General features: G+C 34.2%; 4 protein-coding genes and 5 non-coding genes across 11 annotated transcripts; 8 read left to right on the top strand and 1 right to left on the bottom strand.

The window, feature by feature from the left end:
* The first annotated feature begins 11891 nt into the window (after positions 1-11891).
* LOC105789498 (uncharacterized) lies at positions 11892-17502 on the top strand. The gene is made up of 3 exons (XM_012616867.1): positions 11892-12161; positions 16917-17311; positions 17457-17502. Exons 1-3 carry the CDS (start codon positions 11892-11894, stop codon positions 17500-17502), a joined length of 711 nt encoding a protein of 236 aa, XP_012472321.1.
* Positions 17503-19230: 1728 nt separating this feature from the next.
* On the top strand, positions 19231-21239 carry LOC105787904 (hypothetical protein). Of its 2 annotated transcripts, none has more exons than XM_012614507.2 (2): positions 19231-20076; positions 20996-21239. In XM_012614507.2, exon 1 carries the CDS (start codon positions 19322-19324, stop codon positions 20060-20062), a length of 741 nt encoding a protein of 246 aa, XP_012469961.1. In that variant the 5' UTR covers positions 19231-19321; the 3' UTR covers positions 20063-20076; positions 20996-21239. The 2 variants fall into 2 exon arrangements, with proteins under 2 accessions (XP_012469961.1, XP_012469960.1); XM_012614506.2 differs by having other exon boundaries at positions 20993-21239.
* An 800-nt stretch (positions 21240-22039) lies between these two features.
* On the top strand, positions 22040-23789 carry LOC105787901 (uncharacterized). Of its 2 annotated transcripts, none has more exons than XM_012614502.2 (2): positions 22040-22345; positions 22679-23789. In XM_012614502.2, the coding sequence occupies exon 2, from the start codon at positions 22708-22710 to the stop codon at positions 23605-23607; it is 900 nt and encodes a 299-aa protein (XP_012469956.1). In that variant the 5' UTR covers positions 22040-22345; positions 22679-22707; the 3' UTR covers positions 23608-23789. The 2 variants fall into 2 exon arrangements, with proteins under 2 accessions (XP_012469956.1, XP_012469955.1); XM_012614501.2 differs by having other exon boundaries at positions 22675-23789.
* A 2670-nt stretch (positions 23790-26459) lies between these two features.
* LOC128039407 (U5 spliceosomal RNA) lies at positions 26460-26576 on the top strand. Its single transcript, XR_008193909.1, has one exon. It is a non-coding gene; the product is annotated as a U5 spliceosomal RNA (small nuclear RNA).
* An 11978-nt stretch (positions 26577-38554) lies between these two features.
* Positions 38555-38671, top strand: LOC128039395 (U5 spliceosomal RNA). Its single transcript, XR_008193899.1, has one exon. It is a non-coding gene; the product is annotated as a U5 spliceosomal RNA (small nuclear RNA).
* A 6986-nt stretch (positions 38672-45657) lies between these two features.
* LOC128039373 (U5 spliceosomal RNA) lies at positions 45658-45774 on the top strand. Its single transcript, XR_008193877.1, has one exon. It is a non-coding gene; the product is annotated as a U5 spliceosomal RNA (small nuclear RNA).
* Positions 45775-47146: 1372 nt separating this feature from the next.
* Positions 47147-47263, top strand: LOC128039384 (U5 spliceosomal RNA). Its single transcript, XR_008193889.1, has one exon. It is a non-coding gene; the product is annotated as a U5 spliceosomal RNA (small nuclear RNA).
* Positions 47264-49001: 1738 nt separating this feature from the next.
* Positions 49002-51529, bottom strand: LOC105787902 (protein BOLA2). The gene is made up of 3 exons (XM_012614503.2): positions 51365-51529; positions 49488-49510; positions 49002-49411 (listed from the first exon to the last, which is right to left on the bottom strand). Exons 1-3 carry the CDS (start codon positions 51425-51427, stop codon positions 49216-49218), a joined length of 282 nt encoding a protein of 93 aa, XP_012469957.1. The 5' UTR covers positions 51428-51529; the 3' UTR covers positions 49002-49215.
* A 13241-nt stretch (positions 51530-64770) lies between these two features.
* LOC128039434 (small nucleolar RNA R71) lies at positions 64771-64877 on the top strand. Its single transcript, XR_008193937.1, has one exon. It is a non-coding gene; the product is annotated as a small nucleolar RNA R71 (small nucleolar RNA).
* The last annotated feature ends 7212 nt before the right edge of the window (positions 64878-72089 follow it).

Raw genomic sequence — 72089 nt, 5'->3', positions numbered from 1 at the left:
GAGTATCAAGAATGTAGGCTAAAAATGCCTCATTACCTTTACGCAACAATCTCTGAGCAGAAAAAGTTAAAATAATTTTAACAATATCATTCAAATTCTCAGAATCAACTGAAATTACTTCTCCTGTCCACATTTCAAATTAATTTGTTTCTCTTAACAATTCACTACAGCATCATGCTTCGTTAACCAATCTAGTCCCAAAATAACTTCAAATTCTAGAAAGGGTAGCAACATTAAATCAACGAGAAATTCACAGTCTTTTACTTTTAGGGGAAAATTTTGACACACTAAATTAACTATCACACTTTGGCCTAATAGATTAGTGACATGAATACATAATCAGTAGACTCAACAGGCATTTTCTTTTCTATTACTAATGCAGTGCAAATATAAGAATGTTTGGACCCAGGGTCAATCAATGCATACACAATAGCATCAAAAAGATTGAATGTACCAGCTATTATGTCCGGAGCCGTAGCTTCCTCCTTCTTTCAGATAGCATAAGTACGAGTAGGTGCCCTAGTCTCTGACCGGGCCGCAGAATCTTTCATACTTGAACGAGCAGTCCTAGCGGCACTATTTTGGCCTAAACATTTACTTCTTTGGGAAGTGGCCATCTGTTTCTCTTTCAACTCTTCTTCCTCTCTTTGTAATTGAGGGCAATCTCGAATAAAATGATCGGTGACGCCACATTATAACAAGCTCCTGCCTTGCATTTACATTCACCAAAGTGATTTTTCCCATAATATTTACATTTGGGATTAGGAACATTTTGCACAGTAACCACACTAACTGTATGTCTAATAGTCATCCCTTAATCTTGTTGAGTCGCCTTATTCTTATTTGATCGTTCCAGGATTGGAGTGGCTCGACTAAATTCATCTCTAGAATTTTTAGCTGAAATGGTTGGAAATGACTTGGAGGAGCTTCTTTTATAAGATTCTTTATTCCTTTTGTCTCTCTGCATTTTTCGGTTATATACCTCTTCCATTTTCTGAGCACGATCTGACAGAACAAAAAATTCTCGTATTTCTGTACCCTCAATCATCATTCTGATTTCATCATTCAATCCTTCCTCAAATTGAATACACATCTTCTTCGGTTGGTATAATTTCTCGAGAATATCTACCAAGGTATACAAATTCCCTTTCATACTCGACTATCGATTGATTACCTTATCGTAAATCACGGGATTCCTTCTTCTTTTTGTCTAAATACCTCTTGCTGACATGTTTCTTTTTAAATTCACTCTAAAAGAATTCCCAAGTGATTTTCTCTTTCAGCACTATGGCCACTATAGCCATCCACCAATTATATGCTTCCTCTTTTAGTAAGGAAACAACACATTTCAAATAATCATCTGGGGAACAAGCCATTTCTTCAAAAACTCTCACTGTATTCTGAAACCAATATTCAGCTTTGACTAGATCATCATCTGACCTACCCTGAAATTCTAGGGCCCCAAACTTTTTGAGTTTTTTATCGGAGTACGTTTACTTGATTCAGTTACCAGGGGAGGTAGAGGTGCAACTGGAGGCTCTACAAGTGGTATAGTAGGGGGAGGAAGTTGTTTAGCCTGATTTCTTTCTTGCATAAATTCATTAAACCATTGATTCATAAATCCAAAGAACATGTTTTTAAGTTCTTGTTCTTGAGTCGGAGGAATTGGGACATTACTACTTGTCCCATGTTTAGATGACTGTACTCTACTGTTAGCCTCATCATGTTCAGCATTTTCAAATCTATCTGACATCTTTCCAATCTATAAGAAAAACAAGGGTTAGATTGGATCATACACATCACACTATCACATATTTATATGGCATGTATTTCTAGACACTTTACGCACTACATACATTTCGAGAATCGGCTAAATCAAAGCTCTGATACCAATAAATGTAACACCCCTAACCCATATTCGTAGTCGAAACAGGGTTACGAAGCATTTCCAGAGTTTACAGAATAATTACAACTAATTCATGACATTTACTATTTTTATCTGAAATCATACAAATTCTTTCATATAATCCCTTTAAATGGGCCCTTGAGACCCAAAATAGGCATTAGAAACAAATCAGGATTAAATCGAGAACTTAGAGAAATTTTTGTGAAATTCATAAATTTTTCCTCGATGTAGGGAACACACGCCCGTGTGGCTAGGCCATGTGGTTCACACAGCCAAATGACACGCCCGTGTTCTAGGCCGTGTGGGTATTCGATGCGAGACATACGGCCATGTCTCAGCCCGTGTCTTTACCCGTGTAACTCTCTGACTTGGGTCACATGGCCAGCCACACGGCCGTGTGCTAAGCCGTGTGTAAAAACCTGGGCATTCTGTTTTGAAATTTTAAGGTGCAGGGGACACACGGCCAAACCACACGCCCAAGTGCTAGGCTGTGTGTCACACATGGCTGAGACACACGTCCGTGTCTCTGCTCGTGTGGACGAAAATAGGCCATTTTAAGGCCATTTTTCTCACCAATTTTGACATTAACTTGCACTCAATATTCACATACACCTATATATCCCAACCAATCAATCAATACAAGCTAAAACATGTTCTCAACATGACATAGCATCACAACTATTTCAATTACTTATACTTAACTATTTAACTCATTTCATTAATTTATCAAATTCTACTACTAATTACATACATACATACATTTAAGATTCACAACCACAATTCAAACTATTTCATTGCAAAACCAACACTATACATGTAATGGCTCAAATTCAAGGTTATCGGAATAGTGGTTTCGTAACCACAAATCCGATTTAAAGAGAAATTTATTTTAATATTTTTCATGAATATTTATATGATAGGAAAATCGTATGAAAATATCGATAGAAAAATTTTACCGATTTAGTAGTTAGTTAGAAAAAGAAATTATTGAAGAAATTGGGTAAAAATAAGGTATCAAGACCTCAATCTCATAAAACTGAGTCAAAAATATTTTTATAAATATTTATGAAGTGTTAGTAATATGGTATTAAAATTTCGTTAGAAAATTTTAATGTTTGGGTAGTCAATTAAGTGAACAGGTGTAAATCGAAAAATGTGTAAAAGTTACTAGAAGGGTTAAATAGCTCAATTGTTAAATGAAGAGGGACATAAATTGAAAATAACCCCAAAAGGAGATATTTTGAGTGCCATACGCTGAGAAAAATCAGGAGAATTGAAGAATTAAGGGTAAAATTGGAATATTGCAAAATTTGCTTTAAAAGTTAGGACTAAAGTGGAATTATCTAGATTCCTCTTTATTTTTCTGCATTCCCATCAGCCAAAAGCATCCTAAGGGTTTCTTCAAGCTGGTTTTTCATTATTTTTGCACCAAGTGAGTTAATCCTTGCCTTTTTCTTGTAATTTTTATGTTTCTAAGACTTTTACAACTAGGTCCTATTACTAAATTCATTAGTTTTTGATTTTATGAATGAATTTGAAAGTTGCTATGAATATGTGCTGGAATTTTATGATGAAATAGGATGAAATTGAAGCTTTAATTTGTTTATGAGATGATTTTATTAGGTAATTTCAATAGAAATTGATTTGTAGGACTTAATTGTGAAAAAGTTTGGAATTAAAATCTAGTGCTAAAATTCTGATTTCCAAAGCTTATAAAGTAGTTTAAAGTGATGGGATAAAGTGTTAATTGAGAAAAATCAGCTCAATTGAGAGGTTAATTAAGCAGGGATGAAATTATCATTTATTGAAAGTTTAGGGAAAAATGGTAATTAACATCATACACTAAAACAGTTTTGGACAGCAGCAGTACTCTAACTTTGAAAAATCACCAAAAATTGTAGAGATAGAATTAGAGAATGAATAAAATATGAAATTAAATCTTATTGAGTCTAGTTTCTTATAAAAGAAACGGTGTAAGCAATGGAATTGTAAATCATGAGATATAATATATTTTATGAGACAAAGTCAGAATGAATTCGGGTTCCCCTCTTCTGACTTTGGAAAATCATTAAATATTGTAAAAAATGATTATGAGTTATAATTTATATGGTTAGAATCCTAAATGATCCTATTTTCAGTAGAAACAAATGGAAACATCATCCCAATTCTGTACAATGAGATAATTAATTTTTAGTGAAGAGAGGTCGGAACTGTCAAACAGTGAAACAAGGGAAACTTTAAAGAATAAACTGTACTTATTGGCTAAACCAAAAATTATGAAAATTTTATGGTAATAAGATATGTGAGTATAGTTTTTTGGAAAATTAGCGGATCTTAATTTGGAGTTCCGTAGCTCAAGATATAAATAATTTAGTGACTGTGACTCAGTGAGACAGCTTTGAATGCACTATAAATAATAATGGAATTATAGAGAATGTTACATATGAACATGAAAAATATTAGATTAATGATTAAATTTATTTATTTAGATCCAGAAAATTCAAATACGAAGCAAGATCAAGGCAAGAAAAAGTTCGGGATTAGTAGATTTTTGGTTACGAACAAGTGTCGAGGTAAGTTCGTGTAACTTGAATTATATTCTTAAATGCTTAAAATGTTTGTTATTGATGTGAATATGAGTTGGATGCTTATTGTGTGATAATTGATGAAGTATTGATATTCTTGATGAAAAGAGAAAATAAATCCTAGTTGAATAAAAGGAAAATTCGATGGATCTCTGAAAAGGAATTGACGGTAAAAAGGATCTAGCCCGGACGGGTGATCCTATTCGATATAGCCTCCCAAGAATATGTGGAAAATGGATTTAGCCGGACGAGTAATCCAATTAGGGTCTGAATTTAGCCGGACCGTAATTCGGATCCAAGCTCATTAGGGTAATTGTCGCTGAGGATTTAGCTTTGGGTGGTAATCCATTGTAAGGATGAGGTTCATGGAGTGTGCTCTCTGAAATGGAAATGTGCGCACATGAATATGAATTGGCGGACCTGGATTTGTACACTTAGATGTACCCCTGAAAATCCATCGAAATTTCGAGAAATTCAATGGGATAAATATGGAAAAAAAATACAAGGAAATGGAAATCATGGAATTGATGAGCTCATCAATCATGGTATAAATTATTGATACATGGAAATTATTGGACTAATTTGAATGTTGAGTTTGTGCATGATAGGGAAAAATGTATGGAATGGGTGTATAAATGTTTATTGCATTGTATTGAAAATATTAGGTAAGTATAATTCTTGTTACATGAGCTTACTAAGCACAAGGTGCTTACCCTGTTTCATTTTCCCCTATTTTGTAGTGTTAAGAGCTCGGAGGTTGGATTTGGTCGGAGACGCATCACACTATCAACCTCAAGATCTCAGTATATAAAGAAACTTTATTTTGGAAATTAATGGCATGTATAAGCTAGTAAAGTAGATGTTAATGTGAAATGAATGTATAGTTAGGCATTGGTATGGCTAACAAATTTTGGTTTTGGTATGTGATGAGATTATCTTATGAATACGATAAATCTATCTTGAAAATATATTGAAATGGATTGGTTATGTCGGATTGGTCTCTGTTTAAGATTTGCAGGGAAGATTAGATATTTATGAAGGGGTTATATTGAGTTTTAAAAAAATTATTCGGTAAAATCTGGTAATGCCTCATACTCTATTTCGGCGACGAATACGAGTAGGGGGTTTTACAATACATGCCATACAAACCAAAATTTACATTGCAAAAACTACCAGATTAAATTGGATAGTGTAGCTTGATGTGTTGACCCGATCTCCCGATTACACATTAATCTACAAAAACATTAAACAACACGAGTGAGCTTAATGAAGCTTAGTAAGTTCAATAGGTTAAACATTGATCTTACTGAACTTAATATAATAAATTAAATTGTAAATAAATCATACATTTTTCCCTGTCAAATACAATATAATCAATAAACACACTTCCTTCAGATCAATATCAATAATAATCTATAAATCTTTCAATTCAATCACATAAGTCTCTTACCATTTCTTACTGAATCAAAGAATGGCTTACAGATATAGGTTAGGAGTGTTACAAGAACTTAAACCTTACCTTACACTATGAAACCACCACTGAAGAAAAATAACATAATAAGAATTAAATTGTAAAGGTTATGAGCAGTCTTGGCATGGCACAAGATAAAATCCCAAAATGAAAATCAAAAAAGGAAATTTTGAGGGAAAAGAAGTCAACATAACTACAACAGTAAAGAAGGAAAAAAAAACATGAGAAACAAAAATGGAATAAAGGCGAGGGATATTAGGATCAAAATAACATCCCACTTCTAACCACCTCCCACTAAACAAAATCCCAACTTGACCCCACTTCTACTAAATGAACCACCCACGTATGAAGCAAAAATAAATAAACCCACAAGCTAGCACAAAGTCTTGAAAGGCTCAAAACCATTGAATCATATACTTATTTATTGACTAAATCCAACAAATCAAATACTTGAAATTTCAGGGCATTACATGAATGATATAGAAATAGAGGAACTGTCTGATAGTGATGATTTTGGGAGGTTAAATAGTGTACATGAATTTGACTTAGATGGCCAAAATTGGCCTGAGTACAACCCAGAAAATGACATGAGTAATCCTAAACTTGAGGTTGGAATGTTATTTAAGTTCAAAGATAGAAGTATGATAGGTTGAATAGTTATTTTATTAAGTTCTCAAAAAATGATCCAAAGAGGTTAAAGGCAGTCTGCAGTTCAAAATGTTCTTGGTACATATGGACCTCTAAACTAAACCCTAATGACCCTACTAACCAAACTTGGCAAATTAGGGGTTCAAACCCTAAGCATACTTGTTCTAAAGTCTATAAAAATAAGAATGTAACCTTATCTTAGATAGGTCAACATTATAAATTTGACATTATTGCAACAAGATATCAAAAGAGATTTCCTTTTCCTTGTCTCACTAACCAAATGTAGGAGGCCTAAACTTAGGGCATTGGAATTAATTGAATGTAACGACCCGAAAGTCGATAGTGTCAGAAACAGTTGTTTTAAAATTCTGTTTTTCGATGATAAAGTCAGTAAAAAAAAGAATTATTTATTAATATTTACAAGAGTATTACAGTACTAAACTGAAGCTTGGTCTAATAATTTTGGTTAATTGGAAAGTTAGAAAAGGTACAAGTGTATCAGTTCTAAAGTTAGTGGTTTTGAAATTTGAGGTATCGATACCTCGTTTTCGTAAACAGGACCTGTAAATATTTTTATTAAATATTTACGGTGTTATATCAGGAGCGAATTGAATTTCGGGTAAGTAATTCCATTAAATTAGTGTTTAATTTAGGTATAAATACTAAATTGCATAAGTGATAAAAGTAGTGATTTATATTAAATTATAATATAGGAATTGTTTTAGGGACTTGTATAATAAATAGACCAATATATATAAATGGGTAGTAAGTGACCGGTAATGATTTATGTTTAAGTTTAATATATATTAAAAATTTAAGTTAGTGTACGAGGTTAGAAAATAAAAATAAAATAAAATAAAGGAAACAAATAACTTAGTGGAAGGAAAGAAAAGAAAAATGGGGAAGCTTTATTTCTTTGCATGTCGTGAGGGTAAGGGGAGAAGGATATTCGGCCATGGTTGCTTAGTTTGAAGCTCAAATTAGTTTGTATGCTTTGATCCTTTTTACTTGTATTTTACATTTTTGGAACCTAAGGATCATGAATTTACTTACCAATGTTGGAATTTTAAGAATTAGTGAAGTTTGTGAAGAGTGCCATTGTAGGAAACTAATTTTTGGTGTTATTTGTTGGATACTAATATTGGTAATTAAACAAACATTTTTTTGGTTAAATGATTTTAGCTAGTATTAGTTCCAAAGATTAAAATGTTGAATTGTAAAAATAGCATGGTATTAAACTATGAAATACAAGATTGTAGGACTACATATGAATTATTATAGATTGATTAGCTAGGGAGTTTGATTTACAAATGCTAATTAAGTGGTTTGTAATAGGGACTAAGTTATGCTTATAACAAAAGTTGAGTGCAAATGTGTAAATTATGATTTATAAAGTAGTTGTTTAAGTAGGAATGTTCTAAGGATTTGAATAAATTAAATTATTCTATTAGTTGTTGTTGTTGATCAAGAAACAAACCGATCGGACTAGAATCGTGGAAAAAGTAAAGTGTAACACCCCTTACTCGTATTCGACATCGGAATATGGTACGAGGCATTACTAGAACACATACACTTGTAAACGTATTGAACCGAGTTATAAAATTTCATCTAAATTAAAATTTTCAAATTATTAACATACTTTTATAATTCTTCACTATATATCCTCAAAATATTATATTCATAATAAATAGGGCCTACTAGACCCGATACATACTCATGCAATTCAATGCTTCATTTCCTTTTCATTCATTTCACAATTTCTCATGCTTACAATTCAAATCATATCACTAGCAATTTCCTTTTAATTCACTTACAATTCAATATCATTAAGATCAATACTAAAACGTATTTACCATTTAACTCAATGTTTATCGATTATACCATTCATTAAGACATTTATGAAATTCTCAATTTTGCAATGAAAATATCATTTTAGCTTAAATAACAACATCAATTCAACTCATCATCCTCTTTTTTCGTCATTTTACACTTCAAGCATAAACTTATTATTTCATTACCTTTCCACACCCGTTTCCTATGCTTATCACACAAGACATAAACATATCATTCAACCATAGTTGCAAGCTAGTGTATTGAAACATAATTCTTTTTGGAACTAACCACATGATAAACCATTTCACTAGAGATTACATAATTTAAACCTTACCTCCCCTTTCATGATCACAAGCATATTTCCATTTAGGCACTTACTATTTCGATGCATAACTCATAGATTTAACGTGGCATAATCCCGCCACAACTTGGCCAAAGCCTAAGCATGTATACCAAATATGGCAGCCAAATAAACATATAACATAAGCATTATAAGCATGGATGAGCACAATATTTATTCATGTATCAACTTACTAACATGTGTTAACTCAATACCCATTCATGACATTACTTCATTCCAAATCATATACCAAATATACCATACACACACGCTATGAAACTTTATTTTCCCACATGAGCTTAAACCATGACCAATAATGCACAAATATATGCGTCATTTCTATTTCATTGTTTATCAATTATAATCGAGCTATTACCAATTATACACAAATCATTCATATATTTCCCAATTTTTTCCTCCATCTTCTCTCCATTCCTCATCCTTAATGTGTATAACACACTTAAACAACATTATACATACTTTCACTATTTTCCCATATGTAAATTCAAGCTGACTGTCAGAGTCAGAGTCAATGATTTATTTATATCTCGAGCTAAAGAGCTCCAAATTAAGATTTGTTAATTTTACCCAAAACTAGACTCACATATATTATTATCATAAAATTTTCAAAATTTTTGGCTTAACCAATAAGTACAATTTATTCTTTAAAGTTTCCCTTGTTTCACTATTCGACAGTTCTGACCCCTCTTCACTAAAAATTAAATATCTCATTGTACAAAATTCAGATAATGTTCTAGTTTGTTTCTTTTGAAAATGGACTCATTCAGGATTCTAAAAATATAAAGTTCAGGCCATAATTATTTTTTTACAATTTTTAAAAATTTTCCAAATTTAGAACAGGGGATTCCAAAATCATTCTGACCCTTTCTCACTCAAATTCAAATATCTCAACATATAAGAAAATAGACTCATTCATCTTTAATTCCACGTCTCATTCAGCTTCTAATTCAATTTCCACTATTTTTAGTGATTTTTCAAAGTCACACAACTGTTGCTGTCCTAAACTGTTTTGTTGTTAAATTTACTCTTTCATAATTTCATTACTTCATTTCATTGTACCAAAGGGTCGATTAAATATCGAACACATTGTTCATCACATGGTCTTATTCGATTACACTTAATCGTTACGTGATCACATGTATTTTCACTTAGCTAATTTCCTGATGATCACTTCGGAATAATAACCGTTACACGGTGGATCAGCACATAGAACCACTCTTATAATCAATTATATTCGGTGGAATCAGCACATAGCAACCACCTTTATTTTCAATGATTTCTGGTGGAGTCAGCACATAGCAACCACCTTTATAATCAATGGTACCCGGTGGAATCAGCACATAGCAACTTATCTGACTAGAGCTGGGCTCACTAATTATTTTGTCGATTTATCTGACTAGCGCTGGGTGCAACTTCATCAATTTATCTTACTAGTGTTAGGCAGACATTCGTCTATTTATCCGACTAGCACTGGGGGCAAACTCTTTCACAGTTATCCGCTAGGCACCGGGTGTTGTGTATCAACTGCACTATACAGTAAGGTTTTATGAATCATCTAAGAAGGGTGGTTATAGGTATTACTAAAGAATATTATATTTACTTATGTATATACATTTATTCATTAGAAGACATGATATATTCTTGAGTTAAATTATTAAAGTTGTGAAATAAATTCAAATGTTTTAAATATACTTGTGGTTATTCGAATAAGTGAAGTTTGCTTAAGTGGATTGGTTTGTGCCATAATATAAGTAAATTGTTGATTGATCTATGCAAAACAATTTATACAGCAAGTGGTGTGAATGCTTGTGAAAATTGGGTATAGCATGAAATAATGTGATAAAATTCATGAAATTGAAATGGTGATATCTTGTAATTGTATGTTTAGATGGTAGTATGGTGATATAATTCAATTTGAGCATTCATGTATCATATTATGTTTTAAAATGTACGAATTATAGAAATATCACTGAGGTTTACTCAGCGTGTGGTTTTGTTTTCCGTGTGCAGGTTAGGTACTCTCTTATGATCGCCAACTCAGCATTCAACAACAATCCCGATCTTAAGTGTGGTTATGTTTAATTTTGTAATGGCATGTACCTATGATGTCTTTGGTTTTTAGTTGTTTTGTGAGTATGATGTAAATTAAGTTATAAGTATATTTTTATATTCGAAACTAAATGTTAGTGTGTGTTTTGACCAAAGGCTTGATATGTGTATGAAACTTAAAGCTTGATGTCTTAAGTAGCTTTATGTTAGGCTAAATTGAGTGATTTTGGCATACTTTAAACTTTGATTTGGATGATGCATGATTGATGTATCTTGATGATATAAAATGTGGTATCAATTAGGGCACATTGGTTAGGCACTTAGGATGATTGTTTTTGGCAAGTTTTGAGTATGTTTAATCGTATTTTGAATAGGTTAAATGCTTGGTATTTGAATTGCTTAAGGCCCAAGTAAGCTTGAAATGGTAAACTTGTTGTTTAAGGTACAATTTAGGTCCACACGACCAGAGATACGGGGGTGTGACTCGGCCGTGTGAGACACACGGCTTGGTGACATGGTCGTGTGTCACATGTTGAATGATTAAGGTGCAAGTCAGTTAGTTACACGGGTGAGGACACGAATAGGGACACACGGCTGTGGCCCTATTTCAAAAGTTGTACTGACCGAGACAGTGTGTGTCTCAAATTGTGAGTCACATCTGACACGCCACACAGTAGTGTGACCCTCAGAGTTAAATTTTCTAACTTTTTCCTCAATTTTTCAAATGTTATCGATTTAGTCCCAAATCATTTCTAAAGTAATTTTAAGGCTTCAAAGGCTTGAATTAGGGGCAATATGCATGTATAAAATTATATTGTGCTATGTTTATTGAAATGTTTAGAAATGAATGAGTTAGGTTATGTTTATTCAGTAATGCTCTGTAACCCTATTTCGGCGACGGATATAGGTTAGGGGTGTTACATTGAAGGAGCTCATAAGGCTCAATATGAGATGATTTATGAGTATTTGTTGGAGGTTAGGACCCAAAATGTGGGAACAACAACAATTTGTTTTCTGGATAACAGGTTGTTTCAAAGGATGTATGTCTGTCTACAGGCATGCAAAGATGGCTATAGGGTTGGTTGTAGGAGGATAATAGGTTTAGATGAATGTTTCTTGAAGGGCTACTTTGGTGGATATCTACTGGAAGCTATTGGGATAGATGCAAATAATGTCATCTGTCCTATTGCATATGCTGCAGTCGAAAGTGAAAACCAAGCATCATGGCTCTGGTTCTTAGAGTTGCTCACATTAGACTTGGAAATTGTGAGCTCATACCAGATATCTTTCATGTCTGAGAAACAAAAGGTAAAACTCAATTTGTCTACTTTATTTTATGTTGTTTCTATTTAGGGTTTATGGTATGTAAAAGGAATTAAACTAATTTTGTTCTATTTGTAGGGACTTTTAGAATCAATATATATGTTGTTTCCTAATGCAGAAATAAGACACTGTGTTAAACACCTACATGCCAATTTCAAGAAAGCTAGTTTCTGAACAAAGGAATTGAAAGATTTTCTTTGGAAAGCTGTTAGAGCAAGCACTCTAAGGGATTTTGAGGATGTCATGGCTAAACTGAAGAATACCAATCAGCATGCTTATGATTAGTTGAAGGAAAAGAACCCTACTCACTGATCAAGGTCCCAGTTCTCAATTAGGAGGTAGTCTTACATGTTGGTGAATAATCTTTCTAAATGCTTTAACAAGGTAAACCCCTATTTTTTTATGTTACTTACTAATCATTAATGACATGCAGTTCACTAATCCTTTATGTTGTTTACTAGTAGGTGATATTGGAAGCAAGAGGAAACCTATTTTAACCATGATGGAAACAATTAGGACCAAGGTTATGTTGCTTATTGTCAAGAAGAAAGAAGAATCTGAGAAAAGTAAAGGAATCTTTGTAACACCCCTTACTCGGCCCGGTCATCGGATCAGAGTAAATAGATGCTACAGTAACATTCCACAACCAATATTCATTTACTAAACAATAATTACTTATTGTTAATTGATATTCTAAATAATCAAACATAATAAGCTTAAAACTCTAAAAGTACCTAATTGTAAAATCCAAGCATAAAATATGATAGGTTTACAAAATTTCTAAAGTTTTAATGAAAATATTGAAAATCCATAGTTGGCATCGATATTGAACGATACCTTTTTGAAAATAGATACCAAAATTGAATATTATTTTATTTACAAAACAATAGTATCGATATTTATGTTAGGGTATCGATAGTTTATGAAAACGTATCGATACTCAAATAAAAATCAATACCATTTTGGCATTCTATTTGTTCTAAAAATGTTCATATGGTCAATATATCGATACCAAATGCCAAAGTATCGATACTTGTTTCTAAAATGGTAAAATATCATCTTCAAAAGTTCAATTCATGCCAAAATTCACCTATTCAAACACCTACAAGACTAACCAATGTGTCCTCATTGACACCACAATTCAATATCCAAACTAAAATAACGTTTTTCAAAACAAAAATAATTACATATTTAAAGTACTCAAACCCCTTTATCATTTCATACCAAAACACCACTCTTTTCAATTCTTAATTTACCATGCAAATATTCACACATTCAATAAGTCTTATACTAAAATACCAAACAATTTCCAACTAACACATATACCAAATCAAAACATATTTACATGTGCTCAAAATCCATCACAGACAAGCATCATCCAACTATTAACTTCACACTTACTACCATAAATTCAATTCACCTATTACATGTCATATAACCTAAAACGAACATTAAAAAAAACTATTGGTAGACTTCTGGATAGTGTGATTCTTGAAGTCGATCTAATCGCCTGAAGCCTCAAAAACAAATCTACAAGAAAGCAATAAAAATAAAAGAAACACAAGTAAGCTTACTTAAGCTTAGTAAGTTCCACGGATTAAACAATTAACTTACCGAATAAACTTAATCAATACATAATATAGAAATCTCATAAATCATAATCTTACCATTCATAACCAAATCACAGGTGAATCATAAACTTGTATATGAGTGAATCAATTCAATCAAATATGTCATAGCATTAACTATACCCGATGAACGTTGTAATGGATTTGGATACTTGGTTAACCAGCCAAACATACCAAATCACTCAAATGAGCTAACCAACTGATAGTAAGATAAATTTGTGTTTTTAATGTATTTATTTTTGGCTAATTATCGAATAAGATGCTACAAAACTTGATTTTTTCTTATCAGGAATGAAATTGGTGTGTCGAAATTCAAAATCATAAAAAAGGGCTAAATTGGAACGAAAAGAAAAAAGGAGGGCCAACTTGAAGGATTGAAGATTTAGTGGTTGGCTGGATAAAGATCGGACATTTTTTCCATACTACTATTCATTTTTTCCATTTCAACATTTTGAGTAATTTTTTTCTTAAGCCCCTCTCCCTTTCCACCTTCCACCAATTCCATTAAAGATCATTTTCATACACCAACTAGCATGATTATCTTCATGCTTAGCTAAGTCCGTTTTAGCTTTAGTTTGGTTATTGCTCTGACAATATAATCGTGAGATATGAACCCACACTAAAAACTTTTCAATTCGGTACTCGCTATCTCTCCAGTATATGGGATAGTACAAATTCGTCCCTTAAAGTTGATTTGATTTCAACTCAAAAAGCATGCGTTGGGCTGGAGTTGTTTGGTGTACAGTTGGGAAGCCGAGTCGGCCGTGCTGTATTCGAATTCTCGCGAACAAATTGGTGTGTCCAATTAGAAAAAGCTAGTTGGATTCCGTCAAGGGAGATAGTGATCAGATTTAAACGACCTACGAGGTTGAGGTCGTTAATTCGAGTTAGGCTTTCTAGATCATAAGGCTGTAAAATCTTAAATTACGGGCACGAGCTACATGGTTAAAAATTCGACAAGGGTCGATTTGCAAGTCGTACCAGAACTGACTATAAGAGAAAAAGTTGGCAGTTAAGGCGTCCTCAACCGCTATAACCAACTTATCGGTTGGAAGGGAAAAACCATTTTTTAAGGATCGGTTCAAGTTTGGATACTGAGGCTGAGGCTAAGTTTTAATATATTTAGTTCCCCGATTTAATTTAATTCACTTAATTTTATTTGCAATCTCAAAAATGTTTTTTATTTTATTTTATTATATTTTTGTTTATTTTATTTTCTCTATCAACTAAATTCCCCCTTTCATTTATTTTACAGTTTTGCACACACAGGTTGAAGGCACGACAACTGCCTAGACTCAGAAATTTGGTCACGAAAATAGAAAAATTAGTAATCCAATCCCTGTGGGATCGACCCTATTACTCTATACTACTATTTAATTAAGTTAGAGTGTAAGAATTTATATTTGTTGGTTTCGATGCCCATCACCAACTAAGAACACACTTAGGCACTAAGTGCCAAGGCCATACGCTAACATCCCTCCGAAACACACCTCGGCACCAAGTGCCAAACCCGTAGGCTTTACATCCGTCCCTGAAATACTGTAATATAACACGATAGTTCACAACAAAAGCTAAACTCTAGTATATTCAGTAAACATGAATGAAATCATAATCATCATCTCAACATCAACCAATCCCATACAGCGCGCGATATAACCTATTGGCATGCCAGTTGTATCCTATCCTACGTTCATCGGCTCACATATTTATCATTTAACAACATTTAATACAATTTCTTTCCCAAATCAATTCACTTATCACAATTCAATAATTTCAAGTCAATTAATATTTTTTAATCCACAAGCACTTTAATAATTAAATTATACTAAACTTTAACCGTACAAACAACAAACATTCAATGACTAATCAACAACCTTTCCCTTTCCTCGATTATCAGTTTGATCTTGATCTATAATATAATGTATTTCAATTATTAGCCTCAATTTCACATTCTATTCAATTTAATACATTTAATTTCTTATTTACAATATTTACACATTAGCCCCAAGCTTTACATTTTACACAATTTGGTCCCCAAAGACCAAAACATGATTATTTCTAAAATTAACCCCTTTTTTTCCCATAGAACCGAATTTTAACCACTCCAAACGATCCCCTACTCATGCTAAAATTTCTCAAAAAAGCCTAATAATTTTAACATTCTATTTATTTTATCCCTAATCTTAAAAATCACTCTAATTTACTTTACAAAATAGCTAAAATTCATCATTTAACTTCAACCAAAAACATAGATATCAATAAACTTCAATAACATCAATGGACATTTTTCTAAACTTAATCAATTTCATAAATTAGTCCCTATACTAGATAAATACCATTTCAACTAACTCAAAAACATACAAATCATGAAAAAATAAACTAAAATACACTTACATATGCATCCAAGAATAGCACAAACCGAAGCTCCTAAGTCTTCCAAAAATGGTGTTTCGGCAAAATAAAGAAAGAAGAAGACAATGACCAATTCCACTTTTCTTTTGTTTTATCTAATATATTTCATTACTTTAACATTACTTTTTTAATAATAATTTCTTAAGAAAATCTTAGTTTATTAAACTATTACCGTCCACTAAAACTAAAATGGATTAATTGCCATTTAGAACCATTCAATCATTCCATAAAGACAATTTAAACCAAATCACTAATATCTCTTAATTTTTGCACTTTTTTACGGTTTAGTCCTTTTTAAATAATTAACTAACTAAACGATAAAATTTCCCAACAAAAATTTAATATGACATTAATGAATTTATAACTATTAAATTAATATTTATGGACTATCACGTAAGAACTGTGGTCTCGAAACCACATTTTTTGACACCACTAGAAAATAGGCTGTTACAATATTGTGTCCAAAGATCAAGAAAAAGCTGGATGTCAATATCAAAGATTCATTGAGGTGAATTTACCCTTTGTAATATATTGATGCCTTTATTCTGCCTTGTGTATAATTGATGGTGGGGTTGATCACATGCTATTGGACCAATACATGTATGCCTCTATTATGCCATTTTTTAATATATTTATGCCTTGTGTATGATTGTTGGTAAGGTTGATCAAATGTTGTTTTGTTTTAGTGACTGTGTTTTAGTTTGTTCCATCACATGCTAATGGGGATAGGTATCAGGTTGAATGTGGTCCAGGCAGTCAGCGTATGGTGGACTTAGTTAAGAATTCCTGCTCCTACAGGAATTGGGATCTTACTGGCATCTTTTGCATGTATGCAGTGGTTGTTATTCATCTAAAAGATGAGTTCCTAGAAACTTATGTACAAACCTGGTACACCAAGCAAACCCAACTTGCCATTTACTCCAACTTCATAAAGCCAGTAAGGGGTCCTAAACAATGGGCGTTTGTGCCAAACATGCTGCCAATACTACCTCCTACACTAAAAAAGCCACCTAGCAAACCTACTAAGGTGAGAAGGAAAGAACTTGATGAACCACAAACAATAGAAAGGCTGACCAAGAGAGGGGTGGAAATGAGGTGCAATAAATGCAACAAAATATGCCACAATAAGAGGAGTTGCAAATGGGATGTTGGCCAAAACATTCCAATAAGTCATTTGTCTTTGCTTTATTATTTTACTTATAAATTTAATTTGTTTGATGGATTTCACTTGTTCCTATAGGTTAAAAGACACAAAATTGGTGCCCACAACCAAGTGGTTGCCCTAACTTAGTAATAGGCTACCCCAAATCAGCAAGAGACTACCCTAACTCAGCAGGAGGTTGCCTCAACTCAATGACAAACTACCCCAACTCACCAACAAGATGTTACCCCAAGAGAAAAGCTTCCATTCAAAGGAAACCAACCACTGTTAGATGGATGCCTTCTACTCAAGAGTCACTTGTGACAGACCAATGATGACATTGTGAATAAATTTTTTTTTGTAAACTTTTTGAACTTATGTAAATTTGCCTATACCTACTACTGATTTCTTATCTTAGGCAAATTATTTTTTTTTGTAAATTTGCCTATGATTTCTACAGTTATCTAAACTTAGGCATATAGTCAGTGAAATTTTTTGTAAACTTCAAATTTGTTCAATTGTATTGAATTGTAGGCAAATTTGGCAATAGTTTGTCATTCCTTTTGTAAATAGTTTGGCCTTAATATATGAAAGAAGTTTAATGCTCACCAATGTGTTTTTGTTTTTTTTTTTCATCTGTTTTATCTCTTCTAACATATGAGCATTGATCCATGCAATATAAGAAGCTGCCAAACAATAACCAAATACACTTTCAAGTCTTAAAATAAGATTAAACATTTAGAAAATGAAATGAAATGAAATGAAATGAAATGAAATGAAATACAAATGTGTAAGAATACCGGACCATTACAATATCCAAATACTCTCCCATTACAATTAGTCTTGCAACTTTCAAGTCTGTAAGCAAATTTCTACCCTTTATAGACCATTACATTTAGGACCCTTAGTTTCCACTCACCATGAATGAATAACAAAAAAGTATACCAACAGCCACATAAGCTGGTTTGCAGTGCTAACAACAACAAGAACACCAACTATCACATAAATTGGTTTAAGGTTTAAAAAACAACAACAATATTACAAATACAAGCACCAAAACCCATGTTTTTCTCTCCCTCCTCCTTGCATCCTCTAATGTCCTCACCTTTTTCAAAAGACCCAACAACACAATCATGAATATGGTGTCAATGGTGGATCAAACTAGGTGAAAAAACGACATGGTTTTCGAAACCCACTCCCAAACTTCTTACACTAAAAAACCTCATACCTGGGTTGTCATTGGACCAAGACGTGTTTAATTTGGCTGGGTTTCCACAATAGCACACCGAAATCACAGTTGGCATCTCTATTTTTTTCTTTTCTCCTTTTTCTTCTTCTTCTTTTCTTCTTTGTCTCTTTTTCTTCTTTTGCTGCCTAAACCCTAAATTGGTGCTAAAGGCTACTTAAATTGCTGCTAACCAGCCAGCCGGATGGTTAAAGACAACAAGGAATCCGTCATCTACCATGTCACTTTTTCGTTATGTCTGTAACAGAAAATGGTTAAAAGGATTATTTTGTTATTTTTCGAAAGTTGAGTACTAAATTGAAACCCGAGTGACTGTTTTATCAGTTACCCCAAAGTTAAGTGATTGTTGGTGTAATTTACCATTATTTTGGATTCTAACATTTTTTACATGGAAATCACAACACAAACAAGTTTCACTACAATGCTAACTCATTAAAACAGAAAAAATAAAATTAGGTAAACTTAAAATGATAAATGAGAAAAAATGAAAAATTAAGGCCCTGGGGTTTATTTTTAATATAGTGCATTTAACATTTTTTTTATCTCACGCTTAATATCGTTCCAATATTCAATTTCATTGATAATTTATTTTTACACTAATTATAAATAAAGACAGTCCATCCAAAAGAACTAAGGGCCCGGGCGGTGTGTTCACCTTCTCTATTTCTATCCCTTCATTAGGTTCTTTGTTAGAACCCTTAAACCTACCGGAAACACAATGATCCGAATCGCCAAAAACCCCAAACCTCTAACAACTCTGACTCACCAATTCCTCCAACGCTGCACCGTCAGTGGAACCGCCAAAGGCAAATCCAAACTCAAAGCCGGCCAACCTTTGAAACGCTCCAAAATCTCCACTAAAAAAGGAAAAGGCGGCGCTTCTCTCGACGATTCCCTCCCCAAAGGCGGCAGAATCCCCGACGAGAAGCAAAAACTCTACGACCAATGCCTCAATGCACCCACGCCGGTCCGTCACCTCTCACCGAAAGAGCGAGCCCGCGAAGCCGAACGGGAAAAATTGGGATTAATAAGCAAGGAGCGGCAACGGGAAATGGAGATTTTGAAGAAGGGAGGAAGAAAGGCAATGGGAGTCCCTGACGAGCCTATGATTATGGGAACTCCGGGGCTGGATTTGATTACATTGGGCCTTGTCGATGCTGATAAGATACCCAAATATGAGCTGACGGTGGAGGATGGCCGGAGATTGGCCAAGGAGTATAGTAGGGTTTTGATGAGGAAGCATAGGGCAAGGCAGGCTGCTGAGACTAATTTGTTGAGAATGAAAAAGGAGGCAATTGAAGCGTTGCCGGAGAAACTTAAGGAGGCGGCTATGATACCAGATTTGACCCCGTTTCCGGCAAATCGATTGATGGCGTCTTTGACTCCACCTATTGAAGGGTATATTGAGAAGGTTAAGGAAGCGGCTAAGAAAAGTTCCACCAAGCAGAAGCTTAGGTGAAGGCGAGGTGGAAGGTATTTTAACCTTTTTCTTCATTAGGTTATTGATGAATCGTTAAGTGTTTTAAGTAATGCTGTTTTTTTTCTTATTAAAAATTCAACTTGAAGTGAATGTATATGGAACTCTTCTTTTGGGGGGGGGGGGGGCTGGGAGTTGAATTTAAACCAATTAGGACTTAAAATCCAAATATGAGTGAGTGAGTTTTGTTGGTTTGATTATATCAGTTATGCAACACTTTCAATCTTACTTAAACAAATAACGTGCTTTTTTTATTGCACTATCATTCACTAATCTCTGGACTTGAAATTGATTCATTGAAGGTAGAACCATAGGATAGAATTCATATGGCATTGATTGACGGTTTTACTTGCTACCATTCAAAGACTACTTCATAGTTTTGTTTAAAACATAGGTTTCGACTGTGTTGGATACTAAGCCTTCGATGCTCAATTACAACAATATTTTTGATCAAGTTATGTTATAAATAAATTGTTTCTTGCTCTGGCTGAGTTCCAATTGGTGCTTCCTGTTATTGGTCACGTTTGCCATTTGGCATGTCTAAGTTTTTGTAGTATTGGCATCTTCTTGTTCAATCTGACTTCCAATTTGTGATATATTCGAATGTCATCCTGTGTATGTGGGCGCGCATTGCATGTGTGCCTGTGTGGATTAGACATCTATTTTTATTGTAAAAATTTGCTCGACAGTTAACAATCCAAGTATTGCACATATACTTATTACCCGTAAAAATGAACATGAGCAGGGTATATTTTGGTGTAGTAGGAATTGGTCTGGCGAGTATATGATGTAGGTATCTTGAAAGTATATTTACTATATTAATTGCTAGGAACCTGTATCAACAACCTGCCAATTTCTATGCCTCCTTTGTTATAATGAATGTTTTTCTAACTAGATCTTTTGTGGCTGCAGTAGGCAAGGGACAAACTTCACTCGTGAAACTGATGATCAATTATGGCTGCAATGTAGTGTGATTTTCTCTGATGGCAATGAGTCTCAAAACAAGAAGTATTCAACATTGAAATTGAGCAATGTCATATTTTCCGGTTTAACGTTGAAACTAGCATGATGTGTTGTGATCCAAGCATAGGCAGCAACTTACGATTATTATTTCCTCTTTGAGGACTTGCTTGCTATAATAATCTGATAGCTTGAATTATTGACGCCTGTTTTTCTTTTACCGTATTAATCATACTAGGGATGTCTTGAATTTTATCTAGTCCCTCCTACTAAGGGTGTCTTAAATTTTATTTAGTCTCTTCTCGTGTAGAAGCTTAGAATTTTGTTCTGCAAGGGGATCATGATTCTCACTTAAGAGCTTGATTATTAAGACTGGGGTTGGATCACTATTAAGGGAAAAAAATTGTTAAAGAAAAAAAAGTTTAATTATAACTTTTCCTTTTTCAATTTATAAAATTGAGAATTTCTTCTTTTTTAATTTGTCAGAATTTTATTTTACAGAAACTTAAAATAATTCAATTAGATAACATAGTTAAACTTTGACGTAAAATGTTGACTTAGTCTTAAAAATTCAAGGAATTAATAAAGATTAGTAACATTAGCAAAAGATTGGATGAACTTATCAGTTTTTGGATTTACCAATGAAATATAGAGATTAATTTCTAAAGTGGAGAGATAAAATTCTTTTAAAAAATAGAAGTATCAGAGATGCACCTTGCACGAACTATCAAAATCATAACCAAGTTACAAATCTCGATTCGGAGGTCTCTCTTTCCTTCACTCTTTTTGGCTGGTTTATCATGTTTCAATTTTAATTCTTCTAGAGTTTTAGTTATAATTAGACTTAATCATGATTCAAATGATCTGTTTAAATCCGAAAATTTATCTGAAAAATAAAAAAATTTGAACAAAAATATAATTCTAAAAGGTAAATTTTAATAAATAAATAAATAATCCATTTTTTAAATAAACCGATCCTCAGATAAAGCTTTTTTATCCTAAGCCCGGCCCGAATCACATGCCTGTCTACCGCTTCTTTCCTTTTCCTCTTCAGCCGACTCCCCCAATTTCTAATCCCTAACAGCTAATTTCTAAATCCCTAACAAAATAACTTTTCCTTCTCCACTCCAACATCCACCGGCCACCACCATCATCGTTCACCAGTCAGGCAGTCACTACCAACCCACCACACACCCGCTGGAGGCTTTATAATTTTAATACGGATCGAGCGAGCAGACTTGCCATTTCTTTCTGAAACGTTTCAAGTTTTAAGACGTCTCACTTTCAGCTCACGTTTCAGGGCAGGTGAATTTCAAAATCCTTTGTTTTTCATTAAATTTGATTTTCTTTTGGTAAATGGAGCCATTTCAATGATAAGGTCTAGAGAAATATTGGCCTTGCCTTCATACTTTTTCAGTTTTTTTCTAATCTGTTGTGCACATTTAATGGTAAATTTATTTCTTATTTTTTCATGTAACTATTGTTACTTTAACCTCTGTTTGGTTGCCGAGAATACCGAGGAACTTAATTAGCAATTTTTACATTGTTCCTTTTTCTGTCTGCACTGAGTTATTTATTTGGAGATTAAGCGGTTAAAGCTTTTCTGACTCTCATTTGCTAAACTTTCTCAAAAGCTAGCTCTTGGTTCCGAAACCCTCAATCACAATATGGCTCGAAACGAAGAGAAAGCCCAGTCGATGCTCAATCGATTCATAGCCCTAAAAGCCGAGGAAAAAAAGAAGCCCAAAGAACGCCGCCCTTTCCTCGCCTCTGAGTGCCGTGACCTTGCTGAGGCCGACAAATGGCGTCAACAAATCATGCGAGAGATTGGCCGCAAGGTCGCTGAGATTCAGAATGAAGGCCTCGGAGAACATCGACTCCGCGACCTTAACGACGAGATCAATAAGCTTATACGAGAGAAGTCACACTGGGAACGGCGCATCGTTGAACTTGGCGGCCCGAATTACGCCAAACACGCCCCTAAAATGACAGATTTAGAAGGGAATATAGTGGATGTTCCAAACCCCAGCGGCCGTGGCCCTGGGTATCGGTATTTCGGAGCCGCGAAGAAGTTGCCGGGAGTTAGGGAGTTGTTTGAGAAGCCGCCGGAGTTGCGAAAGAGGAGAACTAGATATGATATTTATAAGAGGATTGATGCGAGTTATTATGGGTATAGGGATGAAGAGGATGGAGTTTTAGCTAGAGTGGAGGGGCCAGCTGAGGCAAAGATGAGGGCTGAAGCCGAGGAAGAGTGGCGGAGAGTGGAGGAGATTAGAAGAGAGGCAAGGAGAGGGGCGAAGGAGGTGGTTAGCGTGGGAGCTGCTGCGAGAGAGGTTTTGTTTGAGGAAGAGGAGGATGTGGTGGAGGAGGAGAGGAGGGAGAGGGAGGAGAAAGAGAGGAAGGATAAGGAGAGGGAATTTGTCGTGCACGTGCCATTGCCTGATGAGAAGGAGATTGAGAGGATGGTTGTTGAAAGGAAGAAGATGGAGCTTTTAAGTAAGTATGCGAGTGAAGGGCTGTTGGAGGAGCAGAGTGAAGCCAAGGACATGCTTAATATCCATCGGTAGAATAGATGCTGGTAATGTTGTATCTTTTAATTTGGACTTCGTTGATATCGAATTATATGACCTTTCTGTTTTGGTTAGATTGCTTTTAGATTTTATGTGAAAATTGAGTTTCAAGAATTACTCTCCCATATGCAACTTGGTTTTTATGTGGAAAAGAGCAGGAAAATTCTTTATATTTGCAACTTGAGATGTTGTTTACACCTATTAGAGTCATGGTTTTGTATCTGGATTTGGTTACATTGATATTGTTGTTAATCTTGTGATAGCTTTCATTTGTCCTTGTTGCTGGTGCTTTCATACCTCACTTGTTGGGTGATGCTTGAGATTATAAGAAAAAATGTTGGTTTTCCCCTGATGCTTTTTCGAGCAGTCAGCATCTTACTAGTTTAGTTTTGAAATAAAACCGGAATTGTTAACTTAGTGAAGTGCTACTCAACATCGGATGACTGATACTGCCGTTAGTCTTTTGCATATTTAGAACATTTTGCAGGCACTTTAACAAGTTTTTTCTGAGTCTACAAGGGAGGCCATAGTATTTTTAATCTAACAAATAAAGTTTTTGGATGGATGACATACATGAGCTATGATGAACTTTAAAGACAAGTCTGCACCATTTAACCCTAACCAGCCTCCTAACATGTTATATTCCATTCACTTCAACTCTATTTTTGGAGTTCAACTTGTTATGAAAAATTATGCACCCTTGCTGTTCTTTCAATGGTTGTTTAAGGTATTCTAATTTGTTTAAGTGCCTAGACTTGGTGGGAACTTTTTCATGCTTTTACTTTTCACCATGTCACTAGTTTTAGGTTATTTCCCTTTTACAGTTACCCTGAAATGAATTGATCATTTTAATAGTGTAAATAATAAGCGCCATTTCAGTTTGTGGTAGCATTTAGGGTTTTAGGGTTTGTGGTAGCATTCGGTTTGTGCCATTACTTTTAGTAATGGTGTTTGATATCTTCTGGAAATTGACATGCCACCTGTGATCTTTATTAACAAAAGATGCCACCAACTGTTACATTAAATATTAATTGTACTTGCACTATAGAGATCTGTGATGATGATAAACATGTGTAAATTTATGTCCAAGACATAGATGCTAAACATACTTTAGTATCCCTTTGACATGACAGATATTAACTAACTTCAGGTATTGGGGTTTTAGGGTTCTTCGATTGATTTGCGATTTGCCAAGAGTGAAGGACTAGATCTCAAACTTCCATGGACAAGCGCATTCAAGAACGCTTGCATACAAAAATTTCTTTTGAACTGCGAATTGCCCAGGCCATTGCATCTTGCCATTGTTCAATTTGAAAGCAAACTTCACATGCTTGAAGAAACATATTCCAAACCTGTTTGAGAATTGGCATTTTAAAAAATAATAATAATAAATTGATCTCTAGTTTCCTCTTCAGTGCTGCATGGGGGACGTTCACTGGTTACTTGGCAGCCCATGCTATGCATGAAGTTCGCTTCTAATTGAAAAGTCCATCAAGTACAGCAAGCCAAGCAATGAAAGTGTTTAGGTCTTATAATTTTCCTAACCTCAACACAACTGCTTCTAAAAACGTCCAAGCAATAAAACGCTTCTTTCACTTTGGTCTTCAAAAACGCTTCTTCAATAAAACGTCCAAGCAAAGATGGAGATATCTCATTTAACAAGCTGAACTCCATCCTACAAGTTCCTTTTTTGCCTCCCGATCTTACTAGCAATTTATCAGTCAACGTCAATGACAGAATAAGTAGTTGGTTTTCGACATTCATACGCGACAACACCCGGTTTATACAAGTTGAGTTGCTACTGCTGCAGCGATACCAAAATGGTTTACCAACAGGATACTTTTATTAGTTGCTTCATGCTTATGACTTGCTACATGTTTGGAAGATTGGTGATTAAAGGTTAAAACCATTGATTTAGTACTCATTTGACCACTTTCAAAGAGATGTGGGAAGCACAATAGCAAAGGATCCACTTAATTATATAATGAAACAAAAGATAAAATCTGAACTGTGAGTTCGATTTGTAGAGATCTGTTTACTCGATAAACATCTAAAACTAATGCACTGAATCATTGGTCCTTCCACTGACTTTGTACTTTTAGCAATTTTTTGTTGTTCGTGGTGAATTACATCCACCAGTTTTAAATGAATATCCAAAGAAACAAACTACTACTTGCGATTAACTTCAGTGTTAGCTACTATTTATTAGTGGATTAGATTGGGTTTGCTCTATTCATTCCTGACGTGCAGGTTCTGCATTCTCAATCTATGAAGTTTGTTTTGTAACAATCAAGCTACCCTAGATGTTGTACCCAGTCTGGTTTTCCATGATGTATTGTTATCCCAAACAGATGGATATTGATTGCCATTTGTCATTCTATTTTGGGGACATCAGCAGTATTAAAGTAAAGAACTGGTTACTGTTAATTTTTCCCACTAGCCTGCAGAAAAGTGCGCTTAAAGCATTCGTTCCAGGTTCTTAGCTCTCTTCGTTTTCAAAAGTAATCATTGAACAAAATCTAGACTTTCAGCTGTCTATTGGAAAATGATTAAAAAAAATACAAATATAGTGAAAATTTTGAGACTTCCCATGTCTAGTAGCAGTCGTGCTAACTGTGAGAGCAGAATGTATTCATATTTTACTTTAGGATAATAGGTTAAAATCCTCCCAAAAATTTAAAAGCTTGGTTTAATTATAAATCAGCATTACAGTGGATAAAGAAACATTAAAAAGAGTGATAAAAAAAATCAAACTGCCATAAAGTCAAGTCCCACATCGCACCGGAAAAGCAAGCAGCAGCTTCTCCTCCTATTTATAAAGCAACTTGTAAATGGTGAAAAATTCACAAAGCCGTGTGATGAGAACAGAGCGAACTATTCTTTCGCCTTTTACTAAAGAATACCGTGTGCTCGTCACTATAAGCGGCATACGCCAATTTTTGGAGGGGTATTACTTGTTGGATGCCCCCATTCCAGTATAAGTACCAAAGGATTTTTTATGTTCTAGGAACATATGTTTTGGTAAGAACGGGAAATTTATATATAATGCTGAGAAGTTTTTAAGATAACAAGCGAAATTAAGTCAACAAACTGATATCCAAAGTGTACTTTCTGATGTCCCTGCCCTCGTCTATAATTCCTCATATCTAGAGTGTTAAAAGCCAATTGAAGGAGCAACCATTTTTTATATTCTCTGCCATAATGCCACTGTCAAGTTTTGATCGGGAAAGAAAGGTCTAGGAAGTGTTGGGTGAGTGAATAAACTATAATGTGCCTGAGTATTAATAAGAAAGGAGACGAGATTTTCCAGCCAGGATTTAATATAGCTAGCAAAAGATTATATAATTTTTCCCGAACACATTCATCAAACATAGTTCCTCACATATAACAGATTAAATTTGAAGTTAGGAGAGATAAATAGAGCATTAGTCCGCTAAAAGACAGTCTCGGAATCGGGTGAGGGTGTAGACGAATATATGTCTGGTGGAAAAATGCTATAGAATTTCATCGTATATCCCAATGCCATAGAATTGAAGGGGTTCAGTGGGATATTAAAAGCAAAAAGAGGTTCAGCGGGAGCGAGCTAGTGACAATGACCAAATACACCCGTAGACCGTAGTTAAACAGAAGAAACAAGTTACAAGCGTGGTTTTCTATCACAAAACCTACAAATGTCAATATTTGCAGTTCAGTCACTTAATTCAGTTATAAACTCAACCAGTGTGATGGAAAACCAAATTATGAAAGACAATAAGGTTATATTATTTGTTTTAAGGTTAGATTGGGTTTGCTGTATTTATTTGTGATGTTCAAGTTTTGCATTCATTATGTTGTTTTGTTACAATTAAGCTACCCCAGACATTGCATCCATTCTTTATTTTCCATGATGTATTTTATCCCTATTTGAAATATGTGAAACCATATATTTTTGATATATTTCAAAGTTATTTAGGTAGATAAATCTTAGAATAAATCATTTGAGATATTCTAGGAATACTTTATTTTATCTTTTAGTAGTCTATTAGAATAAGGGAATTATTTTTCCAATTAGGTTATGACTATTTTCTCTATTTAAATTCAATTGTTTAGTTGATAAAAGAGAGAACAATTTTATTAAATGCTCTATTAAAAACTTTCATGGTATCTGAGCTAGGTTAAATCTCTAGTAGCATCATGGTTAAAATAGCCTTCACTGGAGATAAGAGATCCAGCAATCAAATAGAGGAAGAAAGTTTTACCATTGAAACAACTAATGAAAATTATGAGGGCAAAAGTTCTCTAGAAGAGTCTCCATTCACTAAGGAACAATTAGAGCATCTACACAAGCTTTTTCAATCACCACAATTTCGGATGAATTCTTCTATTCCTAACTCATCCAATAATCCTTCTTCCTCCTTTGCCCAATCAGGTACTGATTTTTCTGTTTTTTTCAATGTCAAGCCTTGTAAAACAAACACGTGGGTCGTTGATTCTGGAGCTAGTGATCACATGAATAGTAGTCATTTTCTTTTTTCAACTTACACACCTTGTGCAAGAAATAAAAAGATCAAAGTAGCAGATGGGTCATTCTCGGCAATAGCCGGGAAAGGTACTGTTAAAATTTCGCCTTCCTTGGTTTTACATGATGTTTTCCATGTGCCAAATCTAGCTTGTAATCTCATATCCGTCAGTAAATTATCCCAGTCCTCGAATTGTCATGTTTATTTGACTCCTTTATGTGTAAATTTCTGGACATAGTCTCAGGGAGGATGATTGGCAATGCTAAAGAATCTAGTGGAATTTACTTTCTTGACGACGACCATCTAAGTCAACCAACAACTACTTTATGTTTAAATTCTGCTTCTAGTTTGGATAAGGTTATGATTTGGCATTATAGGCTTGAATATCCTAATTTTTACTATTTAAGATATTTGTTAACTAATCTATTTAAAAATAAAAGTTCTTCTTCATATCACTGTGAATTTTGTGAATTGGCTAAACATCATTGGTCATTCTTCCCACCTCAAAAATATAAAGCTTCCAAACCTTTTTCGTTAATTCATAGTGATGTTTGGGGACCTTCAAGAGTCTCAACTTTTCAGGAAAACACTGGTTTGTCACATTTATTGATGATCATACTCGCATTTGTTGGGTGTTTTTATTAAAAGATAAGTCTGAAGTTAAAAATGTGTTTCAGTCTTTTTATGCTATGGTGAAAACACAATTTGGTGTGAGAATAGAAGTACTTCGGAGTGACAATGATGGGGAAATTTTTAGTGACCAATTAGGTGTTTTCTTAACCAAACATTGTATAGTCCACCAAAGCTCTTGTACAAATACACCACAACAAAATAGGGTTGCAGAAAGAAAAAATCGACATCTTTTGGAAGTAATTAAAGCCTTGATGTTCACTAGTCAGGTACCACATTATCTTTGGGGCTAAGCCTTGTTAACAACTACATATATTATTAATAGAATGCCTAGTAAAACTCTAAACTATAGAACTTCTTTCCGTCTTTTAAAGATAACTTTCCTAACTCTAAATTGATCACAGATTTATCCCTCCGAGTTTTTGGGTGTAGTGTTTTTGTTCATCTTCATAGCCAAGGTAAACTAGATCCTAGAGCAAAAAAATGTGTCTTTGTTTGCTATGCTTCTAATAAAAAGGGTTACAAATGTTATGATCCAATTGATAGGAAGATTATTGTTGCCATGGATGTCATATTTGTTGAAATGCAACTTACTTTGATTCTAATCTTCAAGGAAGGAATTATAGTAAGGAAGATTCTATAATTGATCAAGAAAACACTAAGAATATACAACATAGGGATTCTAATAATGGGGAAGGTGAATTTATGATTAACACAGAAATTAATGATGTTAATGTTGTTAATGAAAATGAGTATGAAGGTGTAGAGTTTGATCATAAGAATAAAGAACAAACAAAGGACTTAATTGTTTACTCAAGAAGAAATCAAAATCAAGAAAGTGGAATCCACCAGATTCATCACCAAGAATTTGACCCACAAGATCTTGTCAAAAGTCCAGGTAAAGCTCATAATCCAACTAATGAATTTTCTGGTTTAGATATTCTAATTGTTAAAAGAAAATGTGTTAGAAATGTTGTCAAGTATCCCATGTCTAAATTTGTGTCCTATAAAGCCTTGTCTTCGATATTTCCAGCCTTTCTTTCATGTTTCGATACTGTGAAAATACCCAAAGATGTGAAAGGTGCTTTACATGTTCCTGAATAGAAGGAGGCTATTTTAGAGGAGATGTACGCTCTTGAAAAATAGGTACATGGGAAATAATGGAATTACTTGTAGAGAAAAAACTGTGGGCTGAAAATGGGTGTTCACAACCAAATTCAAACTGGATGGATCTTTAGATAGATACAAAGCCCGACTAGTGGCTAAAGGGTACATTCAAACATACGGGATAGATTATCTTGAAACATTTACTCTAGTAGCCAAATTAAATTCTATTAGAGTTCTTTTATCAATTGCTGTTAATCTTGATTGGTCCTTACAGTAGCTAGATGTGAAGAATGCTTTCCTAAATGAGAAACTTGAAGAAGAAGTTTACATGGATCCTCTTCTAGGTTTTGAAGAAAAATTTGGAACTTGAGTATATAATCTCAGGAAATCTTTGTATGGTCTAAAGCAGTCTCTTCGAGCTTGGTTTGAACGGTTCACTCAAGTTGTTAAAAAATAAGGTTACTCACAAGGGCAAGCTGCTCACACAATGTTCTATCGACACTCACAAAGAGGTAGAATAGCAGTTATTATAGTTTATGTCGATGATATCATTCTTATAAGAGATGAAGTGGATGAAATAAGGTGTCTCAATGAGCATCTAGTATTGGAGTTTGAGATCAAAGACTTGGGTCCCTTGAAATACTTTCTTGGAATGGAAGTTGCTCGATCAAAGAAGGGTATTGTGGTCTCTCAGAAAAAATATGTGATTGATCTTTTAAAATAGGTTGGGATGAGTGGTTGCCGCCCAACTGACGCACCAATTGATCCAAATGTAAAATTTAGAAAAAAAAAAGGTCGATTAGTTGATAAAGGGTAGTACCAAAGATTAGTCGGTAAGTTAATTTACTTATCACATACAAGGCCATACATAGCTTTTGCAGTGAGCTTAGTGAGTCAATTTATGCACTCTCCAATGGAGGAACACGAAGAAACAATGTTTTGGATTCTGAGATACTTGAAGAGTTCACCTAGAAATGGTTTATTCTTCAAGAAATCTGAACAAAAAGGAATTGAAACTTATACAAATGCAGACTAGGCAGGCTCAATAACAAATAGAAGATCTACATCAGGATATTGTGCATTTGTTTCGGGAAACCTTGTGACTTGGCGAAGCAAAAAACAAAATGTTGTAGCAAGAAATAGTTCAGAGGCTGAGTTTAGATCAATAGCTCAAGGAATTTGTGAAATGATGTGGTTAAAAAGAATTATGGAAGAGTTGAGGAAACCAATAAGTTCACTAATGAAGTTGTACTTTGATAGCAAAGTTGTCATTAGTATTGCTCACAACCTAGTCTAGTATGACAAAACTAAACATGTTAAGATTAATAGACACTTTATCAAGGAGAAGATTGAAGAAGGCCAAGTGTGCATGCTGTTTGTTCCTTCAAAATAATAGATTGCTGACATACTCACCAAAGGGTTCTCTAAGACAAGCTTTGATTTTCTTGTAAGCAAGTTGAGCATAATTGATATTTATGCACCAACTTGAGGGAGGGTATTGAAATATATGAAACTCATATATTTTGGGATATATTATAAAGTTATTTAGGTAGATAAATCTTAGAATAAATTATTTGAAATATTCTAGGAATATTTTATTTTATCTTTTAGTAGTCTATCAGAATAATCTAATTATTTTCCTTATCTTTTAGTAGTTTATTAAAATAAGGAAATTATTTTTCCAATTAGGTTATGAATCTTTCTCTATTTAAATTCAATTGTTTAGTTAATAAAAGATAGAATAGTTTTATTAAATGCTCTCTTTGAAACGTTCAATCCCAAACCAATTGATATTATTGATTGCCATGTGTCATTTTATTTGGGGACAGCAACAGTTTCAAAGTAAAGAGATGGTTACATCTATTTCAAAGTAAAAAAAAAAGACCATATGTGAAATAAAATGTTGAAAAGCTAAGTTTAACAAGAGAATTTATGTCAATAGACTGATACCTAAACTGTGTCCACTGATGATGTTTCAGTGAGAAAGTGTTGTTTAAGGAAAAAGATGATGTGGTGGAAGAGAAGGATAGGAGGGAGAGGAAGGAGAAAGAGAAGAAAGATAAGGAGAGGGAATTTGTCATGCACGTGCTATTATCTCATGAGAAAGAGAATGAGAGGATGGTTGTGGAAAGGAAGAAGATGGAGCTTTTAAGTAAGTATGGGAGTGAAGGGTTGTTGGAGGAGCAGAGTGAAGACGAGGACATGCTTAATATTCATCGGTGGAATAGATGCTGGTAATGTTGCATCTTTTAATAAAGAATTGGATAATTTCAATTTATATAACATTTTTGTTTTGGTTAGACTGCTTTTAGATTTTATGTGCAATTTGAGTTCCAAGAATTACTCTTCCATATGCAACTTGGTTTTTATGTGGAAAAGAGCTAGAAAATGAATTCTTCTTATTTGCAAATTTTTATATTGTTTACACCTATCAGAATCATGATGTTATATCCGGATTTAATTACATTGATACTGTTGTTAATCATGCGATAGCTTTCACTTGTCCTTATTACTAATGCTTTCATACTTGGCTTGTCGGATGAAGTCTGAGATTATAAGAGAAATGTTGGTTTCTCGTTGATGCTACTTTTGGCAACATCATTCAGATTATTTTAGTTTTGGAAATGAAACTGGAATTGTTAACTCAGTAATGTGTTACAGAGCACTAGATGTCTGATATTGCTCATAGCCTCTGACTGGTTTGCATATTTAGAACACTTTGTAGGCACCTTAACAAGTTTTTTCTGTGTTTGAAAGAAAGGTCATAGTATTTTCAATATTACATTATAAAGTTTTCTTATTGATTACATACATGAGATATGATGAAAAATAAAGTATTTTGTACCATTTAATCCTAACTGGCCTCCAAACATCTTATATTCCATTCACTTCAACTCTATCTTTGAGTTAACTCTAAGGGAAAAAGCATATATAACTCTTTTCTATGGAGTTCCTTGTAGTTATATCATAAGTTGTTTGAGGTTTTCTAACTTTTCCAAGTGCCTAGACTTTGTGGAAACTTTTCATGCTTTAGCTTTTCACCACGTCACTATCCTTCCTACAGTTACTGGGTTTTCACCAAGACAAGGCTTTGCCCCAAAGATAACGAGGTACCTGACTAGTGAACATCAAGGCTCTAGTTACTTCCAAAGATGTTGGTTGGACTATTCCATATTTGGTTAATAAAACACCTAATTGGTCACTAAAAAATTCCCCAACCATTGTCACTCCAAAATACTTCTATTCTCACACCAAATTGTATTTTCACCATAGCAAAAAAAGATTGAAACACATTTTTAACTTCAGACTTATCTTTTAATAAAAACACTCAAAAAATGCGAGTATGATCATCAATAAATGTGACAAACCAACGTTTTCCTGAAAAAGTTAAGACTCTCGAAGGTCTCCAAACATCACTATGAATTAATGAAAAAGGTTTAGAAGCTTTATATTTTTTAGGTGGAAAGAATAACTGATGATGTTTAGTTAATTCACATATTCATTGTGATATAAAGAAGGACTTTTATTTTTAAAGAGATTAGATAAAAAATATCTTAAATAGTAAAAATTAGGATGTCCAAGCCTATAATGCCAAATCATAACCTTATCAAAACTAGAAACAGAATTTAAACATAAAGTAGTTGTTGGTTGACTTAAATGGTCATCATCAAGAAAGTAAATTCCACCAGATTCTTTAGTATTGCCAATCATCCTCCCTGAGACCATGTCTTGAAATTTACACATAGATGAGTTAAATATAACATGAAAATTCGATGATTGAGATAATTTATTGACGGAAACGAGATTACAAGCTAGATTTGGCACATGTAAAACATCATGTAAAACCAATGAAGGCGAAATTTTAATAGTGCTTTTCCCGGCTATTGTTGAGAATGACCCATCTGCTACTTTGATCTTTTTGTTTCCTACACAATATGTGTAAGTTGAGAAAATAAAATGACTACTAGTCATGATCACTAGCTCCAATCAACGATCCACGTATTTGTTTTACAATGCTTGACACTAAAAAAAAAAACAATCAGTACCTGATTAGGCAAAAGAGGAAGAAGGATTATTGGATGAGTTAGGAACAGAAGAATTCATTCGAAACTGTGGTGATTGAAAAAGCTTGTGTAAATGCTTTAATTGTTCCTTAGTGAATAGAGATCCTTCTAGAGAACTTTGGCCCTCATAATTTTCATTAGTTGTTTGGAAAGCTCTGCTATCCCCTGATTGTGAACCACGACCATTGCCACTCTTCTTTTTTCCATTCGTCGATTTTCTATGAAGCTTCCAACATGTTTCTCGAGTGTGCTAATATTTTTTGCAGTGATCGCACCTAGGTTTTTTCTTTTTTCACTATCATCATTATTTTTAACAATTACAAGAGCAGAATTATCATCATTAGCTTCAAATCCTAGCCTTAACATTACTTTTCTCCTTGTCTCCTCTCTTCTAACCTTAGAAAAAATCTCACGGGGTCTTGGAAACAGTTTTTTCCTAAGATCCGAGATCTCACTTCATCAAATTCTTTATTTAAACCCGTCAGAAATAAATAAGCTCGTTCATTCTCTTCTTTTTTCATAGCTTTTACACCATCTCCGGGACACTCCTATTCATCATTACAACATTGATCCAATTCTTGCCAAAGAGACATCATCCCATTATAACAAAAAGTAACTTCCTTTTCATCTAGTCTAGCTTTCCTGAGTTTTATTTTTAACTCAAAAATCTGTGAAGCGTTTTCTAAATCTGAATAGGTGTCTTTTACAGCGTCCCAAACATCTTTAACAGTCGAGAGAAAAAAAAAGGTTTACCTATGGATGCTTCCATGGAAGTAATAAGCCACGCAATTATCATAGAATTTTTTGACCTCAACTTGCTCATCTTTGGATCGCCCACCTGTAGTTACTTGACTTCTCTAGTTAAATAACCTAGCTTGTTGCGCCCGTCAATTGCTAACTTTACGGACTGCGACCATTATAGATAATTCTTGCCATTCAACTTGTGAGATGTTAGTTGAAAAGAGAGGTGAGATGCCTCTGTCCCTTGAGTCATTGTACTCTCGATAGTTGTTTCAACGGTAGAACTTTCTACCTCTATTTGATTGTTGAATCTCTTATCTCCAGTGAAAGTTGTTTTAACCATGATATTATTGTAGATTTAACCTAACTCAGTTGCCATGAAAGTTTTCAAGAGAGTATTTAATAAAATTGTTCTGTATTTTATTAACTAAAGAACTGAATTTAAATAGAGAAAAGAGTCATAACCTAATTGGAAAAATAATTTTCTTATTCTAATAAACTACTAAAAGATAAAATAAAATAATCCTAGAATATCTCAAATGATTTATTCTAAGACTTATCTACCTAAAGAAATTTAAAATATATCCCAAAATATATGGGTTTCACATATTTCAACACTTTCTGTTTTAGTTAGACTGCTTTTAAATTTTATGTGCAATTTGAGTTCCAAGAATTACTCCCCCATATTCAACTTGGTTTTTATGTGGAAAAGAGCTAGAAAATGAATTCTTCTTATTTGCAAATGTTTTATATTGTTTACACCTATCAGAATCATGATGTTATATCTAGATTTAATTACATTGATATTGTTGTTAATCATGTGATAGCTTTCACTTGTCCTTATTACTAATGCTTTCATACTTGGCTTGTCGGATGAAGTCTGAGATTATAAGAGAAATGTTGGTTTCTCGTTGATGTTACTTTTGGCAACATCATTCAAATTAGTTTAGTTTTGGAAATGAAACTGGAATGGTTAACTCAGTAATGTGTTACAGAACACTGGATGATTGATATTGCTCATAGCCTCTAAGTGGTTTGCGTATTTAGAACACTTTGCAGGCACCTTGACAAGTTTTTTCTGTGTTTAAAAGAAAGGTCATAGTATTTGCAATCTTACATTATAAAACTTTCTTATCGATTACATTTATGAGATATGATGAAAAATAAAGTATTTTGTACCATTTAATCCTAGCTTGCCTCCAAACATCTTATATTCCATTCACTTCAACTCTATCTTTGAGTTAACTTTAAGGGGAAAAACATATACAACTCTTGTCTATGGAGTTCCTTGTAGTTCTGTCATGGGTTGTTTGAGGTTTTCTAACTTGTCCAAGTGCCTAGACTTTGTGGAAACTTTTCATGCTTTCGCTTTTTCACCATGTCACTAATTTTAGGGAATATCCTTCCTACAGTTACTGGGTTTTAATAAAATAAACAAATCAGTGTTATTTCAGTTTATGGTTTTACTAATGGTGTTTGATATCATACTGGAAACTTACATGCCATGATGCCACCTTTGATTTTTATTAACAAAAGATGCTGCCAAACTTTAACATAAATAAATATTAATTTGTACTTGCGCTACAGAGATCTATGTTGATGATAAAAATGTAGTATGATTATGGACGCCAGATATACTTTAGTAACTTTTGAAAATAGGGAGCTTCTTAACTAACTTTAGGGTATTAGACCATGCATTGATTTGCAAAGAGTGAAGGATTAGATCTCAAATTCATCAAGAATGCTCCTTAGACAATATAAAGTAATTGTTGCGAGATGGTCAACCATGTAGTGACGAGTACATTTGGCGAACAGTTCAGACTTTTAAGTCATTCGATAGAAAGTCTGAAAGTAAAAAATATTGGTGGACTCTTCATATGCAACAAGTAAGAATAAGCTCGCCGATGCCCAAGCTGTGCACTGTATGGTGAATTGTGAAGCTATTGGCGGATTGAAGATCCGTGGGTTGCATGGATATATTTTTGGTGCATGTTGCACATGTTATATTACGTGTAAACCATTTTTAGTTGGTAGATTTATGATATGTTTAGGTACTGATTGATACAAATCAGTTTGTGCACAAATTAAATTTTTATGTTTTCAAAATTGTATTAGTGGGATTAGTTATGTCATGAATAAACTAATATATATTGTATAATTTAAATTGAAAAAATGTGGTGAAAAATAGCAACTCAAATTGGATTGCTAATTTTATCTGTTTTGCTCTCTTCCTTTGCTAAAAACCCAACAGTAATAGTGTAATGGCTAGCTCCATTCTGTCATTCAGTACTACTTTTTCATTACCAATGAAAAGAATCCGTAGAGTAACATAACCATTTATGCTGTTTTCATCATATTGGAGTTTGCTTTAGTTCCTGTGTATCAACTTGTTTGTATCCATGTTGTGGGGATTGCTACAATATTTATTTTGTACACTACGTCTGGAGGGGTTACAATTTTTTTCTTTTATATATTAATAGCAGTTTGTCTATTGGTTTACACTGTTTCTAATGAATTAACCTGAAACAGTATCCGATCAATCAGATCTTCTTACACTAGAAATTATATTCTAAATTGGACTTTAATAGTTTTTGCTGTCAACTCACCGATTTTAGATTTGCATGCATTAGTTTGGTTAAATCCAGGTACCCAACATGTGGTCATTCTATAAGCATAGATTTTTGCATATTTTCCCAGTTTTTTTTTTGTTATTATTTGTCGAGTAGCTTCATTCCTAAGTATGTATCAAGTGATGTATCGTGTTTTCTTTATTCATTTTATTACCGTTTTATTTTATATTTTTATATATTATATATAAATGTCATCCCATATAAATTTTAAAATTATTAATTAAGTTTAACAATTTAATTTAATAATTATATTTTAAGTTTAAATCGATTATGAAAGAAATTAAACGGTAAATTTTGTATCAATCAAGACAGTCGATACATATAGGTACAATTCATTATTAATCAAAATGAGTTGAAACACATTGGATTGGTCATAATGCATCGAAATTTTGATCGAAATGGAACTTATGTTATATATCAATTTAAGATTGGATTTGTACATACCGGTATGATAATATCATGATGATAATATCACATTTCATCAACCAAATAATAATTTTTCATTCCGCCTAAATGAACTTTAAGAAGGTAATCGATATATTCGATATGGTTAATGTGTAAATTAATCTTATATATGTTGGTATTAAGTAATTATATATATTTGATATTATGCATGTCCATTTTACGATTTATGTTTATGGTTCGTGATTGCCCCTCCCAACAATATGTCTCCACGATTCAAACCTACAGTACTCCTTAAGATTGCAATGTGTTTTACCATTACACCGAACCACTTGTTGATAGTAATTTTATATTTTTATTGTGGTTGTGTTTATAATAACATTAAAACTTTATACTAAATTAATATCACCAGAGAAAATTACCACCAAACCAAATTTACATAAAAAAGAATTAGTAACCCATTAAATCTTAATAAAACAAACCATACTTATCATTTCTTCCCACCACTCGACCGGTTACTATTTTCTGGATGTGCAGTTACTAAGTTACCACAATTTTCTTTTCTTCATATGTTACAATCCTTAAAATTCACTGAATACTTTTAGGGAACCTTTAGAGAAATATAATAATTAAAGAGATGGTTACTGCTAATTTTCCCTTTAGAATGTCACTTTTAAAGCATTCGTTACAGGTTCTTAGCTTTCTTCTTCAGTTTCAAAAAAGAAAACACTCGATAATCTCTAGACTCCCAAGTCCCAACTTTTTTGTTGGAAATTGCTTAGTGATCAATTCCCACATCGCAGCTGGAAAGCAAGTAGCAGCTTCTCCTAATGTTTATAGAGCAATTCGTAGCTTGGCATCAAACTTTCGGAGCCGTGTGGTGAGCACAGAGCGAACTATTCTTTCGCCTTTTACTAAAGAATACCGTGTGCTCGCCACTTTACGAGGCATACGCCAATTTTTGTAAAGGCATTCTTTGTTGAGTGCCCCCAATACAATCTAAGGTTTTCTTCACGGGTTTCAATTAACAAAATGCCTTGCTGAGAGTCTTGAAAATGGCACAGAGCGAACTCGTAATTGTTGGGTATACAACTCTAGATTCAAAGCAGGATCTCGAGTTTCTAGCAACTTCAAATATCATATTTCTTTTGAGTACTCCTATAATCCCTCTATTAATTCTTGGAATGTTTACATAGATGCAATAAACTTCAAATCTTTATCTTCAAAATCTTCACCATGTTATTTATTAGTTTCTGTTATTGTAAAGAGGAAATAAACATAAAAAGAAAATTGCTATCTATCATCCCTTTGTCTACGCCCTGCCAGCGTGTTAAAGTTAGTTCCCATGCAACCAGCTTCCCATGCAAAGGTGGCCATGCAGAAGAATACGTTGCAGGCATTCGAGCCTTGGTCTGCAGAAACTAAAGCCTGAAGCTTAATGTTGCCTATCCACTTGGTGTTTTTGGTTGCTTTTTGATTATTTTGTAATTTAGTTCATGTTGAACTAAGTAGGTAAATGTTTTGGTATTGATTGATTGAAAAATCAGCAATGCAAGTTGTACAAGCTAATCTTGTAAGTTTCAATGCAAATTAGTGGTGTTAGGTAATTGATTAGGTGATTACTTGTTTGTTTTACTTGTTGACTAATGTATGTAATGGCTTAATGCCTTGTTGGTGGGTTAATGAAAAATATCAGCTCACTTTCATTCAATCTCTCTCTCTCCTTCTTGTTCTTCACTAGCTAGTTTCATTTTTTGCTTTGTTTCTGAGTTTGTTTCTTCAGCAAGGCTCGAGGCTTGCTATCCAAGCAAGACCAAAACAGTCTGCTGCTGCCTCTTTGCACCAACAATTGGTATCTAGAGCCTTTGTCTTAGTGGACCTGTTGCTTCAAATCAAGGAACCTGATGGCTTCTTCAGGATTTTCACCAGCAGCCCCACCAGTCTTCAATGGGGAAGGCTTCCACATATGGCTGGTAAAGATGAAGACTTACCTGTAGGCTTTTGATCTGTGGGAAGTTGTCAACACAGATGCTGAGCCAGCACCACTGAGGGCCAATCTCACAGTAGCTCAGATCAGGCAACATGCCGATGAAAGGACCAAAAGGCACAAAGCCATGTCTTGCATCCAGAACTGTGTGTCAGATGTCATCTTCACCAGAATTATGGCATGTGAGACTCCAAAACAGGCATGGGATAAGCTTAAGGAGGAGTTTCAAGGCACTGAAAGGACAAGGCAACAGCAGCTGTTGAATTTAAGAAGGGATTTCGAGAATCTGAAGATGAGGGAAGAAGAAACAGTGAAGCAGTATGCAGATAGAATCATGGCAGTGGTTAACAGCATAAGGCTCCTTGGTGAGCACTTTGATGAGGCAAGAATAGTGGAGAAAGTCCTCTCCACTTTGCCTGAGAGATATGAGGCAAAGATATCCTTCCTAGAGGACTCAAGAGACCTTACTAGCATCTCTTTGACTGAGCTAATCAACACCTTCTATGCTCAGGAACAAAGGAGAGCTAGCAGAGCTGAAGACCACCAGGAAGGTGCATTTCAAGCCAAGACAAGAGAGGCCTCGAGCACCAATGCTCCAAGAGGCAAAAAGCGTTGGAAAAGCAGGCCTAAGCCTGATGCTGCAAGGAGTAATGATCAACCCTGCAGATATTGTAGAAGATCTGGACATCCAGAAGATAGATGCTGGTTTAGGCCAGATGCAGTATGTCAACACTGCAAGAAGAAAGGCCATGTTGAGAGGGTTTACAAAAACAAAACCAAGCCAAGGCAGAGCCAATTTCAACAACTAAAGGTTGAAGCTCGAGTAGCTGAGGACAGTAATGACCAAGAAGAGCAGGTCTTTCTTTGTTTCTTGCTTAGTCACGAGAAGAAATGCTCAAAAGGGTGGCTATGGACGCTGGTTGCACCAACCACATGTCACCAGATGCATCTTTGTTCAAAACCTTGGATGAAGTCAGAAACTAAGGTTAAGGTTGGAAATGGTCGGTTTATAAAAGTCAAGGAAGAGGAGAAGTGCTTGATATGTACTCCTACAGGCAACAAAGTCATTTCAAATGTCCTGCTGGTACCTGAGATTGACAGAAATCTTCTTAGCATTGCTCAACTACTTGAGAAAGGCTATTCTGTTGTGTTCAAGGACAAACACTGCCACATAGCTGATCCAAGTGGATCAAGCCTTATGACAGTCACAATGACTGATAAATGCTTTGAGGTCCATTGGTCAAATGACTCAATGTCAGCATACACAGCCTCTACAGATGATTCCAAGCTCTGGCATCAAAGGCTCGGGCATGCCAACTTCAGATCATTGGCTCAAATGGCCAAAGAAGGCTTAGCAGAGAACTTCACCAGCTCAGTGGAGCATGATGATGTGTGTGAAGTGTGCCAGATGGGAAAACAGGCAAGACTGCCATTCCCAACAAACTCAGCATGGAGAGCCACTGAAAGATTGCAGCTGGTGCACTCTGATGTATGTGGACCTATGAGGACTGAATCACTCAGCAAAAACAGGTATTTCATCCTCTTCATTGATGATTTAACAAGGTTTTGCTGGACTTTCTTCTTGAAACACAAGTCTGAGGTAGCTCAAGTGTTTGTGAAGTTTAAAACTGCTGTAGAAACAGAAACAGGCTGCAAGATGAAATCGATAAGGTCAGACAATGGCACTGAGTACACTTCAACTCAGTTCCAGGCCATTTGCAATGATGCTGGCATCAAACACCAGCTTACAAATGTCTACACACCTCAGCAGAATGGGGTATCTGAAAGGAAGAACAGAAGTCTGATGGATATGGCCAGATGTCTCCTGTTTGAGAAGAAACTGCCCAAGACCATGTGGGCTGAGGCAGTAAACACTGCCGTTTATCTGCAAAATAGGCTTCTCACCAACGCCCTTGCACACAAGACACCTTTTGAGGCATGGTTTGGCTTCAAACCTTCATTGGCACACCTAAAGGTGTTTGGTTGCCTGTGCTATGCACAAATACCAGCAGCAAAGAGGGACAAGCTCTCAAAAAGGGCTCAACCAGGTATCCTAGTGGGCTATAGCTCAGACAAAAAGGGCTATAGGGTTCTGGATTCCCTTGACATGCAAAGTTCAGGTAAGCAGAGATGTTGTCTTTGATGAAAAGGCATGCTGGAATTGGGAAAAGAATGAACCAGAGGCAGTTTCAGAGGACCTGGTACCTAATCAAGCTGAATTCGAGCACCTTGGTCCTGAAATGGATGTTGATGATGTGCCTGTGAGAGGAACAAGGCCCTTGGATGAAATTTATGAAAGAGCACAGATTGCTATAGCAGAACCAACCAGTTTTGAAGAGGCCGAGTCTGATGAAGGCTGGAAGCAGGCTATGGTTGATGAAATCAACATGATACAGAAGAACCAAACATGGGAGTTGGTTGATAAGCCTACTGGAAAGAAGGCCATTGGAGTGAAGTGGGTCTATCGAGCTAAACAAAATGCAGATGGCAGTCTTAACAAGCTGAAAGCCAGGCTTGTTGTTAAAGGTTTTAGCCAAAGGTATGGTTTGGACTACTTGGAGACCTTTGCACCAGTAGCCAGACTTGACACTGTCAGAATGATAGTTGCTTTGGCTGCTCAAAATCAGTGGACCATTCATCAACTGGATGTGAAGTCTGCATTCCTCAATGGCTTCCTAGAAGAAGAGATCTACATTGAGCAGCCTCAAGGGTTTGTAGTCACTGGTAAAGAACACATGGTCTACAGGTTAAAAAAGGCCTTGTATGGGCTGAAACAAACTCCTCGAGCCTGGTATGCTCGAATCGATTCCTACTTGCTCAGTTTGGAATTCGAGAGAAGTGCCAGTGAACCAACTTTGTATGTGAAGAAAAATCAAGCTGAGACTCAGCTTATCTTGTCACTCTATGTTGATGATTTGTTAGTAACTGGAGGAGACAAAAATATGCTGCATGATTTCAAGAAGAAAATGATGAAAATGTTCGAGATGTCTGATCTAGGCAGAATGAATTACTTTCTAGGAATGGAAGTAAGACAAAATGCAACTGGAATCTTTCTCAGCCAGAGTTCTTTTGCTATGAAGGTCTTAAACAAGTTCTCAATGAAGAATTGCAAGCCAACAAGCACACCAATGGCTGTTGGAATGAAGCTATCAAGGTATGAAACGGTGAACGGTTTGTGAGACTATGTACAAGAGTCTCATTGGTAGTCTATTGTATTTGATCGCAACAAGGTCCGACATTATGTTTGCAGTTAGTGTGCTATCCAGATACACGAATTGCTGCAAAGATCTGCACTTTCAAGCAACAAAAAGGGTGCTGAGGTACATCAAAGGCACCATCAATCATGGTGTAATGTTCAAAAGGGTTGAAAACATGAAGTTAGTAGGATATGTCGATAGTGATTGGGTGGATCGAGTGATGATATGAGGAGCACATCCGGATACTCATTTAGTCTTGGCTCGTGCATGTTTTTTTGGAGTTCTAAGAAACAAAGTCCGGTGGCACAATCAACAATGCAGGTTTGAATATGTTTCTTCTTTGCATCTGCTGTGAATCAAGCCATATGGCTTAGAAAAATCTTGGCTGATTTAAACCAAAACCAAGAAGAAGCAACAGAGATTTACTGTGACAACAAATCTGCTGTTGCAATTGCAAAGAATCCCATCTTCCATGGCAGAACCAAGCACTTCAATATTAAATTACATGTTATAAGGGAGATGGAACAAGCTCATGAAATCGAGCTGGTTCATTGCAATTCGGAGGAGAAAATTGCAGACATTTTTACCAAGGCACTCAATGTGTCAAGGTTTATAAAATTAAAAGGGAAGCTAGGCGTAACCAGCATAGAAACTAAGGAGGAGTGTTAAAGTTAGTTCCCATGCAACCAGCTTCCCATGCAAAGGTGGCCATGCAGAAGAATACGTTGCAGGCATTCGAGCCTTGGCCTGCAGAAACTAAAGCCTGAAGCTTAATGTTGCCTATCCACTTGGTGTTTTTGGTTGCTTTTTGATTATTTTGTAATTTAGTTCATGTTGAACTAAGTAGGTAAATGTTTTGGTATTGATTGATTGAAAAATCAGCAATGCAAGTTGTACAAGCTAATCTTGTAAGTTTCAATGCAAATTAGTGGTGTTAGGTAATTGATTAGGTGATTACTTGTTTGTTTTACTTGTTGACTAATGTATGTAATGGCTTAATGCCTTGTTGGTGGGTTAATGAAAAATATCAGCTCACTTTCATTCAATCTCTCTCTCTCCTTCTTGTTCTTCACTAGCTAGTTTCATTTTCTGCTTTGTTTCTGAGTTTGTTTCTTTAGCAAGGCTCGAGGCTTGCTATCCAAGCAAGACCAAAACAGTCTGCTGCTGCCTCTTTGCACCAACACAGCGACAGTGACCACCCTGAAAAACTCCATACTTCTACCCAATCTTCCATCCCTCTCCTGCCAAATCCCACAGATAAGCACATAGCTTGAGGACAAGCTTCACATACTTGAAGAACCATATCCTAAACCTGTTTCGAGAATTGACGTTTAAAATATAATAAATGGATCTGTAGTTTCCTCTTCAGTGCTGCATGGTGCACATTCATTCAGTGGTCTTGACAGTGCCATGCATGAAGTTGCTTCTAGTTGGAAGTCTATCAAGTACAGCAAAGCCAAGCAATAAAAGTGTTTTTGAATGCAGAAGTTCTGCGTCCTACATAAACATTCTCAGTCTTTTTTTACTTCATGGTTTAGAAAGATGCTTAAAACTTGAATACTCAGGGAAGCATTGCCTCCTATAGAAAAACTAGATAAAAAAAACCGTTGATTGGTCCTTCCACCAGTACACTGACCTTGTAGTTTTAGCAATTTTTTGTTAATTTTGATGAACTGCATCCACCAGTTTTAAATGAATTTCCAAAGAAACCAACCACTATTTGCAACTAGTTGCAGTCGATTAACTTCCATGTTTGCTACTATCTATTAGTGGTCTAGATTGGACTTGCTGTATTTATTTGTAAATGTTCAAGTTTGCATTCACTATGTTGTTTTGTTACAATCAAACTACCCTAGACATTGCATCCAATCAGGTTTTCCATGATGTATTGTTATCCCAAACCGATTGATATTGATTGCCATTTGTCATTTTATTTGGGGACAACAGCCGATTTAAAGTAAAGAGAAGGTGTTGGCGTTTTACAGCAGCTAAAGAAGAAAACAGGACTTAGAACAAAGTAGCAAGATGCAAAAAATATTTTACTTGCTCACAAACGTGCAGCAAGGAATGAAAAACTGATTTTCATTGATTTTTCATTACCATTAATAAAACAATACATGTCTTTTATAGACAATTTTCTCCACCAAACACAACTACTCAGCCTAGTAAGTTGTGAAACATTGCTTGTACACTAAACAAGCCAACTAAACACATCATTCACCTAAACATATCAAGCTGTCATCAGCTTGTTCATTTTCAACTAAGATTAATTACAATGTACCTAAACAAAAAACTTGCTATTGCCGCAAGCATACCAGCTGCAGCATGTTTACAAGCTGCATGCTCTTCAACAAAAATTATCACAGCAGCATGGTTGGTCAATTTTCAACAGATGGTTACTGCTAATTCCTCTAGCCTGCAAAAATTTTACTTGGAAAGCATTCGTTCGAGGTTCTTAAGCTCTCTTCAATTTCAAAAGAAATCACTGAATAATCATAAACAAATAAAAATGAAGAGAAAAATTTGGGACTTCCAATATCTAATATCATGAACCACGTCGTGCTAACTCTGAGAGCAGCATTTTTTCATATTACTTTGGGATGACAAGTTCTAATCCTCCAAGAAATTAAAAGCTTGGGTTAACAGTAATTCAACATTTGAGTGGACAAAAAAAGAGCGCGACTCAAACCAAACTACCATAAAGTCAAGTCCCACATTGCCATGGAAAAGCAAGTAGCAGCTTCACCTTATGTTTATAAGGCAACTTGTAGCAAAGTTTTTAACTCACGGAGCCGTGTGATGAGCACAGAGCGAACTATTCTTTCGCCTTTTACTAAAGAATACCGTGTGCTCGTCACTTTAAGCGGCATACGCCAATTTTTGGAAGGGCATTCTTTGTTGGATGCCCCCATTCCGATACAAGTTCTTAAGCTTTTCTACACTTCCCTATTCCGTAGGAATAACCAATGTTGGGAATTCTTTGTATTAAAGATTTGGTATTTCCACCTTCAGTTCTGTATCACGCTTAATAAGTTTGTCGAACACATTGTCGAAGGAAAATGCTGGAAATCGATTGGAGCTTTAACTTGTTTGGATGGATTCTTGGAATAAGCTTCAGTTGTCAGCTTCCAATTTAGCAGTTTAAATCTTTTGCCATTGAACTTGATCACGTTGACTGCTTTGCTTTCGATTTTCCCATGACCAAATGCAAGCAACTGTGTTCTAGTTCAGTAATATGAATAGATGGATATTTTACTAGTTTCTTCTTCAAATTAGCGAAGAAATGTAACCAAAAACCATAGTGGTGAAATCTCTCAATCCCAGCTTTGTTCTAGTTCGTATACCTTTTGAACATCAATCACCTGGAAATGTTTTCCCAAAGTGAAGAAATCTCTCAATCCCAGCTTTGTTCTCTTTGAGCCCAAGATTGTAATTTCACCAGTGCTTCAATATCAAGAGGGGTGGTAGCCAGACCTTTCTAAGTGACACTGAATTCTTTTCAAATTCTGATTTGAGCTTATATCTAGTTTGCTTAAGAGGCTGAGAGTGCTCACCAATGAGATGGGCATGACAAAATAGAAGCAATGGATCCCTCTTCAATGAAATGAAAGATAAAGCCTGAACTGTGAAATCTGGCTGTTTACTTGATATACAACTAGGAAATCTAAACCTAATGGCCATTGATTGGTGCTTCCACTCACTGACCTTGTGGTTTTAGCAATGTTTGTTAATCTGATAAACCTACTTCCTCAACCTATGAAGTTATTTTGTTACAATCAAGCTACTCTAGACATTGCTTCCAATCTAGTTTTCCACCATATTGTCCCAAACAGTTTGAAATTAATCCCCATTAGTCATTCTATTTTCGGACACCTTCTGTTTTAGAGAAAAGAAATGGTTACTGCTAAATTTCCCTCTAGCTTGCAGAAAATTTCACTTAAAGCTAGCATTCAGTTACAGGTTCTTAGCTCTATTATTCAGTTTCAAAAGAAATCACTGAATAATCTCTATTCTCAACTCTGTTTAGAGTTCCAATATCTAACATCATGAATCACGTGGTGCTAAGTATGAGAGCAGAGTTTATTCTTACTTTGGGGATGATAAACTTAAAAGCTTGATTTGATAGCAAATCTACAATACAAATGGATAAAACTTAAAAAGAGTGAAGGCTTCAAATTAAATTACCATAAAGTGAAGTCCCACATGGCTCTGGAAAAGCAGGTAGCAGCATCACCTTATGCTTATAAAAGCAACTTGCAGCAGAGCTTCAAACTCACGGAGCCGTGTGGTGAGCACAGAGCGAACTATTCTTTCGCCTTTTACTAAAGAATACCGTGTGCTCGCCACCCTAAGCGGCATACGCTAATTTTTGGAAGGGTACTTCTTGTTGAATGCCCCCATACCAATTCTAGTTCCAAATCTTTTGTACGACTTGTCAGTCAATTCAGTGATGAAACTCAATCAGTGATGTAATAACCAAATTGTGTAATACAATCACTTTATATAAGTCCCATTAGAGTAAAACTTTTTTAGTATCTTCACCACAGCTTCAATATTAGATTTTTGAGGTTGGTAATCCAAAATCGTCTCTGTCATTGGGTATATCATATTGTTGAGACCACTCTGCAAGTTTTCATACTTTCTTCTGCTTTGGGGAGATTGGGCTAGTTGTTGCCTGGTGAAGGCTAATCTTGAAAGAGAAATGGATAGACTAGGACCTTGTCGAGTTTAGCTTGGATGGATGGAATTTTAGTTCATAATCCAAGACATGCAAGGTAGGTCTCATGCATAGGATAGGGAATTCAGTTTCTAGGTGGCATCCTTCTATGTTGATTTTTGTTTATTGTGAATGTACCTTGAGTTGAAATGTTTGGAAATGCAGGGAATGGTGGGGGGTATTACGAGATTCAAGAGGTGATATACTACTTGTATTTCTTCTCCTTAAGCGTTATGGAGGTTAAGATTGTAGGATTGTGATAGGATCCGTGGAACATATGGACGTTGAGCAGGCTGACTTACATGCTGTCAAAGTTACCTCAGAGAACTTTCAAGGCCTAGGTTGGTGGCTTTCATTGCACTGTTGCACCTGCATAAGGTTTCCCCAAGTGGGAGAGCCTACGTCATAATTTGTGGCAGTTAGGGCCTGCGTTTGCGCTACCCATTTCTAATTTGCCAAAGTTTTCTGTGATGGGTGGTGTAGTTAAAGTAGCAGAAACAGGGTTTCTTAAATTCTAATGGAACAGAAGAAAAAACCTGATTGAGACCTGTTTACTTGCTATAGTCCAAAGCCAATGCATTGGTCCATTCAGTCACTAAATGACCTTGTAGTTTCAGCAAATGCTTGTTTATGCAGATAAACCTACTTCCAGAGTTTTTAAAAGAATTACCAAGAAACAAACCACTTTTTGCAACTAGTTGCTTTCCATTGAATTCCTTGTTTGCTAGTTCGGATTTGCTCTCTTTATTTGTGACTTTCAAGTTTTGCGTTCTCAATCATGAAGTAGATTTGTTAGAATGAAGCTGCCCTTGACAATTGCCGTTCTATTGGGAATGGCATCCGTTTTAAGGCATTCATAACGGGTTCATAGCTCTCTTCCTCAATTTCAAAACACATCACTGAATAATCTCTAGACTCTCGACTTTTAATTGGTAATTGATTAAAAAATTTTAAAAAAAATGTAGTGAAAGCTTTAAGAGTTATCCTGAATCATGTTGATATGAAGTTATGCAATGAATAAATAAATGCCAACTATGAGAGCAGAACTTATTCTTTACTTCGGGGATGAAGGATGAATCCTCCACAAGTCATGGATAAAAACTAAAACGAGTGGATGCTTCAAATCGATTTACCATGATTTCAATTCCCACTTGGTAACCTTTGACTGATTAAAACTAAATATTTTATCATATTTATGCCATTTATTTAGGGATTGAGAAATTTGAGTATTAAAACTAAAATCTACATTTACATATAAGCATATAATATATTGGCATATAACAGTAACAGAGCAAAAATGATATATCTGTCAATATGGCACTACAGAAGTAACCTAACTTCAAAATGCACATGCAAAATACGGAGTCATGCATTATCTTTTCTTGCTACATATATTAACATCAATATGCCTTCATCATTGAATTGAATATATGATCATTGGATTTCCATATTTTTATCATGTGAATTTGTAGTTTTGCATGCATCCCAAACGCCCCCGTGGGTAAGCAATCAGTAATTACAAAGTATGGTTCTAAAATGTATGCTCAAGGTGAAATGATGGTTTAGTATTCCAGCTGAGTGCTCATGAACTCTCTTATTTAAATGTCTAAATTATAGTTTTGAGTGTCTCTCTAAGCATCTGGTTTAGATTTTTCAGCCTCTTGCTGTTGTTTCCACTGCTCCGGGGTCAGAGCTTTCTTTATGGACAGGGCATGGATTTGCTTCATCTCCTCCTCGAGAGCAGCATTCACAATTCGGTGCCTTTCCAGGAGCCTCTTCCCTTCAAATTGCTCTGATACAATCTCAATAACAAAACTTGCACCGCACCTGATACATTCAAACCTCTTTGTAAATTTCCCAAAAAATGAGAATGTATTAGTAACTTAAATAGAATAAAGCTCACCCTCCAGATGTATCGATTACTTCCTGTAACACAGAAATGTAAAAATTAGTTTTGTGAGAATATAGTATTAGATAAACATGTATCAAAATGGGAAGTAAATCTTAAGGGTTTCGCCAGTCCAAATAATAAATACAATGCATATGAAAGCAAATTTTCTAAAAATTAAAGTCAGGAGTCGTTCCCAATTATTCTAGCAATACACAAAGCTGATCAGGAAATTTATCAAGGAACTACGAACAACAGAGCCAAAGGGACCCCACCAGGCAAAGAATCATGTTTTGAACTTGTAACCTTGTACTTCATCTATATTAATACGTAAAAAGGCTACTATTGTCATTAGATACCAACAACCTTCATGCCGCATCCTCATTTCAGCCATATGAATAGGATGAAGGATTATGTTATGGGTTCAAAATCATTTGCGTATATGGCACTACATTCTACCCCAGTGGAAATAAGGAAATATGAGCTTATGGAAGACGTCCCTCATAAATCACAAAAGAAGAAGATGATGATGACACTTCAAAGAGGACTGTACAACAATAAATGGGGTGATGACTAGAAAACACCATTTTTTACAGCCAAAAAGCCCATTGGTGCTTAAACCTATTTGGAAAATCAACAATAAACATCTTCAAGTTGATCTTGATCATAATCATTTGGAAATTGGAACCTAGCCAAAAGGATACAGAATTTCAAAAAAGCTTGCAGCACATTTAGTTCTGCTTCTTATTGAATGCTTTCAAATAAACGAAGAAGTATCACTACCATATTCAAGCAATGCAAGCACAGCCAATGAAAGAATTGCAAATCAGTGATCTTACAGTCCTTCCTAGTCATACGAGGCAACAAGAAAAGTTTATTTCCCATAAAAACTCAGACAATCGTACGTAAGAGATATATCGACAAGAAACTAGAAAGGCATCATACTCCTCACTAATGTCGACCAGCATATGTAAACATGAACCTTGAATATTGAGACCCAGTTTAACAAAATAACACTGTCAAGCTTTCTCCAAACAAAAAGGAAAATTAGTTTAATTTTCTCTTCTCAAGTGAACCAAAGCCAATATGGTAGGGTACTATTCTCGAAATCACTAAAAACCTGGATCCAACAAGCTGTAAAATTAAGAATAATTCCGAAACAATTTTCGACACAATATCTTTCTGTATAAACGTACGAAGGTACAACAATGGATACATATGAAGAATGAGCTTGTGACCCGGAAAATCTGCAAATTATGGCTTGAGTTGCCTTGTGCTCAAACTACACATAGCATCTAAGTTAAAAACTTAAATGTGCCCCAATCATTCCAAAAGGATGGAAACTGAGAAATCTTTCCACCTCAATAGCTTGAAATAAATGCTTCTTTCTCATTCAACCAACTTCACTCTTAAGTGAACCAACAAAAAATTTAAAGAGTGAAAAAAGTATCTCAGTAAAATTCATCAAAAACAGCATGGCTCTGAACTAATCATCAATTCATAACAAGAGTTCCCACAATGATTCCACAAAAATTGAAGTTGTACCCGATATCCCCGTGAATGTAGCACAACTTATTTTAACTTAAATTGATATTTGACTAAAATATAATTGTTCTACATTCTAAGTAACATCATGCAAATCCCCCCCCCCAAAAAAAAAACAGATTTTTAATCAATTTTTCATAAAAATTGTTCCTTTGAAAGCAGAAAAGCAACAAGCAAAAGCATATTCATGGGTTTACTTATTTGTGGAAACATGATTAGGGAGGATAAAAAAATTAAAACCTACAACCCGCTTTAGATTTTTTTTCTAGAAATTTACAACTTAGATAGGAATAAATTATAGATATAAAGGTGAATGAAATATAAGGAAGAAATGAAAGGAGGGTTACCAGATGAGAAGGCTTCAATTTTGAAGTCAATGAAGACTCAACTTGTTCCTTCGTCACTCCCATCTTCTCTTTCTTTCGCTCTGTTTCTTCTTCTTCGTTTTGTTTCCAAGATTCCTTTACCACAGTATAAATTCAATTGAAGAATGAAGTTAAAAGAAAGATTCGATTTTTGTAAAAAGAAAATTAAAATTCGATTTTGGTGGAGTCAAACATCATGGACTTATATGCCATTTGCTATGCAAGGCCTATCCGTTACTATAAGCCCATCATAATTTTTTGGCCACAGCCCATTATGAACTTAGTTGAAGTTATTTAGGTCATTTTTAAGAAAATCAAACCTGAAAGTTAGTTTCCTTGGTTATCTCTCTCTCTCTCTCTCTCTCTCTCTCTCTATCTTACAAAAGGATTTTAGTTAACATTGTTTCAAAATTAACATTCAAGGGTTCAATTTGGCAATTGTTCTTTTTTTCTTTTTAATTTAGCCCATAAATTTAGCATTTATTCTCACATTGGAACTTGAATTTTTTTTCATTGTTCCACATTGGGGTTTGAATTTTTTTTAGTCCAAGTTAATCTCTGATATTTTTTTTGAAAATTCTAAAATTCAAACCTTAATGTGGGAATAATTGTCAAGTCTAAGGACTAACTTAGACAAAATAAAAAGTTTAAACTCCTTACCTATTTTAAGCCTTAATGCAAGAATAATTATTAAATTCAAAAATTAACTTCAACTAAAAAACTTTAAATCCGCAGTTATTACCATATTCACACAAATAAGATATCCATTCAATAAATTAATCTCAGAAATCGAATTGATATAAATCAATGAAGTTGATTTAATCAAAATTTCAATTTATTCTATCTAAGGAACTCCGTTTAATTTATTCATTCATTTTATGGGTTTAGGATTTTTAAATATTTTATATATATATATTTTCCTAAATCAAATCAAATTTTATTAAATTTAAATTCAGTATTTCAGTATACAGTTGGAATCAAACATCCACTAAAGCAGCACCTAGCAACAACATATATGGATTTGGCTCTCCTATATCTATTTTCCAATATAAATTTAATCATAACTTTTACAATTTATGAGCGGATTTTACATTTTCAACTATGACATTTAGATTAATTTTTAAGTTTAAGTTTAGTTTAGCCTAAAAAATGATTTTACTTTTATCCAAGCCTAGTTTAATTTAAGAAAGATAAATTTGAGCCCAATCCGGTTGCTCATATTCTGCTTTTAAATTAATTTTATTTAAATTTTTAAAAATATATATATAATGCACTAGATACACTAAAAAGGTTAAAATAAAAGTTTTCTAATACATTAAAAATATATTAAAAATATTTATATTAAAAACACTACTATAAATATAGTAAATGTTTTATTATATTAAAAATAAATATAATAAATATTTTATTGTATTAAATATAATTTTAAAATTTTATATTTTGGTTGGGTTATTTAGTTGGGTAATTTTTTTTAGATTTGGGGTAATAAATTTGATTGTTATTGAATTAGTGATTTAATATAAATTTAAATACATATAATTATTATTTAATATATATAACTAATATAATTTCTTTTATAACATAAAATTTGAGCTAGACCGTCTCGGTAAAAAAGATTTACTCAAAGCCCAACTCATATAAAACGAATATTAAATTTTATTTAAACCCATTTTAAAGCCTCGTCCTTTATTAGATTGTCTTCATTCTTTATATTATTCAAATTTTAATATTTTTATATTTAAAAATCATTTTGATTCTTTTTGAAGTAAAATTCATTTTGATTCTTAAAAGAATATATAAAATGATTTTTTTAAAATTTATACCCTTTCATTATGAAATACCAGATATCGTATACTTAAAATTGCAAGAGAAAAACAATGTGTACTCACAAAATTTAAGAATACTCTGACTTCAATTATAGAAAAATGCATCCGAGCTGAAGTATAAAAGTGCACATAATTCTTGAAGTAATAAATAAATAAATAAAATTTATTGCAAAGATTAAATTATAGGGATGTTTAAAAGTAATGTTTTTATTTGATAATAGATATGATTAAAAATAAATGTTTAATGATAAATTTGGTCATTAACGTTTACATATTTTGTCAAAATGATTTTAATTGTATTTTTCATCCTTTTTGGCCATCCATTTTGTTGTTTTTATTTTCAAGTCGCTTTTTTAACAAATTTGATGAAAGTACCGTTAAAAAATTAACGGAATGATGTGAAATATTTTGATGAGATGTAATTTATTACTTAAATAACCCAATAAGATAATTACATGTGAAGAATCATAAAATAAATCATTCATGAAATTAAAAATAATAATAACTCTTAACTTAAAGAAAATAAATGTCCTAGACAAAAAGATCCTATGAAGCTTCATTGTTTCCTGGGATTGGCTTTGGTAGTGGCGGAACCAGGAAATTAGAAGTACTATGTAACAGTCAATTTAAACATACAAACAATCGATTCAAAAGAAGCAATATTCCAACATGACGATCGATTTAAACATATAAAAATATATTCAAAAGAAGTAGTATTCCAACAATTAAGATGAAATAGCTACTATTTGACTCGGTCAACTATTTTTTATTCTATTTTCATAGGAATGATCATTACTTCACAAGCTATCGTTTGATATAATTTTAAATAAAGTGACCAAAGTTTTCTTCCTCCCGTTCACTGTGGCCAAAACTTACTATAACATTATCTAACTATTTTTGTTTCATTTTTACACTTCTAACAAGTTAGAATCTGTCTCCTAATCATTTTCTATCCAAAAACATACATATTTCCATTAATTTTATAAGCTTCCAAGTTCCATCAATATCCTTTAATGGCAACTTTTAATATACTTAATAAAACAAAAAACTATTGGTACATATATGTAAAACAAGTTTCAAATATTCAAAATCTATGAAAAGTTTGAAGGAAAACATACCTTAGACTTCAAATTTGGAGAAAAATGATAAAGAAATTTTTTCCTTCTTTTCTTGTTAAGCACCAATATGAAGAAGAAAGATGATAAAAGTCTCTTCATCTTTTCTTTTCTTTTCATATATATACTATTATATTACTTATAAAATATTATTATGTTAAGTAAATTATTAAATAAATATTAATTTATTATTATTTAACAAAAATATCATTCAAAAGTCATCATGAGTAATTTAGCTTCTTCAAGAAGATTTTCTCTTTATTTTTATCAAGAATAATTTTTTTAATATTATTTTTAATCTTATAAAAATATTGGAGGGGCCTACTTATATATTTAGGAGGGCTATAATATATATACAAAGGGGAAAATTACAAAAATCTTAAACCTTGGGGAGCCTACTTATTTTTTTGGGAGGGCTATAGTGTAAATTTATAAAGGGCTAAATTGAAAAAAATTAAACTTTGGGGGGGCCATGGCCCCCTTGGGCCTCAACGTGGCTCAGCCACTGAATTTATGTTACCTTAACATCTCTCTTCTCAAGGCTTATGAATAACTCTTCCATGGCATGTATGCCTCTACTATCAATGTCAGTAACGGCTGAAAAAGAATATACCCGGAAAACAAAAAATAGAAGATAGCTTATGTGACATTTCGACGATGAGATACTGGACTCCGGATTGGGAACTTTCTTTTAGTTGTTCTTCTTTAGCCAGCCATATCAAAATCCTGCAAGAAGTTTGCAGTTTGTCAATGTCTATACATCCTTTTTATTACTTCATGTATGTCGAAAAGCTAATAATGGTCACTAAACTAACTATAAATACGACAAAGGAAAGCGCACCTATCGAACAATAGTATAGCTATGGTGAGTAGGGAATATCGTATCCACGAGGACTAAAAGTACTAGTAATTAACATCTTCTTATTATCTAGCCGACAAATTGGGGTGATGTGTTTTAATCTAAAATTTATTAAACTAATCTAACTATGAACGCAATAGAGAATGAATCAAGGAAATAATCAAATATTAACTAATGAGATAGACAATACCAAGGAAAGAATTCACCTAGACTTCACCTATTATTATGAATCTGAATTAAATGATTTATTCAATTGTGTCTTGATCCGTAGAAATCCCTAAATTATGTTAATATCTCTTTCGAGAGTAAGAACAACTGATTCTAGGTTGATTAATTGAAATCTCTTTCTAATTAAAACCCATATTGTCGCATTAACTCGATCTATGGAACTCCTCTATTAGATTTGACTCTAATCCGGTAGATTTATGTCGTCCTATTTCTAGGATTGCATGCAACTCCACTCAATTATGCTAGATCTACTATTAAACAGAGACTTTTACTCCACTAAAATAAGCATATTAAACATGAATTAATATTTCGGGAATATTAAAACAAGAAATAAGCATACATAATTGAAAAAAAGAATCAAGTATTTATCATGTCAATCAGAAATCAAATAATAAAATTCATCCTCCCTAGGTATCTAGGGAATTTAGTTTATAATTCTGAATAGAAACATCTCCAAGTTAAAATAACCACAAGACATAAAGAAACTCAATAAAACTTTGAAAGAAATTAAAAAGAGATCTTCGATCTTGATGGAGATCCATTTTCGAGTTGATTCCGATGGAGATCCATTTTCGAGTTGATACCACAAAACTCATGAAGCTATATTCATCAATTCACAAGGTGAATAAATCCACAGTATCACTTATACATATTATCCCAAGCTTAGTAGGATTTTATATAACTTTAACTCTTCCAAATTTCTTTATTTTCATTTGCATTTATTTACTTTCCACACTTATTCCATATTCATGACACACAAGTCATAAACATATCATTCAACCATGGTCACAAGCTAGTGCATTTAACCAAAGCCTTTTTCGAATTGATCACATGATAAGTTATTTCATAAGAAATTGCATAGTTTAAACCTTACCACTTTTTCATGAGCACTAGCATATTTTCACTTAAATACTTACCAATTTAATGCATCTTATAAATAATCATATTACCATTCAACCAATATGTTGACACTTGCCTAAGCATCAAGCAACAACACTTGTTAGCGTACTTGCACATATTACATATAAATTCAACATTGATAAACTTATTTTCTCGACATGTCACACTTGAGTTTATTACTCGTCTCAACATACATAATTTTCTTGTATCAACATATCAAAGATATCACATATTTACATGTCATGATACATATCATTCTCTTGTCGTTTCTTCATAAACATAAATCATTCATTTCATTATATCAATATTTCATGTATCATCATTTTCATGAATTTCGTGTATATTTATTCCAAGAGTTCATAATCATGAATATACATAATTATCGGAAGTTTCATATACATGTATTTTCCATGTCATGTTTCAATGTATCAATTAAATATCATTTCCATGTATTTCGGTATATATCGGTAATAGTTCATTTCGAACTCATGTTATCTCATATCAGAACTTTTCCAATTGAATCATTTAAAATATCGATGGATACAAAGGTAGTACACATGAAGTGTATGAATCTAAAATCCATCAATTCATATTCAGGGGTACTCATTAGAGCACATAATCAGAAAGCACTCTCTCGAGCCATATAATAGGAAGCTCATGTGAGCCATGTAACAGGAAGCTTATCCGGGCTATAACAGGAAACTCATAAAAGTTTAGCAGAAAGCTCATGTGAGCTTAACGGGTAACTCCGAATAGCTATTATCAGGAAGCTCCGAATAACCATATATCAGGAAGTTCAAGCGAGCCATAACGGGTAGCTCATGAAGTGCCATATATCGGGACGCTCATAAAGAGCTGTGGTATGTCTGCAATACATACAGGATCAATATTGATCATATAAAAGGACGCTCACAAAGAGCTGTGGTATATCTACAACACATGCAGGATTAATACCGATCGGGATGCTCGCAGGAACCATATAACAGGAAGCTCGAGATGGCTTATACCAGGACGCTCTTTCGAACTATGGTGTGTCCGTAACATAGGCATGACCATATCCAATACGAGAAATCCTGTATCTATCGAATTTCATTATTCAAACGGGATTTAACATTTATCAAGCTTTGTTGAATATGTAGTCAATTTCATACATATAGAAATTACACAAGTCATATGTGCAACATTCAATTCAATCATATAAATATACACACAATTTAGTTACACGAACTTACCTGGCTAAATTGTAGAAATACCAAGATTCAGGGGTATTTTGGTAATTTTCCATTTTCCTCGATTTTCCACCCGATCTTGATCTAAATTAATAATTTCATTCAATTTATTAATTTAGACAATAAAAAAATTCATTTCCTGCAATTTGGTTATTTTTGAAATTTTTACAAAATTATCCCTAAAATTTTACTTTTATTCAATTTAGTCCCTTAACTCAAAACATGCAAATTAACCATTTTAACAAAAATAAAGCTATCAAAATATTCATGACATTCAATACAACCCATTTTTGCAATAAATTCACAACAAACTCTTTTATTTTTACCATTTCAACAATTTAGTCCCTAATCGAGAAATTCATCAAAATCACTTAATAAAATACTTTTAATTAACAACTAATATCTCAAATTCATCATTTAACATCAAGAATCATATATATTCATCAATGAAAACATCCAAAATCTTTAACAAAATCAAAAACAAAGGTAAGGTTTAATTGAACTTAATTGTAACAATCTTAAAAATATAAAATTACAAGAAAAATGCAAGAACTAGACTCACATGCAGTAAAAATATGCAAAACCAGCTTAAAATCTCTTTCCCATGATTCACTTTATTTAATTATGAAGAAGAATGGCCTAGAAAACTTTAGAATCCATTTTATTTAATTTTAATTTCATGAAATTTACAATTTTGCCCTTGATTCACTTTGTTTTTATTTATTTCTCTGCTTGTGTAGCCTCATTCCTTTACTTTTGGCTTATTGCTCCTTAAGTCCTCCCTTATTTATTTATCAAGCTATTTAATCAATTATTTCCTATAATTCAAAATTTCGCACCTTTTTCAATTTAGTTCTTTTTAATTGATTAACTACTAAAACGTTAAAATTTTCTAACGAAACTTTAATACCACCTTAAAGACACTCCGTAAATATTTATAAAAATATTTACGGCTCATTTTATAGAAACGAGGTCGTGTTACCTCATTTTCTAAAACCACTTGAACTAGGTTTTATCACTTGAACCTAATAATTTATTACAAGACATAAGTTATTAATTCAAGAATCTCTTTAAAACCATATTTGACTCGTAAATATTAAATAATAAAATTTATGAGCTTACTCACCAGATTTGGTGGTCTCAAACCACTGTTTCTGACACCATTGAAAATTGGACTATTACATAAATTACCAAACTAGAAAAAATAAACAAGTGCTGGGTTAAAAACAATTACATCAATCGAGAACTATTCAAGAATAAAAATGAGCTTCTTCTCAAAATATGAATTTAACTGTTCAAGCTCAACCAACATAGAACTAAATAATAATCAATATTATTATTTTTTGATTTTTTTATTTATTTATCTAGAACAATCAAAAATAATTTAGCAAATTAAACAAAATAGCATAGTTAAGCAACTAACGAAATCAAATCTCGATAAAAAGAGAGTCAATAAAACGGGAAAAAGTCTCAATGAAGAGATGAGTTATGGGATAACATTAATGGGTAAATAAAGAAATCGTGTGTTAGGCTCAACGAGGTTCACTAAGGTTTAATTAAAAGGTAGGTTTTTTATAGGATAAGTGGGTTAAAACCTAAGTGCATTTATCATCCCAATAAATCAAATCAAATGTGTGGTCTCGACATGTATAACCGAAGCAAGTTCTAGAATAACAAATCAGGTTGACACACTCATAACCAATAATAAAATGAGCAAGAAAAATGTATGCTCTAAAGGCTCAAAATCTCAAAAAAATCATGATTTTTGATGTCAAACTTGTAAATCTCAAACTTCAAAATAATACTTCAATTTAGGAAACAACCAAAAAATTTTAATTTTTAAAAATAACTTATCATGCTTGATTATCTCATGTATTAAAGTTTAAATCAACCAATACACAATTATCGACAAATTAATCTAAAACACATCAACAAAAATTCCAAATCGACAAAAAAATCTTTTTAATGGAAGTATGAGAAAATTACTTAAATACAAGACATAATTCAGGGATTTTTCTAATAATCATATAAATAACCTCCCTAGATTAAGATGTACATGGTCCTTAATGTACAAACAAATATAATCACAAGATAAGGAATAACATAAGAAAGGAAGAAAACAAAAACCGACATGAATATTGGATGAAATTGCCAAAATGGTGAAAAGCGAATTGTAGACAAATCTAGATGTAGTGCATAATTTTGAGCAAACTAATAAGAAAATAAACACAAATAGTGAATAAGATTAAAAGGTTACTTACTCGATTAAAAACAACCATAAAGATAAAAATATAGTTCAAAAGATAAGAAACAAAATAAGTTTAGGGAAATAACAATAAAAAGAACTAAAAATAACAATAAACATAAACATAAAAGAAAAATAGAAAGAACACTAAAAAGAAAATAAATAAACTCAATGGTCCTCATCGTTAGAGGCGGTGGTGTCATAAGTTGCCTGTGCTGACGAGGATATACAGAGGTGCTGACAGATCTACTGCAATGTCGCGTCAATACTGTCGAACTTCTAAAAGCAATACTGCTCAAAGCGAGGGAACCACTCGGAGAGGTCCTCTAAGGTAGTGGCAGAAGAAACAGGACTGTGACTCAAATGTGGAAGATGAAGTGGGTCCTCGTGATGGAAAGGGATATCATCAGTGAAGTCCTTGGGATCATCCTAAGAGTCAGAAAGAGATAATCAGTATTGAGGAGGATCCACTCCACGAATTCGCTCGATCATCCTCATATGGGTAATACTCGATATTCCTTGTGGGGACATCTGGCTGATGAGTGTAATCGAGAAGGACTGCTTCGGTGTGTCGGTGGTACTGACGACTCCGGTGCTCTCTTTCCTACCGGTCAATGTGTGAGCCAAGAGGGCATGAATATACCGTAAGGCTGGAGGGAGAGAAGTCGCCTTCGAACGACTTTCGTCATAAGGTCTCGTACTCCCCGTGAGATCTACCAAACAAAGAGATGACGAGTAGTGGATGTGCCGATGTAGGCATAGAAAGTTCTCAACACTCATGAACTCTTCAGTGTAAAGTCCTAAGGTCGCGCTAAACTCTGGGATACTCATATGTTGTGCCATTCTACCGAGTCTGAAAGTGATGGTGCTTGGCTCATCATGAGTCTTCATCACCTACTGTAGAGTAAATGTAGAACAGAACTCTAAAGTCAGCTCCATGTATGTGGGCTCGACGATAAAGAAAAATCAGTCCCACGAAGCTGTGGCAATGATGGCGCTCACACTATCTGCTAACTGGACCTGCTCTAAAGCGGCCCAATCAATACAACGGCCTAACTCAAGTGGTCGCAGTCAAAGAAGCTGATATAAGTCCTCCTGGGGACCCGGTGAAAATCATATGAATGGATGGCGGGTATCGGCGGAAGCACCTGAAGAGAAGGGTGCGCCCAAAGTCTTCCGCTTTTTTGAAGCGGGAACGACGACTTTGGACTTGCCTCTAGTGTTCGTCATGGTGTACTTGAAAGATAGAATAATCTAATATCAGTAAAACAAGAATAGAAATATCACCAATTAAACAAATAGAGAGGCCTACGAATAAATGTGAAAATAATAAAAAATTACGACTCTAATTATCTTAATGTGACGAATATAAAAAATAAAAGTGGCCTAGATGGATAATCCATTCCTAAAATCATATGTACTAATACCCAAGCATGCTAAAACTAAGGACTAAAGTTATCAAATAGGCATACTAAAGCACGAAGAATAATACAGGCATGGAACGAAAATAGATAGGACGAAACGAAAGCTAATACGAACGATAATAATAATAATAATAATATTAATATTAATAAAAAAATAAATTAATATGGAAAAGAAATAATATTAAAATAATAAATGAAACCTAATGACAATGAAAACTAAAGTTAGTAATAAAAACCAGAATAATAAGAATAATAAAGTAATAACAAAAAAATAAATATGACAATAATAATTAAAATAAAACTAAAACTAATGGTACTAAGAACAAAAGAATAACATGAAGAATAATAATATTAAAAATAGTAATAAGTATAATAAATAAAAGTAAATAAATAAATGAAAATACAAAGATTAAGGGCCAAATAGTGGAGATGACGGTGGTTAGTGGTCGGAGTTGAGGGACGGTAATTGGTGCTGGGGGACTGCGCACGGTGCGAAGAAGAGGAAAGGGTTATAAGGGAAGGGCACGAGATGAAGGGGAAGGGAGGATGGAAAATGGGCGACGAGGAAGGGCTTTGGCTCAAAAGTGGGTTGGTTTGGTCGGTGATTGGAGGGCGTAGGGGTCGAGGTGGTGAGGGGAAGAGTGGAGGGGACGGGCGCAGATGCTCGATGAGGGAAGGAGAAAATGGGTCGTGTGTGGCTCACGAGATGAGGAAGGGAGGAAGAAAGGAGAAAATAAAGAGAGGGCGTGAAGGTGGTGGTGCGAGGGAGTGGCGATTGATCTGGCGAGGAGAAATGACGTTTGGAATTGGCCGGAGTTGCAAGGGAAGGTTGACAACGGCTAGGATATTGAGGGTGGGAAAAAGATAAAGGAAAAGGAAAGGGATTAGGGTTTGGGGTTAAAAAGGCGACACAGTTATGTGAGGCCCGTGTTGGGCCACACGGTCGTGTCACTCACTTGAGTGGTTCCTTTTTAGCCCGTGTGTGTTTAGAATACGAGCCTAGTTTTCACACGACCTGGGACACGCCCGTGTGTCCAGGCTGTGTGGCATACATGGCCGTGTCGCATGGTCGTGTGTGATCTCCTTCATTTCTCCCACACCTGTGTGAGGGCCCACATGCTGGTATGGCTCGGTCGTGTCCCGCACACGGCCATCTCTCTTGCCCATGTAACTCACTGACTTCAAATAAAATAGAAAAAATTATCTCCAACACTCACACGGCCTAGGACACGCTCGTGTGGACTAATTTAGGCCGTGTAACCTTCGATTTTTTTAAAATAATCCCAAGATCCACACGGCCAAGGACATGCCCGTGTGTTCAGGCCGTGTGGGTCACATGGCCATGTCGCTAGGTCATGTAACTCACTGTTGAACCCCTTATTGTGCACACTGTCTGGGATATGCCCGTGTGTCCAGGCTGTGTGGTCAATTTTTTTTAAATTAATTAGTTTTAAAATAACATGAAATAAAATTAAAAGAGTTAGCAATGTTAACACTAGGGTTGTCTCCCGAGAAGTGTTTATTTAAAGTCTAAGCTCGACTTACCTTATGCACGTGCAGTCAATGTGGTTCGTGGAGCCGAAGCTCCTCTTCTCGCTATTAATTCTATTATTAAAATAAGGCTTAAGTCGAGTACTATTTACCTTAAATGTGTCAAATTTAGAATGATTTACCTTGACTGTACCGTAGGGAAAGATGTTCAATACAGTAAAAGGGTTTGATCCGTTTGCATCAAGCTCTGAAGTGGCAATTCGTGGATCCGTTTTATGTGGCAGTACCTTTTCCCTAACCTTAAATTGGTTCATCACGTTTAGATGCTCATTATGGCATTGTTTTGGCTCTTTATCGTGTATTCTTGATTTCTCCTTGACATGTGTTCACCATTCATCTAGTTCATCGATTTGTAACATTCGTTCATCATAAATCATTCTATTTTTGTCGCATGGACTAAAAACGTGGCTCTATTACATTTTTTCAAGGGGTTTCCTGCAAAGAAGGTTGAGCCACATGGTTACTCACATTAACAGAACTTGTAAAATCATCTCAATCATTAGATGTTCTAACAGAATCAAGAGCTTGGAGAGTATTCATTTCGTCACCTACACGAAGTATTATTTCACTTGTACCAACATTAATAATTGTCCTAGCAGTTGCTAAAAATGGCCGACCTAGAATCAAAGGTACGTCACTATCCTCATCCATGTCTGAAACAATAAAATCAACTGGGAATATGAATTTATCAATTTTTACAAGTACATCTTCAATAATAACCCTAGGAAATCTAATGGTTCGATCTGCTAATTGAATACCCATCCTAGTTTGTTTGGGTTTCCCAAGACCTAGTTGTTGAAACATTTTATTGGGCATGACATTAATACTAGCCCCTAGATCAGCTAAGGATTATAAATATTCAAACTACCAATTAAACAAAGAATAATAAAACTCCCAGGATCTTTCAGTCTGTTGGGTAGTTTATTTTGCAATATGGCCGAACAAACTGCATTTAGCTCCATAGTCTACGAATCATTTAACTTCCTTTTGTTTGCTAAAAGCTCATTTAAAAATTTGACATAATTCGGCACCTGCAAAAGAGTTTCAACAAATGGTAAGTTAATATGTAATTTTTTCAAAAGTTTAAAAAATTTACCAAATTTTTCGTTCGTGTGGTCTCTCTTCGTCGAGTTAGGATATGGAACTCGACGTTTATATTCTTTGGCAACCTGCTTTTGTTTATTCTGGCTTACCTCAACCTTATTGTTATTTACCACAATTTCTCGCCTTGGTTCTTGTTTAGATTCAACTAACCATTCTTCATCTCGCATAGTGATTGCATGAAGATGCTCCCTTGGGTTAGTTTCGGTATTGCTAGGTAAACTACCTTGTGGTCTTTCTGAGGTTAGTTTAGCAGGTTGACTGATTTGATTCTCGAGTCCTTGAATTGACGCTTGCTGATTTTTAAGTACTGCTTCAGTGTTTTGGAAGCGGGTCTCACACTGAGATAAACTTCATCAACATCTCCTCGAGGTTCGACTTTTTCTCTTGCTGGTAAGGTTGTTGTTGGAAGCTCGGAGGGGGTTATGCTCTTTGATTTCCTTGACCACCCCAAGAGAAATTGGGATAGTTCCTCCAACTTGCATTATAGTGGTTACGATAAGGGTTATTTTGAGGCCTATAATTATTACCCATATAATTAATTTGTTCGTTCTATGTGCTAGAAGCGAAGGGTAGACATTCTGGATTATTCATTCCTCCTCCATTTGTATCGCATTGCATCACCGGATGTACCTGCGTAGAAACATATAAACCATTAATTTTCTTATTTAATTGTTCTACCTGATTTGATAACATGGTGTCTGCATCTAAATTGAAAACATCAGCTACTTTCATCTATTTCGTTCTCGTAACTTGCCACTAATAATTATTCAGTGACATCTCCTCAATAAATTCATAAGCCGCTTCGAGTGTTTTATTATTCAGAGTTCCACCGGTTGCTGCATCGATCAATTGTCTAGTTGAGGGATTCAAACCGTTGTAGAAAGTTTGAACCTGTAGCCATAGAGGTAAACCATGGTTAGGGTACATTCTCAATAAATCCTTATAGGTCTCTCATGCATCATATAATGTTTCTAAATCAATCTGCATAAAGGAAGATATGTCATTCCTCAACTTGGCAGTCTTAGTCGGTGGAAAGTACTTCAGTAGGAATTTCTCTGTCATTTGATCCTATGTAGTGATGAAATCTCATGGTAAAGAGTTCAACCACTGTTTAGCTTTGTTCCTTAATGAGAAAGGGAATAACCGTAGGCGAATGGCGTCATCAGTAATGCCATTAATCTTGAAAGTACGCAGACTTCCAGAAAATTAGCCAAATGACTATTTTGATCTTCGTCTTTCAAACCATTGAACTTAACAAATTGTTGAATCATCTGAATAGTGTTTGACTTCAGTTCAAAATTATTTGTAGCAATAGTGGGTCTCACAATACTCGAATCAGCCCTAGTTAGAGTGGGCTTAGCATAATCTTAAATAGTACGAGCAACAGGATCTAGTTTTACAGGATTTGTAGCAATTGCAGGAGGTAGTTGATTATTCTATTTATCACTCATCTCCTTAGTAATAATAATGTCCTCTTGTTCGTCTACTATATTCTGTCGACTTTTCCTTGCTTCTCTACTATTTCTACGAGCTGTACTTTCAATTTCACTGTCAACTAACAATGGTCTCGACAGGTTTCTTCCTGTCATAAACTAGAAGAACTTGCTAGAAGCAAATAAAAATAAATAAATTAAAATTTAAAAATTAAACTAAAAACAAAAATAAAATGCAATAAAAATAAATGACTAAATTAATAAAGTCAAGTGTTCTTAATATTTTAGTCCCTGGTAACGACGCCAAAAACTTGATGGTTACTAAACTAAATATAAATACGACAAAGACAAGCGCACCTATCGAACAATAGTACAACTATGGTGAGTAGGGAATATCGTATTGGGGTGATGTGTTTTATTCTAAAATTTACTAAACTAATCTAACTATAAATGCAACAGAGAATGAATCAAGGAAATAATTGAATATTAACCAATGAGATAGACAATACCCAGGAAAAAAATCCACTTAGACTTCACCTATTATTATGAATCTGAATTAAACGATTTATTTACTTGTGTCTTGATCCGTAGAAATCCCTAAATTATGTTAATATCTCTTTCGCGAGTAAGAACAACTGACTCTAGGTTGATTAATTGAAATAACTTTCTAATTGAAACCCCTATTGTCGCATTAACTCAATCTATGGATTCTCCTATTAGATTTAACTCTAATACGGTAGATTTATGTCGTCTTATTTCTAGGATTGCATGCAACCCCACTCAATTATGCTAGATCTACTCTTAAACAGGGATTTTTGCTCTACTGAAATAAGCATATTAAACATGAATTAATATTCTGGAAATATTAAAACAAGAAATAAGCATACATAATTGAGAACAAGAATCAAGTATTTATCATGTAAATCAAAAATCAAATAATAAGATTCATCCTCCCTAGGCATCTAGGGAATTTAGTTCATAGTCCTGAGTAGAAACATGTCCAAGTCAAAATAACCACAAGACATAAACAAACTCAATAAAACTTTGAAAAAAATTAAAAGGAGATCTTCGATCTTAATGGAGATCTGCTTCTGAGTTGATTCCAATAGTGTTCTTCGAGTGTTTTCTTTGATCTTCTCTAATTGCCCCATCATGTCTTCTTCTAATGGGTATTTATAGACTTTAGAATGCTTAGAAACCCTAAAAATTAGGTATTTCTGTGTATTTGGGAACCAGGATGTGAAATCGACACGGGCTGCGATATGGGCATGTGTTCAACCCGTGTGGCTCACACGGGCGTGTGCCCAGCCCGTGTGGAAATGCCCAAGTTGTATGGCTCCTGAAAACAACTTTATTTGTCCAATTTTGGCTCGTTTTTTGCTCTTTTCACTCCCAAATGCTCCCTTAAGTATAGAAACATGAATTTAAAGGATTAAGAGAATCAAATTCACTAATTTGCATAATTAATCATCCAAAAATGCATTAAGAATGGGATTAGAATAGGTTACTTTTATAGCTTATCAGCTAACTTTTCTTTTACATAGTTGGAGTTGGGAAAGTAAATTGCAGAATCAACTCTAACAATGAGTATGCTAGGAGCTTTCGTTGCAACTAGATATTGAGACCTGTTACGACAACAAAATGGATCATTTAGGTGGATATGTGTGGCAAATCAATCAAAAACATAGAGTATGTCAATAATCTACTTATGTTCCTCATAGCTATTAGAAGGTCGATCTCGATGGAAAAGAAAACGACACCAAAGAAGGCACTCATACAAGCAACAAAGTCGAACTTATTAATCTTCCATATTAGGGTCATTGCTTCAATGTCTACTAAGCTAATCACTGTAGACCTAATGATGGAAGCAAGTATTGCATTTGGAGTGTACTTGAATAATGGAGTTATGAGTTCCAATGTTAGTAGCACAACAGAGGACATCACAATATTAGATACGGGAGTATTGCTTCCAGCCATGTAGTTTACTACCGAGCGAGAGAAGGATTCTGCATGAGCATGTAGATGATTAAAATATTAAATAGAGAAACCAAATTAAAATAGAAATATTAAATCTAAAAGGACTAAAAGTTTAAAACAATTCTTTTATATAATAAAATCTTTAATTCACACCCACATTTAAATTTGATCATGTAAATTATAAAAAAATACTACTTTACAAAAATTAAATTATATAAAAAAACTTTTGAAGAAAATTTACAGTCAACGCCTCAAATCTCTAACAAATATTTTAAAAAATAAAAACGGAAGCCTCGGTTCTAAGATTAAAAAGTTACCATGGGTAAAATTATATAACTAGAGAAAAAAACTAAATAGTTTGAATAAGATAAAAGTTTTGCACTTCAATATGATATAGGAATCAAAGTTAGGTATGGATTAGAACTCTGAATATATATATATATATATATATATATATATATATATAAACAGCACTAGTTTATTCATACTAAATTTTTTTGTTAACAAATCTGTCATTGCTAAAATAAGTATCGAAGATGTCCGAGCTAAAGGGTAAAGAGAAAAGTTGATTATGGTGACCGTTCATGGCTGGAGCTGTTGATGTTGAAGCATCTACTTCTAGTGAAAGTGAGAAGCTACAGAAATTAACTCAGATAGTATTGCCCAAGTTTGCCCAAGATGCAAAATATTAATAATCAAAGAAATAGAGAAGATCTAAAAAATTTTACGGAAATGGGTTTGGAACCACCTCCGAATATGCCACAAGTATTCAAGGATTGCATCCAAGTCTTGGGTGGAAGTGAAATAAAGCTTGTTATTCAAAATTTTCTTCAGGTTACTTATTTGAGGCCACAACAGAATCGTTTGTCAATATCTTTGAAACAAATTAGATTTTTATTCCTAAATGAAGATGAAGAGAGAATGTTTAATGCCAACAGATAGATGCCAGTAACTTTTGTAAAACCATGTTTTAGTGTATTTACGATAAACTTGACCAAGTGGAGCATCAGATCTAGCCTGTCATATATCATAAATGAAGATTATAGTAAAGTGTTGAAGAACAACAGGAATAGTCTAAAGCCAAACACGGTGGTTCATATTTGGCCGTTTCATGTCCAACCAAATTCGGATATCAATTTTGCCTTGATCAAAGTTGTAGACGGAGAAGATGGCCTTAGAGCAGATTAATTTAGTTGATAGGGTGCATGCATTGATAGCTACAGATTCATGGAACCATTTCTTCTCCATCATCGAGCCCATCTACTCAGAGCTTACCCTTATTTTTTGTTCAACATTCCTCTTACGGCACGTGATGTTGAGCCATGATGAGCTGCACACTATTTCTTTCAGACTCGATGGTACGACGTGTTATCTGAGCGTCCCAAAATTCGGAGCTGCCTTAGAATTCTGTTATGAGGAGTTCATGAGTGCTGAGGGGTTCCCTACCTTACATCAGCACATCTATTATTCGCCGTCTTTATGCTGGGTAGAACTTACTTCTAGTACGGCATCATATGACCTGAGTCGGTCGAAGGCGACTTCACTACCTCCGGCCTTGAGCTATATCCATGCCATTTTGGTCCATACATTGACTGTTCAGAAGGAGATCACTGGGGTCATCGGTACATTTGACACTTATTCTTTGTAGAGCATGGCGACGGGGCGCACATTTGATCTTGCTTACTTCATCGCCCTTACTTATTGCCACCAAATAGAGTGTAGTAGGAAGGGTCCTATCTACTTAGGCCCTTATGTGACAAACCTCGAATGACATTTCGGCCCCCTCGACACTTTGAAGCAGTCCTCCTCCTTCACACTAGTTGGACAGATGACCCTGCAGGAATTATCGAGTATGAGTCATATGAGGATGATCGAGTGACAACGCGAAGTGAGTCTTCCTCAATACAGATTCTCACATTCTGATCCTCAGGGTGAGCATGAAGACTTCACTGATGATGTCCCTTTCCACCATGGGGATCCACCTCATCATCCACCTCTGAGTCACCCTACTACTACCCCCGCTGCAACAGATTTGTCAGCATCTCCATATTTCTTCTACTGAGCCTGCAGCTCACGATCCCGATGCCTCTCACGATGAAGATCACTAATTTGCTTTATTTATTTTCTTTTTAGTTTTATTTTTAATTTTGCTTTTAGTTGTTTGGTTTTTATTTTCTTAGACTTTAGTTTATTTTCCTTTTGAGCTATGTTTTTATTTTGATGGTTATTTTTATTTGAGTTTGCAACCTCTTAATCTTATTTATTATTCATGTTTATTTTCTTATTAGTTTGTTCGGAACCATACACTACATTTTGATTCTACCTACAATTCTGATTTTTACTATTTTGGCGATTTCATCCATATTCAGGGTAGTTTTAGTTTTCTCCCTCTCTTATGATATTGTGCTTATTCTATGTTTATATTTGTTTGTACATTGAGGACAATGTACATCTTAAGTGTGGGGAGGTTGTTTATATAATTATTCGGAAATCCCTGAATTATTTATTATATTTAAGTAATTTTCTCATACCTCCATTAGAGTGAATTTTTATTGATTTGGGATTTTTATTTATATTATTTCGAATTAATTTTTAGATATTTGTGCATTGGTTAATTTAAACTTTAAGACATGAGAAGGTCAAGCATGATAAGTTGTTTTTCAGAAATAAATGTTTTCGGTTGTTTCTTGAATTAAGGTATTATCCTGAAGTTTTATTTGCAAGTTTGACATCAAAACCATGATTTTGTGAGCTTTTGAGCCTATAGAACATACATTTTTCATGCTCATTCTATTATTGGTTATGAGTGTGTCAACTTGATTTTTTATTCTAGAATTTTCTTCGATTATGCATGTCGAGACCATACCTTTGATTTGATATACTGAGATGATAAAGACACTTAGCTTTTAACCCACTTAACCTATTGAATGAACCCTTAGTGAACCCTGTTGAGCCTAACACATTTTCTTTCTTGATTAACCTGTTAATGTTAACCCATAACCCATATTTTCGTTGTAAAATTTTCCCATTTTATTGACTCCCTTTTTGTCAAGATTTGACTTGGTTAGTTGCCTAACTATGTTCCTTTGTTTGAATTGCTGAATTTTTTATTGTTCTAAGTTAAAAAAAAGAAAGAAGAGTCAATTTATTTTTGTTCTTATTATTCAATAAAAAAATAATGGTTAGTTGAAAATTTTAATTTTTAGTTGATTGAGCTTGAATAATTAGTTTCATATTTTGAGAAGAAATTTTTTTTTATTCTTGTTTATTCTTTATTGATGTTTTCTCTTTTAATTCATCATTTGATTATTTTTCTGGTTTGGTAATTTATCAACTCGATCCCAATTATAACCAACTTTTCTGGCCTTTTTCCACACCCTTAACCTAAGCCCCATTACAACCTCTTAAATACCTCTTGATTGGTGTGTCATATCATTTTATAGTGGTGGAGATTTGATTTTCAAGCAAGCTTGTGGTAATGATATTTCTTATTCGACTGTTTAGTGCATATTTCTTGAACCTTAAACACTTTGAGTATTTTGAGTGAATAATCAATGAGAATGTCAATTCTTGTTGGTTTTGAATTAAAGGTAACTACTTAAATAAGGGGAGACACCTATGTCTTCGTACTTTAAAAGTTTCAGCTTGGATTGTTTGAATCTTTAGTGTCCTTTTAGTTGAATTGTCGATGCATGATTGTTTGCGGATTATTTTGAGACATTATTGATGGAAATAACAAGTTGAGAGAGATTAACTTTAATATGAGTTGAGGATTTTGCTTGAGGTCAAGCAAACATTTAAGTCTGGGGATATTTGATAAGTGATAAAAGTAACATATTTTAATCCCGTTCTTAATACATTTTTTGATGATTATTTATGCAAATTCATGAATTTTATGCTCATACTCCATTAAATTCATGTTTCTATACTTAGGAGAGCATATGAGAGCAAAAAGAGTGAAAAATGAGCAAAAATCGAACAAATAGAGCAGATTTTAGGAGCCACACGAGCTGAGCCTTCCCACACCGGTTGGCACACTGTCATGTGCTAGACCGTCTCGATTTCACGATTCACATCCCAAACACACAGAAAACGTAATTTCTAGGCTTTCTAGGCATTCTAAAGTCTATAAATACCAAATAGAAAAAGAGAAGAGGGGGCCATAAGAGAATATTGAAGAAAACAACTCGAAGAACAACATTGGAGCCAACTCTGAAGAAGATTTCCATCAAGATTAAAGAACTCCTTTTAATTTCTTTTGATTAGAAAGAAATTTTAATTAATCAACTTAGAGTCAGTTGCTCTTACTCTCAAAAGAGATATTAGCATAATTTAGAGATTTCTACAAATCAAGATATCAAGTGGATAAATCGTTTAATTCAGATTCGTAATGATAGATAAAGTCTAGGTGGATTCATTTTTGGGTATTGTTTTGCTTATTGGTTATTATTCAATTATTTTCTTGATTTATTCTCTGCTAAGTTCATTAGTTAATTAATTTAGTAGATTTTAGCTTAAACCAATCACTCCAATTTGTCGATTAAATAATAGGAAAACGGTAATTACTAGTACTTTTAGTCCTCGTGGGTACAATATCTCTACTTACCGTAGATATACTATTTATGTATAGGTGCACTTCGTAGATATACTATTTATCTATAGATGCACTTACTTTTTTCGTATTTTTAGTTAGTTTCATGACACATCAGAGTCTAAGGCTATAAGCCACATATGTGTAAGTAAGTCCATGGTCAACGCATATGAAAGTTGTGAAAGATATGAAAGTCTGTTGGACTTAGTGTAAAAGCTTTGTGTT

The sequence above is a fragment of the Gossypium raimondii genome, chromosome 2 (genome assembly GCF_025698545.1).
Source record: "Gossypium raimondii isolate GPD5lz chromosome 2, ASM2569854v1, whole genome shotgun sequence".
Lineage (NCBI taxonomy): Eukaryota > Viridiplantae > Streptophyta > Magnoliopsida > Malvales > Malvaceae > Gossypium > Gossypium raimondii.
This window is presented reverse-complemented; position numbering and strand designations above follow the sequence as displayed.

Coding starts and splice junctions, on each gene's coding strand:
- LOC105787902 (XM_012614503.2), bottom strand. CDS start 51,427: ATGGGAGTGACGAAGGAACAAGTTGAGTCTTCATTGACTTCAAAATTG. Junction 49,511..51,364: donor AATTGAAGCCTTCTCATCTG/GTAACCCTCCTT, acceptor TCTGTGTTACAG/GAAGTAATCGATACATCTGG. Junction 49,412..49,487: donor GTAATCGATACATCTGGAGG/GTGAGCTTTATT, acceptor TGAATGTATCAG/GTGCGGTGCAAGTTTTGTTA.
- LOC105789498 (XM_012616867.1), top strand. CDS start 11,892: ATGTATGTCTGTCTACAGGCATGCAAAGATGGCTATAGGGTTGGTTGT. Junction 12,162..16,916: donor TCATGTCTGAGAAACAAAAG/GTAAAACTCAAT, acceptor ACTGTGTTTTAG/TTTGTTCCATCACATGCTAA. Junction 17,312..17,456: donor AAGAGAGGGGTGGAAATGAG/GTGCAATAAATG, acceptor TTGTTCCTATAG/GTTAAAAGACACAAAATTGG.
- LOC105787904 (XM_012614507.2), top strand. CDS start 19,322: ATGATCCGAATCGCCAAAAACCCCAAACCTCTAACAACTCTGACTCAC.
- LOC105787901 (XM_012614502.2), top strand. CDS start 22,708: ATGGCTCGAAACGAAGAGAAAGCCCAGTCGATGCTCAATCGATTCATA.